Source organism: Triticum aestivum, chromosome 2B (genome assembly GCF_018294505.1).
Source record: "Triticum aestivum cultivar Chinese Spring chromosome 2B, IWGSC CS RefSeq v2.1, whole genome shotgun sequence".
In the NCBI taxonomy this organism is placed as follows: domain Eukaryota; kingdom Viridiplantae; phylum Streptophyta; class Magnoliopsida; order Poales; family Poaceae; genus Triticum; species Triticum aestivum.
This window is the reverse complement of record NC_057798.1, coordinates 761967644-762039732: the sequence shown is the minus strand read 5'-3', so window position 1 is coordinate 762039732 and position 72089 is coordinate 761967644. Positions and strand designations below refer to the sequence as shown.

Below are 72089 nucleotides of genomic sequence, written 5' to 3'. Positions count from 1 at the left end.
TCCTTCATAATTGCTAGCACTCACGCGATACTTGTGGTTACGGAGTTTCAATCGGACACAAAGAAAGATAGGGGCTTATAGTTTTGCCCCATAACCTTTTACCTCAAGGGTAATGTCAACAATAATAATTCATGCTCTCCCACATCCAATTAGATATGTATATCATACTCTTTCCAACATGCTGAGCTTGCCAAAGGATAAAAAGAAAAAGGAAAGGTGAGGATCACCGTGACTCTTGTAAGGTAGAGGATAATAATAAAAGATAGGCCCTTCGCTGAGGGAAGCAGAGGTTGTCATGCGCGTTTAGGGTTGACGCACAAAATCTTAATGCACAAGAACGTCACTTTATATTGCCCCTTGCATGTGAACCTTTATTATGCAGTCCGTCGCTTTTATTGCGTCCACAACAAGTTCATACAAAGCTTATTTCTCTACATTAATAAGTCATGCATATTTAGAGAGCAATTTTTATTGCTTGCACCAATGACAACTTACTTGAAGGATCTTACTCAATCCATAGGTAGATATGGTGGACTCTCATGGCAAAACTGGTTTAAGGGTGTTTGGAAGCACAAGTAGTATTTCTACTTGGTGCTAAGAATTTTGCTAGCATGAGGGGGAAAGGCAAGCTCAACACGGTGGAGGATCCATGACAACATACTTTATCTCGAATGTAAGAAAACATAACTCATTATTTTGTCTTCCTTGTCCAACCTCAACTCTTTAGCATGTCATATTTTAATGAGTGCTCCCAACCATAAAAGATGTCAATGATAATATATCTATATGTGAAACCTCTCTTTCCTTATTACTTCCTATTAATTGCAACGATGACCAAAGCTATATTTGCCAACTCCCAACAACTTTTAATCATCAAACTCTTTCTATGTGAAGTCATTACTTTCACTAAGATCAATATGAGCTCCTTGATTCTTTTTATTCTTTTCTTCTACTTACCCAAGATCATGGCAAAACAATCAAGCCCTTGACTCAAGCTCACGGACTAGATTACAAAGAAGGATCATAAAGCAAAACTCAAAACTAAATCATGCCACGACTTTATTCTACTAAATCAAGATACTACTAATAGGACCGAACTAAGAAAAACTATAAAGATAGGAGTTGTGATGGTGATACGATACCAGGGCACCTCCCCCAAGCTTGGTAGTTGCCAAGGGGAGTGCCCATACCCGTGTGATTATATCCTCGGAGGTGATGGAGGTGGTGATGATGACGGTGGATAATCACACATCGAGCGTAAAAGTTCCTCCAACTTGCGGATAATGCCCTTGAGCCCAGCAATATGATCCTTCAACAAAATATTCTCCTGTGTAAGATACTTGTTCTGTATGCGGGCTAACTCAATCATCTTGAAAGCTTTAATCTCTGTTGGAGTGAAAAGGTTAGGTAAGGGTCGAGGGATGTATTCTTCGTTCACCACCGGAGCTTGAACCTCCATGGCCTTCTTGATCCTTTCATCCTTGCTGATTTCTTCTGGTTCCTCTCTTTTCAACTCTATCTTCAATAGCCAAGCATCATTGCCTTTGTTGTTGGAAGAGGAAGAAGTCATGGTGCTCTAAATCTGCAACAGAAATAGCTCGAAACAAAAATAGAGGATATTTGCGTGATACGGTGGTCAAAACCTTCGGGAGTATATATAATGAATTTTTACCGACCAAAATACGTATCGTGCAAGGAAACGGAGTCCAGAGGGCACACGAGGTGCTCACGAGGTAGGGGGGCGCGCCCTCCAGCCTCGTGGAGGCCTCGTGTCCTCCCTGGACTGCTACTTATTTTTCTATTTTTCTAAATATTCCAAAACGGAGAAATATTGCCTTAAAAATTGTTTTGGAGTCGGTTTACTTACCGTATCACATACCTATTCCTTTTCGGAGTCTGGAACTTTCTGGAAAGTGTTCTTTATATACTCCTCCGGGGTCACAGTTTCAATAATATTAGTTTCAACATTTATAGGGTTACCTGAGATATAATGTTTGATCCTTTGACCGTTTACCACTTTCGGATTTGTGCCTGCGAAGTTGTTGATTTTTATGGCACCGGAACGATAGACCTCCTCAATAACGTAGGGACCTTCCCATTTAGAGAGAAGTTTTCCTGCAAAAAATCTTAAACAAGAGTTGTATAGCAATACATAATCACCTACATTAAACCCACACTTTTGTATCCTTTTGTCATGCCATCTTTTAACTTTTTCTTTAAACAACTTGGCATTTTCATAAGCTTGGTCTCTCCATTCATCAAGTGAGCTAATATCAAATAACCTCTTCTCACCGGCAAGTTTGAAATCATAGTTGAGCTCTTTAATAGCCCAATATGCCTTATGTTCTAGTTCGAGAGGTTAGTGACAAGCTTTTCCATAGACCATTTTGTACGGAAACATACCCATAGGATTTTTATAAGCAGTTCTATAGGCCCATAATGCATCATCAAGTTTCTTGGACGAATTCTTTCTAGACCTATTGACAGTCTTTTGCAAAATTAATTTGAGCTCTTTGTTGCTCAACTCTACTTGACCACTAGACTGCGGGTGATGTGGAGATGTAATCCTATGATTAACGTTGTATTTAGCAAGCATCTTACGGAAAGCACCATGAATAAAGTGTGAACCACCATCAGTCATTAAGTATCCAGGGACTCCAAACCTCGGAAAAATAACTTCCTTAAGCATTTTAATAGAAGTGTTATGATCAGCACTACTAGTTGGAATAGCTTCTACCCACTTAGTAACATAATCAACAACAACTAAAATATGAGTGTAACCATTAGAGGCAGGAAAAGGTCCCATATAATCAAAGCCCCAAACATCAAATGGCTCGATAACAAGTAAATAATTCATAGGCATTTCTTGACGTCTACTGATATTACCAATTCTTTGGCATTCATCGCAAGACAAAACAAACTTACGTGCATCTTTGAAGAGAGTAGGCCAATAAAAACCGGATTGCAATACCTTATGTGCAGTTCTATCTCCAGCATGGTGTCCTCCATAAGCTTCGGAGTGACACTTGCGTAGGATCTGTTCCTGTTCATGCTCAGGTACACAATGTCTAATAACACCATCTACTCCTTCTTTATAAAGATGTGGATCATCCCAAAAGTAATGTCGCAGGTCATAGAATTTTTTTCTTTTGCTGGTATGTGAAGCTAGGTGGTATAAATTTAGCCACAATATAATTAGCATAATCAGCGTACCAAGGAGTGCCACGAGAAGCGCTTATGACATTTAATTGTTCATCAGGAAAGCTATCATCAATAGGTAGTGGGTCGTCAAGAACATTCTCTAACCTAGACAAGTTGTCTGCAACAGGGTTCTCAGCTCCCTTTCTATCAACAATATGTAAATCAAATTTTTGAAGCAGGAGAACCCATCTAATAAGTCTAGGTTTTACATCCTTCTTTTCCATAAGATATTTAATAGCAACATGATCAGTGTGAATAGTTACTTTGGAATCAACAATATAAGGTCTAAACTTATCACAAGCAAATACAACTGCTAAAAGTTCCTTTTCGGTAGTAGCATAATTTCTTTGAGCATTGTCTAGAGTCTTACTAGCATAATGGATAACATTCAATTTCTTATCAACTCTTTGCCCTAGAACAGCACCTACAGCATAATCACTAGCATCACACATAATTTCAAAGGGTAAATTCCAATCAGGTGGCTGAACAACAGGTGCAGAGACTAATGCTTTCTTAAGTATTTCAAATGCTTCTACACAATCATCATCAAAGACTAATGGTACATCTTTTTGTAATAAATTAGTCAGAGGCCGAAAGATTTTTGAGAAGTCCTTGATGAACCTCCTATAAAATCCGGCGTGACCAAGGAAACTTCTTATACCTTTGATGTCCTTGGGACATGGCATCTTTTCAATAGCATCAACCTTGGCTTTATCAACTTCAATACCTCTTTCAGAAACTTTGTGCCCCAAGATAATACCTTCATTAACCATAAAGTGGCACTTTTCCCAATTCAAGACAAGATTAGTTTCTTCACATCTCTGCAAAACTCGATCAAGATTGCTTAAGCAATCATCAAAAGAGGAACCATAGACGGAAAAGTCATCCATGAAAACCTCACAAATTTTCTCACAAAAGTCAGAGAATATAGCCATCATGCATCTTTGAAAGGTAGCAGGTGCATTACATAAACCAAAAGGCATACGTCTATAAGCAAAAGTACCAAAAGGGAAAGTAAAAGTAGTCTTTGAATGATCTTTAGCCGACACAGGTATTTGAGAAAAACCAGAGTAACCATATAGAAAGCAATAATATGTATGTTTGCATAGTCTTTCTAGCATTTGATCAATAAAAGGTAAGGGGTAATGATCTTTCTTAGTAGCCTTATTTAATTTGCGGAAATCAATTACCATCCTATAACCTGTGATAATTCTTTGCGGAATCAATTCATCTTTATCATTAGGGACAACAGTAATACCTCCCTTCTTAGGGACACAATGGACAGGACTTACCCAGTGACTATTAGCAACGAGATAAATTATACCTGCCTCCAGAAGCTTGAGTATTTCTTTTCTTACCACTTCTTTCATTTTAGGATTCAAACATTGTTGGGGATCACAAACTGGTTTGGCATCAGCTTCCAAATTTATTTTATGTTGACATAGAGTGGGACTGATACCCTTAAGATCATCCGGAGTATATCCAATAGCGGCACGATGCTTCTTCAGAGTTTTCAATAATCTTTCTTCTTCATGCTCTGAAAGGTTAGCGCTAATAATAACAGGATATATTTTCTTTTCATCAAGATAAGCATATTTAAGATTATCAAGCAACGGTTTAAGCTCAAACACGGGATCACCCTTGGGTGGAGGGGGATCCCCTAGGATTTCAACAGGCAAATTGTGTTGCAGAATAGGTTCCTGTTTAAAGAATACTTCATCTATTTCCCTTCTTTCATTCATGAACATATCATTTTCATGGTCTAGCAAATAGTGTTCTAAAGGATCACTAGGAGGTACAGCAATAGAAGCAAGACCAGTAATTTCATCCTTACTAGGCAATTCTTCCTCACGATGTTGTTTACTAAATTTAGAGAAATTAAACTCATGAACCATATCATCCAAGCCAACAGTAACAACATTCTTTTTGCAATCTATCGTAGCATTAACAGTACGCAAGAAGGGTCTACCAAATATAATGGGACAAAAGCTATCTTGTGGAGAACCAAGAACAAGAAAATCAGCGGGATATTTGGTTTTCCCACACAAGACTTCAACATCTCTAACAATTCCCATTGGAGATATAGTATCCCTATTTGCGAGTTTAATTGTAACATCAATTTCTTCTAACTCAGCAGGTGCAATCTCATGCATAATTTCTTTGTATAAGTCAATGGGTATAACACTAGCACTAGCACCCATATCACATAAGCCATGATAACAATGATCTCCTATTTTAACAGAAATAACAGGGACGCCTACCACAGGTCTATGTTTATGTCTATCACAGGGTTTAGCAATTGTAGCAGTTTCACCAGTGAATTGAATAACATGCCCATCAATATTATCCGACAAGAGATCTTTAACAATAGCAATATTGGGTTCTACTTTGACTTGCTCAGGAGGTGTATAAGTCTTAGTATTGCTTTTATGAACAACAGTTGAAGCTTTAGCATGATCCTTCATTCTAACAGGGAAAGGGTGTTTCTCAACATAAGAAGTAAGAACAATAGGATCATTATACATGACAATCTTTTCTTAAACTTTAATAGTTCCAGCTACTTTTACTTCTATGGGAGGATGATATTTAAACCACTTCCCCTTGGGGAGGTCAACATAAGTAGCAAAAGATTCACAGAAAGAAGCTACTATCTCAGAGTCAAGTCCATATTTAGTGCTAAACATACGGAAAATATTGGTATCCATAAAAGATTTAACACAATCAAACTTAGGTGCCATACCTGACTCCTTACCTTCGTCGAGGTCCCAATCTTCATAGTTACGTTTAATTCTATCCAATAAATTCCATCCAAATTCAATAGGCTTCATCATAAAAGAGCCAACACAAGAAATATCGAGCATGGTGCGATTGTTATCAGAAAGCCGAGCATAAAAATTCTGGAGAATTGTTAATTTTGAGAGCTCATGATTGGGGCATGAATATAACATTGATTTAAGCCTCCCCCAAGCTTGAGCGATGCTTTCTCCTTCGCGAGGCCAAAAATTATATATATAATTGCAATCACGATGAACAAGATGCATAGGGTAATACTTTTGATGGAATTCCAATTTCAATCTTTTATAGTTCCATGATCTCGTATCATCACATAGCCTATACCATGTCAATGCGTCTCCCTCCAAAGATAAAGGGAAAGCCTTCCTCTTAACAACATCATCGGGTATACCTGCAAGCTTAAATAGTCCACAAATATCATCCACAAAGCATAGATGTTCGTTAGGATGCTTTGTTCCATCTCCTGCGAAAGTGTTAGCTAGCAGTTTTTCCATCATACCTGAAGGAATTCCAAAAGGAGTTTCATTTTCTATAGGTTCAGTAGGTTCAGTAGGTTGAGGAGCAACTCTTGGCTCAACCGGACGGGGAAGATACCCGAACAAGCCCCTCAAACAATTACTTTCCATAGTAACAAGTGACAGAAAATTTCAGCACACTAAATAAATTTTTCCTTACCAAATTCCACCTACCAAAGGCGCTTCACTCCCCGGCAACGGCACCAGAAAAGAGTCTTGATGACCCACAAGTATAGGGGATCTATCGTAGTCCTTTCGATAAGTAAGAGTGTCGAACCCAACGAGGAGCAGAAGGAAATGATAAGCGGTTTTCAGCAAGGTATTCTCTGCAAGTACTGAAATAAGTGGTAACAGATAGTTTTGTGATAGGATAAATTGTAACGAGCAACAAGTAACAAAAGTAAATGAAGTGCAGCAAGGTGGCCCAATCCTTTTTGTAGCAAAGGACAAGCCTGGACAAACTCTTATAATAGGAAAAGCGCTCCCGAGGACACATGGGAATATCGTCAAGCTAGTTTTCATCACGTTCATATGATTCATGTTCGGTACTTTGATAATTTGATATGTGGGTGGACCAGTGCTTGGGTACTGCCCTTACTTGGACAAGCATCCCACTTATGATTAACCTCTATTGCAAGCATCCGCAACTACAACAAAAGTATTAAGGTAAACCTAACCATAGCATGAAACATATGGATCCAAATCAGCCCCTTACGAAGCAACACATAAACTAGGGTTTAAGCTTCTGTCACTCTAGCAACCCATCATCTACTTATTACTTCCCAATGCCTTCCTCTAGGCCCAAATAATGGTGAAGTGTTATATAGTCGACGTTCACATAACACCACTAGAGGTTAGACAACATACATCTTATCAAAATATCGAACGAATACCAAATTCACATGACTACTAATAGCAAGACTTCTCCCTTGTCCTCAGGAACAAACGTAACTACTCACAAAGCATATTCATGTTCATAATCAGAGGGGTAATATTGTGCATAAAGGATCTGAACATATGATCTTCCACCAAATAAACCGCTGCCACCGTGGATGTGTTGCTTCGCTCAATGTGGCTCCAGTCTATTTCCATTTTTCGTAGGGTTTCCTCATAAATGAGGTTCAATCCGCTGCCACCGTCCATGAGTACCGTGGTAAGCCGAAAGTCGTCCACTATCGGACTGAGGACCAGTGCGACTGGTGCTCGGGCTGTCTAGAATTTAGGTTCGTCACTGGCATTAAAGGTAATAGCCGTGTCACTCCATGGGTTTATTGTCGCTACCTGGTGGACTTCGGTAAGGCTGCGAAGTGTTCGTTTCGGCACATTGTTTGATGCGAAAGTCTCAAAGACTGTTGATACCGTACTGGTATTCCTGGGGTGGTGCTCTGCGGATTCTGGAGTTAGAAGCTCCTCGCCACTTCTGGCCACCTGCCGGAGTATCCAACATGCTCTTAGGTTGTGAGTTGGTGTGACGCACTCTGAACTATGAATTTTACAAGGTCCATTGAGCCATCCCTCCAGTACGGTTCCATACCCTATAGAGGGTTTTTGTTTTTTGTTGTTTGGCCCAAGTGCCTGGCGATAATGCGCCCTTTTATTTCGGACTGGGATTGTATTCAGGGCCAGATTATCCCAGAATTTTGTTTCGGTTTTCCGAACGCTTTTTGTCGCATAGTATTTTCGTACTATGGATGCCAAGTCAGCGAAGCGCGTAATTTCACGACGACTTGTGGCGTTGAGGATCCCGATGTCCGTGCAACTGTTGAAGAAGAATGAAATTGCACCCTTCTCGCGACAGTCCTCTATCCTGTTCATAACCAGGAGGAATCTGGCCCAGTAATGGTGTACTGTTTCTGTGGGCTCTTGCCAAATTTGGGATAAATCCCGCATAGTTGGGTGGGCGGGTGGACTTAAATCCAGAACCTCGCCCAATCTGAGACTCAGCGGCCAAGAAAGTTCCGAACTTGGAAACTTGGGTTCTTGGATGCTGTCCAATGAATCAGGCCCGCTGCCTGACTTTAAGTTCAGGGCTTGAGTGACGTCCTCCCCTCCGCAGGTATCCGGCTTGGAAGGATCAGGAATCCAGACATATCTGGTCCTTAGGATGGGTGAAGATTCGCCGCATTGCTGCTCCACCACCTCGACGTGGTGGGTGACTTGGGGAGAGTCAATCTCTCTCGAATCAAGTTTAAGCCCAATCTGATCGTAATCTGTAGCGACTCCCAGGGCGGCGATGCGATCCAAGAGCTCGTTTAAGGAAGAGAGGTCCATCGGATCTAACTGCTCAGCGAGTTCCAAGTTGACGTGGAAATTGCTTTCGATGACCCAAGAAGTCATCGTCGGCGCGGTGGCCGAACAGGCGGTCATTAGAAAACCGCCTAGCCGGAGAGTTTGGCCGATAGCCAAAGCTCCTTTAGCAACAGCGCCGTCTTTAAAGAAGGGGTGCGGCATCCTTCCTGATGGCGACAACACAGAGGAACTCTCAATGAAAGCACCAATGTCGGTGTCAAAACCGGTGGATCTCGGGTAGGGGGTCCCGAACTGTGCGTCTAGGCGGATGGTAAGAGGAGACAAGGGACACGATGTTTTTACCCAGGTTCGGGCCCTCTTGATGGAGGTAAAACCCTAGTCCTGCTTGATTAATATTGATGATATGGGTAGTACAAGAGTTGATCTACCACGAGATCAGAGAGGCTAAACCCTAGAAGCTAGCCTATGGTATGATTGTTGTTCTTCCTACGGACTAAAACCCTCCGGTTTATATAGACACCGGAGAGGGCTAGGGTTACACAGAGTCGGTTACAATGGGATGAGATCTACATATCGTATCGCCAAGCTTGCCTTCCACGCCAAGGAAAGTCCTATCCGGCCACGGGACGAAGTCTTCAATCTTGTATCTTCATAGTCCGGGAGTCCGGCCAAAGGTCATAGTCTGGCCATCCGGACACCCCCTAATCCAGGACTCCCTCAGTTGTGTTCGATGACTATGAGGATGATGATCGTATGACTTGTTATTAATAACGAGTAGAAGTTGTATGATGATGCATGATTAGTAGGACTTGTTATTATATATGATGATGTATGATGCGAGCATGCATGAGTTATTATATATCAGCGGGTGAAATGAACATAGCAGTATAAGAGAGGACACTTCTCTCTATTAGCTAGCTAATAACAACCTAAAATTAACCCCCAAAACCCCTAAACCAACCACTTTTTTTAAGAAAAAATAAAAACCTTAGCTGCTGACACGTGGAAGCCTTTTGGTCCCGGTTCATGTCACCAACCAGGACCAAAGGCCCCCTTGGCTGGGCTGCTCGCAGTGGCCAATTGGAGGCCCATCTGTCCCGGTTCGTGTTAGAACCGGGACTAAAGGGTGGAGGCATTAGTAACGACCCTTTAGTCCCGGTTCAAGAACCGGGACTAAAGGCCCTTACGAACCGGGACAAATGCCCCCTTTTCTACTAGTGAGATTATACCAAGTAACACACTGAATCTTTGGGTCAACGGGTTTCTCATATTGCTTATGATATGTAACCCGTTATCCATGTTATTTCTAGGGCTTAAAAGATGGTTCCAATGCTTCATCAAAGAGCAAGAAATCTTATCAAGAATGACAAGTACAAGGAGCCACCAGATTGCTAATGGCTGATGTATGCTTCCTTGTTGTGATTGCTTTTGTCCTACTGTAAGAAGTATGTGCATCATTTAAATAACTATGTGCATCATTTAAATAACTACTAGCATATATTAATAAAAACAATGTGAGGTTTGTAAATGTCCCAAGAGCGGTTAGGTCTGGCAAATTCCCACACTGACAAAAATAATTGTTGAATAAGATTGATATTGATATCATTATCAGCAACTTTGCATCTAGTTAATCAAAAGAAAATTTGAAGGTAAAATATAAGGGCCCTAGGTTGTCATTTCGCCCAGGGCCCTCAAAATCTCAGGACCGGCCCTACAGGGCCGGCCCTAGTGGATGGCCAACGAGGCAACGGCCAAGGGCCCAGGCTTGGCAGGGGCCCATGATCTGGTATGCAAGTATATCATTAGTATAGCCCAGAAAAAAAATTTGGCAGAGAATTTTTTTAAGAAAGGAAGCGAATCTAGGGCCAATTCTTTTGTTGATCGCTAGCGCTAGTTAAAGCGTCGCCATGCACAGCCGCTTCATCTCTTGCTCATTAGATCACTGACCCCTAAATTCTCAATCAGATCTCTAATCGCTTCATCAATTTGTCTCTTTCTTTTCTTTGTCAAGATACCAATCGTCACTCTGGCTGCTCAGAATTCTTCTTCCCATCGCTGCTACGCGCGGCAGCCTGGTGCCGGCGACCCAGCAGCAGGGTCGAAGTCAAACTCCATTCCACAATCGCGGCGCCATCGCAGCTATTTTTTCCATCATCTAGGACATGTCAAACTATAGTCCCCAATCATAGCAAGGCCATCACTGTCGCTACCACAACAGCGGTGGCTGTGGAGGAGAAGCCAGTAGGATCGTCTTCAGGCTCTGGTAGTGACTGTTGGGGAACGTTGCAGAAAACAAAAATTTTCCTACTCGTTTCACCAAGATCATCTAGGAGTTCATCTAGCAACGAGTGATTAGATGCATCTACATACCTTTGTAGATCGCGAGCGGAAGCGTTCAAAAGAACGGTGATGATGTAGTCGTACTCGACGTGATCCAAATCACCGATGACCAGCGCCGAACGGACGGCACCTCCGCGTTCAACACACGTACGGAACAGCCACGTCTCCTCCTTCTTGATCCAGCAAGGGAGGGAGGAGAGGTTGAGGGATATGGCACCAGCAGCAGCACGACGGTGTGGTGTTGATGGAGCTGCAGTACTCCGGCAGAGCTTCGCTAAGCACTATGGAGGTGGAGGAGGTGTTGGGGAGGGAGAAGGAGGCAACCAAAGGCCAAGGCGTTCAGGTATGAAGTCCCTCCTCTCCCCCACTATATATAGGGGTGCCAAGGGGGGTGGCCGGCCCTAGGAGATCCAATCTCCTAGGGGGTGCGGCGGCCTAGGGGGGTTTCCCTCCCCCCCAAGGCACCTAGGAGGTGCCTTACCCTCCTAGGACTCTTGCCCCCTTAAACCCTAGGCGCATGGGCCTATGTGGGGCTGGTGCCCTTGGCCCATTAGGCCAAGGCGCACCCCCTTACAGCCCATGTGGCCCCCCGGGACAGGTGGACCCACCCGGTGGACCCCCGGGACCCTTCCGGTGGTCCCGGTACAATACCGATAACCCCGAAACTTGTCCCGATGCCCGAAACATGACTTCCCATATATAAATCTTTACCTCCGGACCATTTCGGAACTCCTCGTGACGTCCGGGATCTCATCCGGGACTCCGAACAACATTCGGGTTACTGCATATACATATCCCTACAACCCTAGCGTAACCGAACCTTAAGTGTGTAGACCCTACGGGTTCGGGAGACAAGCAGACATGACCGAGACGACTCTCCGGTCAATAACCAACAGCGGGATCTGGATACCCATGTTGGCTCCCACATGCTCCATGATGATCTCATCGGATGAACCACGATGTCGAGGATTCAATCAACCCCGTACGCTATTCCCTTTGTCTATCGATATGTTACTTGCCCGAGATTCGATCGTCGGTATCCCAATACCTCGTTCAATCTCGTTACCGGCAAGTCACTTTACTCGTACCGTAATGCATGATCCCGTGACCAGACACTTGGTCACTCTGAGCTCATTATGATGATGCATTACCGAGTGGGCCCAGTGATACCTCTGCATCATACGGAGTGACAAATCCCAGTCTTGATCCATGTCACCCAACAGACACTTTCGGAGATACCCGTAGTCTACCTTTATAGTCACCCAGTTACGTTGTGACGTTTGGCATACCCAAAGCACTCCTACGGTATCCGGGAGTTACACGATCTCATGGTCTAAGGAAAAGATACTTGACATTGGAAAACTCTAGCAAACGAACTATACGATCTTGTGCTATGTTTAAGATTGGGTCTTGTCCATCACATCATTCTCCCAATGATGTGTTCTCGTTATCAATGACATCCAGTGTCCATAGTCAGGAAACCATGACTATCTGTTGATCAACGAGCTAGTCAACTAGAGGCTCACTAGGGACATGTTGATGTCTGTTATTCACACATGTATTACAATTTCCGGATAACACAATTATAGCATGAATAAAGACAATTATCATGAACAAGGAAATATAATAATAATGCTTTTATTATTGCCTCTAGGACATATTTCCAACAGTCTCCCACTTGCACTAGAGTCAATAATCTAGTTACATTGTGATGAATCGAACACCCATGGAATTCTGGTGTTGATCATGTTTTGCTCTAGGGAGAGGTTTAGTCAACGGATCTGCTATATTCAGGTCCGTATGTACTTTACAAATCTCTATGTCTCCATCTTGAACATTTTCACGAATGGAGTTGAAGCGACGCTTGATGTGCCTTGTCTTCTTGTGAAACCTGGGCTCCTTGGCAAGTGCAATAGCTCCAGTGTTGTCACAGAAGAGCTTGATCGGCCCCGACGCATTGGGTATGACTCCTAGGTCGGTAATGAACTCCTTCACCCATATTGCTTCATGTGCTGCCTCCGAGGCTGCCATGTACTCCGCTTCACATGTAGATCCCGCCACGACGCTTTGCTTGCAACTGCACCAGCTTACTGCCCCACCATTCAAAATATACACGTATCCGGTTTGTGACTTAGAGTCATCCAGATCTGTGTCGAAGCTAGCGTCGACGTAACCCTTTACGACGAGCTCTTCGTCACCTCCATAAACGAGAAACATTTCCTTAGTCCTTTTCAGGTACTTCAGGATATTCTTGACCGCTGTCCAGTGTTCCTTGCCGGGATTACTTTGGTACCTTCCTACCAAACTGACGGCAAGGTTTACATCAGGTCTGGTACACAGCATGGCATACATAATAGAACCTATGGCTGAGGCATAGGGGATGACGCTCATCTCTTCTATATCTTCTGCCGTGGTCGGACATTGAGCTGAGCTCAATTTCACACCTTGTAACACAGGCAAGAACCCCTTCTTGGATTGATCCATATTGAACTTCTTCAATATCTTATCAAGGTATGTGCTTTGTGAAAGACCTATGAGGCGTCTCGATCTATCTCTATAGATTTTGATGCCTAATATATAAGCAGCTTCTCCAATGTCCTTCATTGAAAAACTTTTATTCAAGTAGGCCTTGATGCTGTCCAAGAGTTCTATATCATTTCCCATCAACAGTATGTCATCTACATACAATATGAGAAATGCTACAGAGCTCCCACTCACTTTCTTGTAAACGCAGGCTTCTCCATAAGTCTGTGTAAACCCAAACGCTTTGATCATCTCATCAAAGCGAATGTTCCAACTCCGAGATGCTTGCACCAGCCCATAAATCGAGCGTTGGAGCTTGCACACTTTGTCAGCATTCTTAGGATCGACAAAACCTTCCGGCTGCATCATATACAATTCTTCCTTAAGGAAACCATTAAGGAATGCCGTTTTGACGTCCATTTGCCATATTTCATAATCATAGAATGCGGCAATTGCTAACATGATTCGGACGGACTTCAGCTTCGCTACCGGTGAGAAAGTCTCATCGTAGTCAACCCCTTGAACTTGTCGATAACCCTTAGCGACAAGCCGAGCTTTATAGATGGTCACATTACCATCCGCGTCTGTCTTCTTCTTAAAGATCCATTTATTTTCTATGGCTTGCCGTTCAACGGGCAAGTCAGTCAAAGTCCATACTTCGTTTTCATACATGGATCCTATCTCGGATTTCATGGCTTCTAGCCATTTGTCGGAATCCAGTCCCGCCATCGCTTCTTCATAGTTCGAAGGTTCACCGTTGTCTAACAACATGATTTCCAAGACAGAGTTGCCGTACCACTCTGGTGCGGAACGTGTCCTTGTGGACCTTCGAATTTCAGTAGGAGTTTGATCAGAAGTATCTTGATCATTATCATTAACTTCCTCTCTAGTCGGTGCTGGCACCTCAGGAACATTTTCTTGAGTTGCGCCATTTTCCGGTTCAAGAGGTAATACTTCATCAAGCTCTACTTTCCTCCCACTTACTTCTTTCGAGAGAAACTCTTTCTCCAGAAAGGACCCATTCTTGGAAACAAAGATCTTGCCTTCGGATCTGAGGTAGAAGGTGTACCCAATAGTTTCTTTTGGGTATCCTATGAAGACGCATTTTTCCGATTTGGGTTCGAGCTTTTCAGGTTGAAGTTTCTTGACATAAGCATCGCATCCCCAAACTTTTAGAAACGACAGCTTAGGTTTCTTCCCAAACCATAATTCATACGGTGTCGTCTCAACGGATTTCGATGGAGCCCTATTTAAAGTGAATGCGGCAGTCTCTAAAGCATAGCCCCAAAAAGAAAGCGGTAAATCGGTAAGAGACATCATAGATCGCACCATATCTAACAGAGTGCGATTACGACGTTCGGACACACCATTACGCTGAGGTGTTCCAGGCGGCGTGAGTTGTGAAACTATTCCACATTTTCTTAAGTGTGCCCCAAACTCGTGACTCAAGTATTCTCCTCCACGATCTGATCGTAGAAACTTGATTTTCCTGTCACGTTGATTTTCAACCTCACTCTGAAATTCCTTGAACTTTTCAAAGGTTTCAGACTTGTGTTTCATTAAGTAGATATACCCATACCTACTTAAATCATCAGTGAGGGTGAGAACATAACGATAGCCACCGCGAGCCTCAACACTCATTGGACCGCACACATCAGTATGTATGATTTCCAATAAGTCGGTTGCTCGCTCCATTGTTCCTGAGAACGGAGTCTTGGTCATTTTACCCATAAGGCATGGTTCGCACGTGTCAAATGATTCATAATCAAGAGACTCTAAAAGTCCATCAGCATGGAGCTTCTTCATGCGTTTGGCACCTATGTGACCAAGGCGGCAGTGCCACAAGTATGTGGGACTATCATTATCAACTTTACTTCTTTTGGTACTCACATTATGAACATGTGTAGCATCACGTTCGAGATTCATAAAGAATAAACCATTCACCATAGGAGCATGACCATAAAACATATCTCTCATAAAAATGGAACAACCATTATTCTCAGATTTAAAAGAGTAGCCATCTCGAATTAAACGAGATCCCGATAAAATGTTCATGCTCAAAGTTGGCACTAAATAACAATTATTAAGGTTTAAAACTAATCCCGAAGGGAGATGCAGAGGTAGCGTGCCGACGGAGATCACATTGACCTTGGAACCATTCCCGACGCGCATCGTCACCTCGTCCTTTGCCAGTTTCCGCTTATTCTGCAGCCCCTGCTTTGAGTTACAAATGTGAGCAACTGCACCGGTATCAAATACCCAGGAGCCACTGCGGGCACTAGTAAGGTACACATCAATTACATGTATATCACATATACCTTTTGTTTTGCCGGCCTTCTTATCCGCTAAGTACTTAGGGCAGTTCCGCTTCCAGTGACCGCTTCCCTTGCAATAAAAGCACTCAGTCTCGGGCTTGGGTCCATTCTTTGGCTTCTTCCCGGCAGCTTGCTTGCCGGGTGCGGAAACCTCCTTGCCGTCCTTCTTGAAGCTCTTTTTACCCTTGCCTTTCTTGAACTTAGTGGTTTTATTGATCATCAACACTTGATGTTCCTTCCTGACTTCTACCTCCGCTGATTTCAGCATAGCAAATACTTCAGGAATGGTCTTTTCCATCCCCTGCATATTGAAGTTCATCACAAAGCTCTTGTAGCTTGGTGGAAGCGACTGGAGGATTCTTTCAATGACCGCATCATCTGGGAGATTAACTCCCAGCTGAGTCAAGCGGTTATGCAACCCAGACATAGTGAGTATGTGCTCACTGACAGAACTGTTTTCCTCCATCTTACAGCTGAAGAATTTGTCGGAGACTTCATATCTCTCGACCCGGGCATGAGCTTGGAAAACCATTTTCAGCTCTTCGAACATCTCATATGCTCCATGTCTCTCAAAACGCTTTTGGAGCCCCGGCTCTAGGCTATAAAGCATGCCGCACTGAACGAGGGAGTAGTCATCGAAACGTGCCTGCCAAGCGTTCATAACGTCTTGTTCCGCAGGGAGAACGGGTGCGTCACCAAGCGGTGCTTGTAGGACATAATCTTTCTTGGCAGCTATGAGGATGATCCTCAGGTTCCGGACCCAGTCCGTATAGTTGCTGCCATCGTCTTTCAGCTTAGTTTTCTCTAGGAACGCATTGAAGTTGAGGACTACGTTGGCCATTTGATCTACAAGACATATTGCAAAGATTTTAGACTAAGTTCATGATAATTAAGTTCAACTAATCAAATTATTAGTGAACTCCCACTTAGATTAGACATCCCTCTAGTCATCTAAGTATTACATGATCCGAGTTAAACTAGACCGTGTCCGATCATCACGTGAGACGGACTAGTCAACATCGGCGAACATCTTCATGTTGATCGTATCTTCTATACGACTCATGCTCGACCTTTCGGTCTTCTGTGTTCCGAGGCCATGTCTGTACATGCTAGGCTCGTCAAGTCAACCTAAGTGTTTGCATGTGTAAATCTGTCTTACACCCGTTGTATGTGAACGTCTGAATAAAACACCCGATCATCACGTGGTGTTTTGAAATAGCGAACTGTCGCAACTGTGCACAGTTAGGGGGAACACTTCTTGAATTTATTGTGAGGGATCATCTTATTTACTACCGTCGTTCTAAGTAAACAAGATGCAAAACATGATAAACATCACATGCAATCAAATAATAAACGTGACATGATATGGCCAATATCACACAGCTCCTTTGATCTCCATCTTGGGGCTCCATGATCATCTTGTCACCGGCTTGACACCATGATCTCCATCATCGTGTCTCCATGAAGTTGCTCGCCAATTATTACTTCTACTACTATGGCTAACGCGTTTAGCAATAAAGTAAAGTAATTACATGGCGTTTCTTGATGACACGCAGGTCATATAAAAGAATAAAGACAACTCCTATGGCTCCTGCCGGTTGTCATACTCATCGACATGCAAGTCGTGAATCCTATTACAATAGCATGAACATCTCATACATCACATATAGATCATTCATCATTCATCACAACTTTGGCCATATCATATCACAAACCACTTGCTGCAAAAACAAGTTAGACGTCCTCTAATTGTTGTTGCAAGTTTTACGTGGCTGAATTAGGGTTCTAGCAAGAACGTTTTCTTACCTACGTTAAAGCCACAACGTGATTTGTCAACTTCTATTTACCCTTCATAAGGACCCTGTTCATCGATTCCGCTCCAACTAAAGTAGGAGAGACAGACACCCGCCAGCCACCTTATGCAACTAGTGCATGTTAGTTGGTGGAACCGGTCTCACGTAAGCGTACGTGTAAGGTTGGTCCGGGCTGCTTCATCCCACAATACCTCTGAAGCAAGAAAGGACTAGTAACGGCAAGAAAGTTGACAAATCTACGCCCACAACAAATTGTGTTCTACTCGCGCAAGAAGAACTACGCATAGACCTAGCTCATGATGCCACTGTTGGGGAACGTTGCAGAAAACAAAAATTTTCCTACTCGTTTCACCAAGATCATCTAGGAGTTCATCTAGCAACGAGTGATTAGATGCATCTACATACCTTTGTAGATCGCGAGCGGAAGCGTTCAAAAGAACGGTGATGATGTAGTCGTACTCGACGTGATCCAAATCACCGATGACCAGCGCCGAACGGACGGCACCTCCGCGTTCAACACACGTACGGAACAGCCACGTCTCCTCCTTCTTGATCCAGCAAGGGAGGGAGGAGAGGTTGAGGGAGATGGCACCAGCAGCAGCACGACGGCGTGGTGTTGATGGAGCTGCAGTACTCCGGCAGAGCTTCGCTAAGCACTATGGAGGTGGAGGAGGTGTTGGGGAGGGAGAAGGAGGCAACCAAAGGCCAAGGCGTTCAGGTATGAAGTCCCTCCTCTCCCCCACTATATATAGGGGTGCCAAGGGGGTGGCCGGCCCTAGGAGATCCAATCTCCTAGGGGGTGCGGCGGCCTAGGGGGGTTTCCCTCCCCCCCCAAGGCACCTAGGAGGTGCCTTACCCTCCTAGGACTCTTGCCCCCTTAAACCCTAGGCGCATGGGCCTATGTGGGGCTGGTTCCCTTGGCCCATTAGGCCAAGGCGCACCCCCTTACAGCCCATGTGGCCCCCCGGGACAGGTGGACCCACCCGATGGACCCCCGGGACCCTTCCGGTGGTCCCGGTACAATACCGATAACCCCGAAACTTGTCCCGATGCCCGAAACAGGACTTCCCATATATAAATCTTTACCTCCGGACCATTCCGGAACTCCTCGTGACGTCCGGGATCTCATCCGGGACTCCGAACAACATTCGGGTTACTGCATATACATATCCCTACAACCCTAGCGTAACCGAACCTTAAGTGTGTAGACCCTACGGGTTCGGGAGACAAGCAGACATGACCGAGACGACTCTCCGGTCAATAACCAACAGCGGGATCTGGATACCCATGTTGGCTCCCACATGCTCCACGATGATCTCATCGGATGAACCACGATGTCGAGGATTCAATCAACCCCGTATGCTATTCCCTTTGTCTATCGATATGTTACTTGCCCGAGATTCGATCGTCGGTATCCCAATACCTCGTTCAATCTCGTTACCGGCAAGTCACTTTACTCGTACCGTAATGCATGATCCCGTGACCAGACACTTGGTCACTCTGAGCTCATTATGATGATGCATTACCGAGTGGGCCCAGTGATACCTCTCCGTCATACGGAGTGACAAATCCCAGTCTTGATCCATGTCACCCAACAGACACTTTCGGAGATACCCGTAGTCTACCTTTATAGTCACCCAGTTACGTTGTGACGTTTGGCATACCCAAAGCACTCCTACGGTATCCGGGAGTTACACGATCTCATGGTCTAAGGAAAAGATACTTGACATTGGAAAACTCTAGCAAACGAACTATACGATCTTGTGCTATGTTTAAGATTGGGTCTTGTCCATCACATCATTCTCCCAATGATGTGATCTCGTTATCAATGACATCCAGTGTCCATAGTCAGGAAACCATGACTATCTGTTGATCAACGAGCTAGTCAACTAGAGGCTCACTAGGGACATGTTGATGTCTGTTATTCACACATGTATTACAATTTCCGGATAACACAATTATAGCATGAATAAAGACAATTATCATGAACAAGGAAATATAATAATAATGCTTTTATTATTGCCTCTAGGGCATATTTCCAACAGTGACTGTGCCGGCTCCTTTCAATTGAATCATGTGGATTTGTATGGATTTTGAGATGTATTCCCTTCCTTGTTTCACATGAATAAAAATGTAGTATGTTCCTTGTACAAACTTCCAACTCAGATCAGGATCAAATTGGACAAAAAATGATGTTTTTGTATCTATAGATTATACCAAGTAACACACCGAATCTTTGGGTCAACGGGTTTCTCATATTGCTTATGATATTTAACCCGTTATCCATGTTATTTCTAGGGCTTAAAAGATGGTTGCAATGCTTCATCAAAGAGCAAGAAATCTTATCAAGAATGACAAGTACAAGGAGCCACCGGATTGCTAATGGTTGAGGTATGCTTCCTTGTTGTGATTGCTTTTGTCCTACTGTAAGAAGTATGTGCATCATTTAAATAACCACTAGCATATATTAATAAAAACAACGTGAGGTTTGTAAATGTCCCAAGAGCGGTTAGGTCTGGCAAATTCCCACACTAACAAAAATAATTGTTGAATAAGATTGATATTGATATCATTAACAGCGACTTTGCATCTAGTTAATAAAAAGAAAATTTGAAGGTAAAATATAAGGGCCCTAGGTTCTCATTTCGCCCAGGGCCCTCAAAATCTCAGGACCGGCCTTGCAGGGTCGGCCCTAGCGTATGGCCAACGAGGCAACGGCCAAGGGCCCAGGTTTGGCAGGGGCCCATGATCTGGTATGCAAGTATATCATTAGTATAGCCCATCAAAAATATTTGGCACAGAATTTTTTTAAGAAAGGAAGCGAACCTAGGGCCAATTATTTTGTTGATCGCTAGCGCTAGTTAAAGTGTCACCACACACATCCGCTTCGTCTCTTTCTCATCAATCAGATCACTGACCCCTAAAAACTCAATCAGATAGCTAATCGCTTCATCAATTGGTCTATTTTGTTTCTTTGTCAAGATATCAATCGTTGCTCTGGCTGCTCGGAATTCTTCTTCCCATCGCTGCTGCGCGCGGCAGCTTGGTGCCGGCGACTCAGCGGTTGGGGTCCAAGTCAAACTCCAGTCCACAATCGCGGCGCCATCGCAGCTATTTTTTCCATCATCTAGGACATGTCAAACTCCAGTCCCCAATCACAGCAAGGCCATCACTGTCGCTACCACAACAACGGTGGATGTGGAGGGGAAGCCAGTAGGATCGTCTTCAGGCTCTAGTAGTGACTGTGCCGGCTCCTTTCAATTGAACCATGTGGATTTGTATGGATTTTGAGATGTATTCGCTTCCTTGCTTCACATGAAGAAAAATGTAGTCTGTTCCTTGTAGAAACTACCAACTTAGACCAGGATCAAATTGGACAAAAAATGATGTTTTTGTATCTATAGATTATACCAAGTAACACACCGAATCTTTGGGTCAACGGGTTTCTCATATTGCTTATGATATTTAACCCGTTATCCATGTTATTTCTAGGGCTTAAAAGATGGTTGCAATGCTTCATCAAAGAGCAAGAAATCTTATCAAGAATGACAAGTACAAGGAGCCACCGGATTGCTAATGGTTGAGGTATGCTTCCTTGTTGTGATTGCTTTTGTCCTACTGTAAGAAGTATGTGCATCATTTAAATAACCACTAGCATATATTAATAAAAACAACGTGAGGTTTGTAAATGTCCCAAGAGCGGTTAGGTCTGGCAAATTCCCACACTAACAAAAATAATTGTTGAATAAGATTGATATTGATATCATTAACAACGACTTTGCATCTAGTTAATAAAAAGAAAATTTGAAGGTAAAATATAAGGGCCCTAGGTTCTCATTTCGCCCAGGGCCCTCAAAATCTCAGGACCGGCCTTGCAGGGCCGGCCCTAGCGTATGGCCAACGAGGCAACGGCCAAGGGCCCAGGCTTGGCAGGGGCCCATGATCTGGTATGCAAGTATATCATTAGTATAGCCCATCAAAAATATTTGGCACAAAATTTTTTTAAGAAAGGAAGCGAAGCTAGGGCCAATTCTTTTGTTGATCGCTAGCGCTAGTTAAAGTGTCACCACACACATCCGCTTCATCTCTTTCTCATCAATCAGATCACTGACCCCTAAAAACTCAATCAGATCGCTAATCGCTTCATCAATTGGTCTATTTTGTTTCTTTGTCAAGATATCAATCATCGCTCTGGCTGCTCGGAATTCTTCTTCCCATCGCTGCTGCGCGCGGCAGCTTGGTGCCGGTGACCCAACGGTAGGGGTCCAAGTCAAACTCCAGTCCACAATCGCGGCGCCATCGCAGCTATTTTTTTCCCATCATCTAGGACATGTCAAACTCCAGTCCTCAATCACAGCAAGGCCATCACTGTCGCTACCACAACAGCGGTGGATGTGGAGGAGAAGCCAGTAAGATCGTCTTCAGGCTCTTGTAGTGACTGTGCCGGCTCCTTTCAATTGAATCATGTGGATTTGTATGGATTTTGAGATGTATTCCCTTCCTTGCATCACATGAGGAAAAATGTAGTCTGTTCCTTGTAGAAACTACCAACTTAGACCAGGATCAAATTGGACAAAAAATGATGTTTTCGTATCTATAGATTATACCAAGTAACACACCGAATCTTTGGGTCAACGGGTTTCTCATATTGCTTATGATATATAACCCGTTATCCATGTTATTTCTAGGGCTTAAAAGATGGTTGCAATGCTTCATCAAAGAGCGAGAAATCTTATCAAGAATGACAAGTACAAGGAGGCACCGGATTGCTAATGGCTGAGGTATGCTTCCTTGTTGTGATTGCTTTTGTCCTACTGTAAGAAGTATGTGCATCATTTAAATAACTACTAGCATATATTAATAAAAACAATGTGAGGTTTGTAAATGTCCCAAGAGCGGTTAGGTCTGGCAAATTCCCACACTAACAAAAATAATTGTTGAATAAGATTGATATTGATATCATTATCAGCGACTTTGCATCCAGTTAATCAAAAGAAAATCTGAAGGTAAAATATAAGGGCCCTAGGTTGTCATTTCGCCCAGGGCCCTCAAAATCTCAGGACCGGCCCTAGTGTATGGCCAACGAGGCAACGGCCAAGGGCCCAGGCTTGGCAGGGGCCCATGATCTGGTATGCAAGTATATCATTAGTATAGCCTAGCAAAAATATTTTGGAGAGATTTTTTTAAGAAAGGAAGCGAAGCTAGGGCTAATTATTTTGTTGATCGCTAGCGCTAGTTAAAGCGTCGCCACGCACAGCCGCTTCGTCTCTTGCTCATCAGATCACAGACCCCTAAAAGCTCAATCAGATCGCTAATCGCTTCATCTATTTGTCTCTTTCGTTTCTTTGTCAAGATACCAATCGTCGCTCTGGCTGCTCGGAATTCTTCTTCCCATCGCTGCTGCGCGCGGCAGCCTGGTGTCGGCGACCCAGCGGTAGGGGTACAAGTCAAACTCCAGTCCACAATCGCGGTGCCATCGCAGTTATTTTTTCCATCATCTAGGACATGTCAAACTCCAGTCCCCAATCACAGCAAGGCCATCACTATCGCTATCACAACAACGGTGGCTGTGGAGGAGAAGCCAGTAGGATCGTATTCAGGCTCTGGTAGTGACTATGCCGGCTCCATTCAATTGGATCATGTGGATTTGTATGGATTTTGAGATGTATTCCTTTCCTTGCTTCACATGAATAAAAATGTAGTCCGTTCCTGGTAGAAACTTCCAACTTAGATCAGGATCAAATTGGACAGAAAATGATGTTTTTGTATATATATATTATACCAAGTAACACAACGAATCTTTGGGTCAACGACTTTCTCATATTGCTTACGATATTTAACCCGCTATCCATGTTATTTTTAGGGCTTAAAAGATGGTTCCAATGCTTCATCAAAGAGCAAGAAATCTTATCAAGAATGACATGTACAAGGAGCAACCGAATTGCTAATGGCTGAGGTATGCTTCCTTGTTGTGATTGCTTTTGTCCTACTGTAAGAAGTATGTGCATCATTTAAATAACTACTAGCATATATTAATAAAAACAATGTGAGGTTTGTAAATGTCCCACGAGTGGTTAGGTCTGGCAAATTCCCACACTGACAAAAATAATTGTTGAATAAGATTGATATTGATATCATTATCAGCGACTTTGCATCTAGTTAATCAAAAGAAAATTTGAAGGTAAAATATAAGGGCCCTAGGTTGTCATTTCGCCTAGGGCCATAAAAATCTCAGGACCGACCCTGATTTGAATTCACAGCAAATGATCCTAGGTGGGCACTATTTGAAGGAAATATTCCCTAGAGGCAATAATAAAGTTATTATTTATTTCCTCATATCATGATAAATGTTTATTATTCATGCTAGAATTGTATTAACCGGAAACATGATACATGTGTGAATACATAGACAAACATATAGTCACTAGTATGCCTCTACTTGACTAGCTCATTAATCAAAGATGGTTATGTTTCCTAACCATAGACATGTGTAGTCATTTGATTAATGGGATCACATCATTAGGAGAATGATGTGATTGACATGACCCATTCCGTTAGCCTAGCACTTGATCGTTTAGTATATTGCTATTGCTTGCTTCATGACTTATACATGTTCCTGTAACTATGAGATTATGCAACTCCCGTTTACCGGAGGAACACTTTGGGTACTACCAAACGTCACTACGTAACGAGTAAAGAGACTTGCCAGTAACAAGATTGAACTAAGTATTGGATTCCGACGATCAAATCTCGGGCAAGTAACATACCGATGACAAAGGGAACAACGTATGTTGTTATGCGGTTTGACCGATAAAGATCTTCGTAGAATATGTAGGAACCAATATGGGCATCCAGGTTCCGCTATTGGTTATTGACCGAGAATAGTTCTAGGTCATGTCTACATATTTCTCGAACCTGTAGGGTCCGCACGCTTAACGTTACAATGACAGTTTTATTATGAGTTTATAAGTTTTGATGTACCGAAGTTTGTTCGGAGTCCCAGATGTGATCACAGACATGACGAGGAGTCTCGAAATGGTCGAGACATAAAGATTTATATATTGAACGACTATATTCGGACACCGGATGTGTTCCGGACGTTGTCGGAGAAAATCGGAGTGCCGGAGGGTTACCGGAAAACCCCGGGGAGAGATAATGGGCCACATGGGCCTTGGTGGAAAGAGAGAGGGGCGGCCAGGGTGGGCCGCGCACCCCCTCTCCCTCTGGTCCGAATTGGACTAGGAGGGGGTGGGCGGTGCCCCCCTCTTTCCTTTCCCCCTCTCCCCCTTCCTTCCCGTCCTAGTAGGAGTAGGAAAGGGGGAGTCCTACTCCTACTAGGAGGAGGACTCCTCATCCTTGGCGCGCCCACAAGGTCCGGCCGGCCTCCCCCCTCCCTCCTTTATATACGGGGGCAGGGGGGCACCCCTTGACACACAAGTTGATCTACGGATCGTTCCTTAGCCGTGTGCGGTGCCCCCCTCCACCATATTCCACCTCGGTCATATCGTCGCGGAGTTTAGGCGAAGCCCTGCGCCGGTAGAACATCATCATCGTCACCACGCCGTCGTGCTGACGGAACTCATCCCCGAAGCTTTGCTGGATCGGAGCCCGGGGATCGTCATCGAGCTGAACGTGTGCTGAACTCGGAGGTGTCGTACGTTCGGTGCTTGGATCGGTCGGATCGTGAAGACGTACGACTACATCAACCGCGTTGTCATAACGCTTCCGCTTACGGTCTACGAGGGTACGTGGACAACACTCTCCCCTCTTGTTGCTATGTCATCACCATGATCTTGCGTGTACGTAGGAATTTTTTTAAAATTACTACGTTCCCCTACAGTGGTATCAGAGCCAGGTTTTATGCGTAGATGTCATATGCACGAGTAGAACACAAGTGAGTTGTGGGCGATACAAGTCATACTGCTTACCAGCATGTCATACTTTGGTTCGGCGGTATTGTGAGATGAAGCGGCCCGGACCGACATTACGCGTACGCTTACGCGAGACTGGTTTCACCGTTACGAGCACTCGTGCTTAAAGGTGGCTGGCGGGTGTCTGTCTCTCTCACTTTAGCTGAATCAAGTGTGGCTACGCCCGGTCCTTGCGAAGGTTAAAACAACACTAACTTGACGAACTATCGTTGTGGTTTTGATGCGTAGGTAAGAACGGTTCTTGCTAAGCCCGTAGCAGCCACGTAAAACTTGCAACAACAAAGTAGAGGACGTCTAACTTGTTTTTGCAGGGCATGTTGTGATGTGATATGGTCAAGACGTGATGCTATATTTTATTGTATGAGATGATCATGTTTTGTAACCAAAGTTATCGGCAACTGGCAGGAGCCATATGGTTGTCGCTTTATTGTATGAAATGCAAATGCCCTGTAATTGCTTTACTTTATCACTAAGCGGTAGCGATAGTCGTAGAAGCAATAGATGGCGTAAACGACAACGATGCTACGATGAAGATCAAGGTGTCGCGCCGGTGACGATGGTGATCACGATGGTGCTTCGGAGATGGAGATCACAAGCACAAGATGATGATGACCATATCATATCACTTATATTGATTGCATGTGATGTTAATCCTTTATGTATCTTATCTTGCTTTGATTGAAGGTAGCATTTTCAGATGATCTCTCACTAAAACTATCAAGAAGTGTTCTCCCTGAGTATGCACCATTGCCAAAGTTCATCGTGCCCAGACACCACGTGATGATCGGGTGTGATAAGCTCTACGTCCATCTACAACGGGTGCAAGCCAGTTTTGCACACGCAGAATACTCAGGTTAAACTTGACGAGCCTAGCATATGCAGATATGGCCTCCGAACACGGAGACCGAAAGGTCGAGCGTGAATCATGTAGTAGATATGATCAACATAGTGATGTTCACCATTGAAAACTACTCCATCTCACATGATGATCGGTTATGGTTTAGTTGATTTGGATCACGTGATCACTTAGATCACTAGAGAGACGTCTGTCTAAGTGGGAGTTCTTAAGTAATATGATTAATTGAACTTAAATTTATCATGAACTTAGTACCTGATAGTATTTTTGCTTATCTATGTTTGTTGTAGATAGATGGCTCGTGCTGTTGTTCCGTTGAATTTTAATGCGTTCCTTGAGAAAGCAAAGTTGAAAGATGATGGTAGCAATTACACGGACTGTGTCCATAACTTGAGGATTATCCTCATTGCTGCACAGAAGAATTACGTCCTGGAAGCACTGCTGGGTGCCAGGCCTGCTGCTGATGCAACTGACGACATTAAGAACGTCTGGCAGAGCAAAGCTGATGACTACTCGATAGTTCAGTGTGCCATGCTTTACGGCTTAGAACCGGGTCTTCAACGACGTTTTGAACGTCATGGAGCATATGAGATGTTCCAGGAGTTGAATTTAATATTTCAAGCAAATGCCCGGATTGAGAGATATGAAGTCTCCAATAAGTTCTATAGCTGCAAGATGGAGGAGAATAGTTCTGTCAGTGAACACATACTCAAAATGTCTGGGTATAATAATCACTTGATTCAACTGGGAGTTAATCTTCCTGATGATAGTGTCATTGACAGAATTCTCCAATCACTGCCACCAAGCTACAAGAGCTTCGTGATGAACTATAATATGCAAGGGATGAACAAGACAATTCCCGAGCTCTTCGCAATGCTAAAAGCTGCGGAAGTAGAAATCAAGAAGGAGCATCAAGTGTTGATGGTTAACAAGACCACTAGTTTCAAGAAAAAGGGCAAAGGGAAGAAGAAGGGGAACTTCAAGAAGAACAGCAAGCAAGTTGCTGCTCAAGAGAAGAAACCCAAGTCTGGACCTAAGCCTGAAGCTGAGTGCTTCTACTGCAAGCAGACTGGACACTGGAAGCAGAACTGCCCCAAGTATTTGGCGGATAAGAAGGATGGCAAGGTGAACAAAGGTATATGTGATATACATGTTATTGATGTGTACCTTACTAGAGCTCGCAGTAGCACCTGGGTATTTGATACTGGTTCTGTTGCTAACATTTGCAACTCGAAACAGGGACTACGGAATAAGCGAGCACTGGCCAAGGATGAGGTGACGATGCGCATGGGAAACGGTTCCAAAGTCGTTGTGATCGCGGTCGGCACGCTACCTCTACATCTACCTTCGGGATTAGTTTTAGACCTGAATAATTGTTATTTGGTGCCAGTGTTGAGCATGAACATTATATCTGGATCTTGTTTGATGCGAGACGGTTATTCATTTAAATCAGAGAATAATGGTTGTTCTATTTATATGAGTAATATCTTTTATGGTCATGCACCCTTGAAGAGTGGTCTATTTTTGTTGAATCTCGATAGTAGTGATACACATATTCATAATGTCGAAGCCAAAAGATGCAGAGTTAATAATTATAGTGCAACTTATTTGTGGCACTGCCGTTTAGGTCATATCGGTGTAAAGTGCATGAAGAAACTCCATACTGATGGAATTTTGGAATCACTTGATTATGAATCACTTGGTACTTGCGAACCATGCCTCATGGGCAAGATGACTAAAACACCGTTCTCCGGTACTATGGAGAGAGCAACAGATTTGTTGGAAATCATACATACAGATGTATGTGGTCCGATGAATGTTGAAGCTCGTGGCGGATATCGTTATTTTCTCACCTCCACAGATGATTTAAGCAGATATGGGTATATCTACTTAATGAAACACAAGTCTGAAACATTTGAAAAGTTCAAAGAATTTCAGAGTGAAGTGGAAAATCATCGTAACAAGAAAATAAAATTCCTACGATCTGATCGTGGAGGAGAATATTTGAGTTACGAGTTTGGTTTACATTTGAAACAATGCGGAATAGTTTCGCAGCTCACGCCACCTGGAACACCACAACGAACTGGTGTGTCCGAACGTTGTAATCGTACTTTACTAGATATGCTGCGATCTATGATGTCTCTTACTGATTTACCATTATCGTTCTGGGGTTATGCTTTAGAGTTGGCCGCATTCACGTTAAATAGGGCACCATCAAAATCCATTGAGACGACGCCTTATGAACTGTGGTTTGGCAAGAAACCAAAGTTGTCGTTTCTTAAAGTTTGGGGCTGCGATGCTTATGTGAAGAAACTTCAACCAGATAAGCTCGAACCTAAATCGGAGAAATGTGTCTTCATAGGATACCCAAAAGAAACAGTTGGGTATACCTTCTATCACAGATCCGAAGGCAAGACATTCGTTGCTAAGAATGGATCCTTTCTAGAGAAGGAGTTTCTCTCGAAAGAAGTGAGTGGGAGGAAAGTAGAACTTGATGAGGTAACTGTACCTGCTCCCTTATTGGAAAGTAGTTCATCACATGAACCGGTTCCTGTGACACCTACACCAATTAGTGAGGAAGCTAATGATATTGATCATAAAACTTCAGATCAAGTTTCTACTGAACTTCGAAGGTCTACCAGAGTAAGATCCGCACCAGAGTGGTACGGCACTAGAGTGGTACGGTAATCCTATTCTGGAAGTCATGTTACTTGACCATGACGAACCTACGAACTATGAGGAAGCGATGATGAGCCCAGATTCCGCAAAATGGCTAGAGGCCATGAAATCTGAGATGGGATCCATGTATGAGAACAAAGTATGGACTTTGGTTGACTTGCCCGATGATCGGCAGGCCATTGAGAACAAATGGATCTTTAAGAAGAAGACAGACGCTGATGGTAATGTAACTGTCTATAAAGCTCGACTTGTCGCAAAAGGTTTTCGACAAGTTCAAGGGGTTGACTACGATGAGACTTTCTCACCCGTAGCGATGCTTAAGTCTGTCCGAATCATGTTAGCCATTGCTGCATTTCATGATTATGAAATATGGCAAATGGATGTCAAAACTGCATTCTTGAATGGATTTCTGGAAGAAGAGTTGTATATGATGCAGCCAGAAGGTTTTGTTGATCCGAAAGGTGCTAACAAAGTATGCAAGCTCCAGCGATCCATTTATGGACTGGTGCAAGCATCTCGGAGTTGGAATAAATGCTTTGATAGTGTGATCAAAGCATATGGTTTTATACAGACTTTTGGAGAAGCCTGTATTTACAAGAAAGTGAGTTGGAGCTCTGTAGCATTTCCGATATTATATGTAGATGACATATTATTAATTGGAAATGATATAGAATTTCTGGATAGCATAAAGGGATACTTGAATAAAAGTTTTTCAATGAAAGATCTAGGTGAAGCTGCTTACATATTGGGCATCAAGATCTATAGAGATAGATCAAGACGCTTAATAGGACTTTCACAAAGCACATACCTTGATAATTTTTTAAAAGGTTCAAAATGGATCAGGCAAAGAAAGGGTTCTTGCCCGTGCTTCAAGGTGTGAAGTTGAGTCAAACTCAATGCCCGACCACAGCAGAAGATAGAGAGAAAATGAAAGATGTTCCCTATGCTTCAGCCATAGGCTCTATCATGTATGCAATGCTGTGTACCAGACCTGACGTATGCTTAGCAATAAGTTTGGCAGGGAGGTACGAAAGTAATCCAGGAGTGGATCACTGGACAGCGGTCAAGAACATCCTGAAATACCTGAAAAGGACTAAGGATATGTTTCTCGTATATGGAGGTGACAAAGAGCTAGTCGTAAATGGTTACGTCGATGCAAGCTTTGACACTGATCCGGACAATTCTAAATCGCAAACCGGATACGTGTTTTTATTAAACAGTGGAGCTGTAAGTTGGTGCAGTTCTAAACAAAGCGTCGTGGCGGGATCTACATGTGAAGCTGAGTACATAGCTGCTTCGGAAGCAGCAAATGAAGGAGTCTGGATGAAGGAGTTCATTACCGATCTAGGTGTCATACCTAGTGCATCGGGACCAATGAAGATATTCTATGACAATACTGGTGCAATTACTTTGGCAAAGGAATCCAGATTTCACAAGAGGACCAAGCACATCAAGAGACGCTTCAATTCCATCCGAGACCAAGTCCAAGTGGGAGACATAGAAATTTGCAAGATACATACGGATCTGAATGTTGCAGACCCATTGACTAAGCCTCTCTCACGAGCAAAACATGATCAGCACCAAGACTCCATGGGTGTTAGAATCATTACTATGTAATCTAGATTATTGACTCTAGTGCAAGTGGGAGACTGAAGGAAATATGCCCTAGAGGCAATAATAAAGTTATTATTTATTTCCTCATATCATGATAAATGTTTATTATTCATGCTAGAATTGTATTAACCGGAAACATGATACATGTGTGAATACATAGACAAACATATAGTCACTAGTATGCCTCTACTTGACTAGCTCATTAATCAAAGATGGTTATGTTTCCTAACCATAGACATGTGTTGTCATTTGATTAATGGGATCACATCATTAGGAGAATCATGTGATTGACATGACCCATTCCGTTAGCCTAGCACTTGATCGTTTAGTATATTGCTATTGCTTGCTTCATGACTTATACATGTTCCTGTAACTATGAGATTATGCAACTCCCGTTTATCGGAGGAACACTTTGGGTACTACCAAACGTCACTACATAACGAGTAAAGAGACTTGCCAGTAACAAGATTGAACTAGGTATTGGATTCCGACGATCAAATCTCGGGCAAGTAACATACCGATGACAAAGGGAACAACGTATGTTGTTATGCGGTTTGACCGATAAAGATCTTCGTAGAATATGTAGGAACCAATATGGGCATCCAGGTTCCGCTATTGGTTATTGACCGAGAATAGTTCTAGGTCATGTCTACATAGTTCTCGAACCCGTAGGGTCCGCACGCTTAATGTTACGATGACAGTTTTATTATGAGTTTATAAGTTTTGATGTACTGAAGTTTGTTCGGAGTCCCGGATATGATCACAGACATGACGAGGAGTCTCGAAATGGTCGAGACATAAAGATTGATATATTGGACGACTATATTCGGACACCGGAAGTGTTCCGGACGTTGTCGGAGAAAACCGGAGTGCCGGAGGGTTACCGGAAAACCCCGGGGAGAGATAATGGGCCACATGGGCCTTGGTGGAAAGAGAGAGGGGCGGCCAGGGTGGGCCGCGTGCCCCCTCTCCCTCTGGTCCGAATTGGACTAGGAGGGGGGGGCGGCGCCCCCCTCTTTCCTTCCCCCTCTCCCCCTTCCTTCCCCTCCTAGTAGGAGTAGGAAAGGGGGAGTCCTACTCCTACTAGGAGGAGGACTCCTCCTCCTTGGCGCGCCCACAAGGGCTGGCCGGCCTCCCCCCTCCCTCCTTTATATACGGGGGGCACGGGGCACCCCATGACACACAAGTTGATCTACGGATCGTTCCTTAGCCATGTGCGGTGCCTCCCTCCACCATATTCCACCTCGGTCATATCGTCGCGGAGTTTAGGCGAAGCCCTACGCCGGTAGAACATCATCATCGTCACCACGCCGTCGTGCTGACGGAACTCATCCCCGAAGCTTTGCTGGATCGGAGCCCGGGGATCGTCATCGAGCTGAACGTGTGCTGAACTCGGAGGTGCCGTACGTTCGGTGCTTGGATCGGTCGGATCGTGAAGACGTACGACTACATCAACCGCGTTGTCATAACGCTTCCGCTTAAGGTCTACGAGGGTACGTGGACAACACTCTCCCCTCTCGTTGCTATGTCATCACCATGATCTTGCGTGTACGTAGGATTTTTTTTGAAATTACTACGTTCCCCAACACTATTCTCATCCCGGCATACAGATGCAATAACACCCCTATTACCATTCCTAGCAACTGCCTTATCCACATTAAATTTATGTACTTTGGAATCTGTATAAGATTTTAATGTGAAATATTTTGGATGTAAGTATTATCGAACGTTGGAGAGGATACTTCTCATGGTGTCGAATTATGCACAATGAAATTTTAGAGTCTTTGAATGGTGTAGGTATTCCTATATGAAATATACATACCTTATTTCCTTTTTGTGAGAACAATCACTATTGTTCCAACATACTCCCTCCATTCCAAAATGTAGTGCTTCCTCTATTTCTGTGCTTCAACTTTGACCATCAATTTAATCAACGAGACCGAACTGCGGCGGGAGCAAAATTTATACCAGTGAATTTTCTTTCCCACCACATTCGGTCTCATTGGTTAAATTTATGGTCAAAATTAGACCTCGGTAAGCACGGGCGCACTATATTTTGGAATGGAGGGAGTGATACTTAAGGTGTAAAGGTGACACTGCCCTATTAATCTAATCATTTTTCTTCTCTTTAAGGCTCTGAATACTATCTCATGGGAATCCGATACTACTAGTATCGCATGTGAATGAAGTGTTGTATTTTTTCATTGACACATTGAACTTTTTGCAACATGGAGTTACACAAACCTCAAAAGTTAATTTGGATGTATAGGATGGCTTGTATGAATATCTTTGTATGATCAGCATCTTAGTAACACAACATATCTCCCCGCAAAAAGGAAAAAAGATATCATTCATCTTACGTAGTGCGAGAAAGTCAAGTTTTCTAGAATAATTATTTAATTATCACATAAATAATGGCAAAAATTCCATGGATGATACGTTGCAATTATTACATATTGAAAACATCTAAAGCAACCTTACTAGGGACACATCTTTTATGAATTCAAACCGGTGTTGGTACAATACAAAGAGGCACGACCTTCCACTAGTGCAGAACCGGGCTATAGCACCGGCTCATAAGGGCCATTAGTGCCGGTTCTATAACCGGTACTAAAGGGGGGACCTTTGGTCCCCCCCCTTTAGTACCGGTTCGGCACGAACCGCCACTGAAGTGCCACCACGTGGCACAAGCCAGGACCGGGTGCGGGGAGACCTATAGTACCGGTTGGTAACACCAACCGGTACTAAATGTTCGGGGGGTTTTGGTTTTATTTTTTATTTTCCTTTAGTTTTGTGTTTTCAATTTAATTTAGAGATTGTTTTTACATTACAATGAGTTGTTAAATCATTAGGTGAAAGTACCCGCAGATTAGTTTCAACTGGATGCATGCATGGATCCTAGCTAAGTGATCAAAGTATATATGCCATATCCATATATATTACTTGATCACTTATATTAGGTGAGCAAGTAATTAATATGGATATGGCATATATATACTTGATCACTTAGCTAGCTAGGATCCATCTAGTTGAAACTAATGTGTGGTTTCTTTCATAAATGATATAATAACTCATCATCATCATATTAATATAAAAACTATTGCATCATATATATCATCACCAACAAGTTAACAATATACAAGTAAACTAATGTACTAAGTTATTTAAATATTGGATAGCAGGTGTAATAGATGAGTTTTCGTCCGAAACCCTGATACTTCCTAAGAGATTGTCCAGTTTGTACACGAAGTGCATCCAGTTTTTGCCCTAACCCTCTCTACTTTTTTGCACATGCTATGCGGGTGAAATGATGATACCTTGCCAAGTTTCAACCTTTTCAGAGTTCATTTTGTAGTGCCTTTCAGTTTCATAGTGATTTAGCTCTGAAAACAAATCAGTAAATGCATCAAAAATAGCAAATTATGTTAGAAAGGTTTGAAAGTTGATGATGTGGATTTGAATTATTCATCCGAGCGCAAAAAAAGTCTGGAGTTGTACTAAGTTATTAAAATATTGAATAGCCGGTGTAACAGATGAGTTTTCGTCTGAAACCCTGATACTTCCTAAGAGATTGTCCAGTTTGTACACGAAGTGCATCCAGTTTTTGCCGCAACCCTCTCAACTTTTTTGCACATGCTATGCAGTGAAATGATGATACCTTGCCAAGTTTCAACCTTTTTAGAGTTCATTTTATAGTGTTTTTCACTTTCACAGTGATTTAGCTCTGAAAACAAATCAGTAAATGCATCGAAAATAGCAAATTATGTCAGAAAGGTTTGAAAGTTGATGACGTGGATTTGAATTGTTCATCTAAATGCAAAACAAGTCCGGAGTTGTACTAAGTTATTAAAATATTGAATAGCCGGTGTAACAGATGGGTTTTCATCCGAAACCCTGATACTTCCTAAGAGATTGTCCAGTTTGTACACGAAGTGCATCCAGTTTTTGCCCTACCCTCTCTACTTTTTTGCACATGCTATGCGGGTGAAATGATGATACCTTGCCAAGTTTCAACCTTTTCAGAGTTCATTTTGTAGTGCTTTTCACTTTCATGGTGATTTAGCTCTGAAAACAAATCAGTAAATGCATCAAAAATAGCAAATTATGTCAGAAAGGTTTGAAAGTTGATGATGTGGATTTGAATTGTTCATCTGAACGCAAAAAAAAAATCTGGAGTTGTACTAAGTTATTAAAATATTGAATAGGCAGTGTAACAGATGAGTTTTCGTCCGAAACCCTGATATTTCCTAAGAGATTGTCCAGTTTGTACATGAAGTACATCCAGTTTTTGCCGTAACCCTCTCTATTTTTTTGCACATGCTATGCGGGTGAAATGATGACACCTTTCCAAGTTTCAACCTTTTCAGAGTTCATTTTGTAGTGCTTTTTCACTTTCACGGTGATTTATCTCTGAAAATAAATCAGTAAATGCATCGAAAATAGCAAATTATGTCAGAAAGGTTTTAAAGTTGATGACGTGGATTTGAATTGTTCATCTGAATGCAAAAAAAGTCCGGAGTTGTACTAAGTTATTAAAATATTGAATAGCCGGTGTAACAAATGAGTTTTCGTCCGAAACCTTGATATTTCCTAAGAGATTGTCCAGTTCGAATCGGCTCTTGTGTAAACATGTAAAAATATACATAAAATATATTGTTCAGTACCGCCTTTCAGCCGAAACGCACTACTGCTACAGAGAAATACATCAAAAATACATTGATCATCAATGATCTTTTTGTGTACAATCTGAATTGTCAATATGAGTCCTCTCCGGTAGGAACCGGAGAAGACTCATATTGCAGCCACAAATTCTACACATAGAGTTCAATGAAGACCAAGTGGTTGTGATAGTTTGATAAGTAACATATTTAAGGTGGTAAAAACTCTGTTAGCGGAGCAAGGTGGGACTAAAAAACCGCTGTCAACTAGGAACCTCTAGTAACGGTTTGTGGCATGAACCGGTACTAAAGGTGCCGGTGGGCCCCCAGCCTGACCACAGACTGCAACAACCACTTAATACCGGTTCGTGGCTTGAACCAGTACTAAAGGGTCGCCATGAACCGGTACTAATGATCTCTGCCCCTAGCCGTTTGGACCGGCACTAATGATCACATTAGTGCCGGTTTTGTTACAAACCGGGACTAATGTGCTTCACATTAGGCCCTTTTTCTACTAGTGTTCGTTAGTGATAGGACAAACTTTTCTTCCATATTAATTCCATCCCTTTCAAACTCAATAGGGAAACTCCATTTAAACTGATTTAACAATGAAGCGAGGATCAAATGCACCGTTCTAATAGCCAATGGCATTCCAGGGCAGATCCGACGTCCAACACCAAATGGAAGGAGCTCAAAATCAGCACCCCTAAAGTCAATTGTTGAACCCAAGAACCTCTCTGGCATATGCTTCTTAGGCTCAGACCATACATCTTTATCTCAACCTATCGCCCATACGTTTATGAAAACACGTGAATCTTTAGGTATTGTGTAACCTTCTATTTCCACTGTCCTCTCAGGTTTGTGTGGCAACAAGAGTGGCCCGGGAGGATGAAGTCGAAAAGTCTCTTTTATGACAGCTTGGAGATAGGGCAACCGAACAATATCATCTTCTTCAATGTTTCTTTTGAAGCCAATAACTTCTGCAAGTTCGTTGCAAGCGCTGGACATTGATGATGGGTTTTGGAGAAGCTCTTGCATTGCCCATTCCACTATGCTAGAGCTTGTGTCACTACCAGCAGAGAACAAATCCTAACATGAAAAATATAATGTCATGTTTATAGTCTAGTAAAAATAGCTATTTAGATACACTAAACAAGCACCACATAGAGTATAATTGATTATTTGTTGTAGAAGAACTTAAATTTTCTTTGAACTACGCACAGCGGTACTATTTGAACTTCAATTTTATTTGCTATGTCGTGGAATTTTGAAGTACGTTAATATCTTTTATGTCCTTGCTAACTGGAAAATTATGGTTACTGGGAGGAGTGATCGTAGCATCTGTCAGTCCAGCAGGTCCTTGCTGTCCTCGCGCGCCACCACATCGAGGAGCACGTCAAGGAAGTCGTTCTTCCTGGGCTGGCTGGCGTCGTGGCTGCGCAGCCTCTGGTCCACCTCGGCGTCGAACACCACATGCAGCCGTGCGAGCAGCCGCGCCAGCCACCGGCGGGTGCCCTGCAGGTCGGTCGGCGAGCAGCGGGAAGAAGTCTCACATGTTGGGGCTCCCCACGGCCTGCATGATGGCCGTCACCACCTGTTGGAACTCGAGCGGCCGCGGCCGTTGAGGCTCGTCAGGTCGGTGGAGAAGATGGTGCGGGAGAGGACGTTCAAGCTCGTCATGAATGCCACGTGGATGATGTTCACCGGCGAGCCCTCGCGCGCCAGCCGCGCGACGTGGTCCACGAGCTCCCGTACCTTGTCGCTCCGGAGGTGGCGCAATGTGTCGAGCCGGTGTGGGGCGAAGAGCTCCGTGGCCATCATCTTGCGCAGTGCATGCCACCGCGGCGCAGGGGGCAGCCAGGCCACAGAGCCCGGCGCGTGCTCACCGGTGGCGTCAGGCATGGACCGGGCGGCGAACGCGGAGTCGTGGCGCTGTAGGAACTCCCGGGCCATGGCGGGGGAGGAGACAGATGTCTATTACACAACCTTCTTCTTGTAGACGTTGTTGGGCCTGCAAGTGCACAGGTTTGTAGGACAGTAGCAAATTTCCCTCCAGTGGATGACCTAAGGTTTATCAATCCGTAGGAGGCATAGGATGAAGATGGTCTCTCTCAAGAACCCTGCAACCAAATAACAAAGAGTCTCTTGTGTCCCCAACACACCCAATACAATGGTAAATTGTATAGGTGCACTAGTTCGGCGAAGAGATGGTGATACAAGTGCAAAATAGATAGTAGATAAAGGTTTTTGTATTCTGAAATAATAAAAACAGCAAGGCAACGAGCGATAAAAGTGAGCGTAAATGGTATTGCAATGGTAGGAAACAAGGCCTAGGGTTCATACTTTCACTAGTGCAAGTTCTCTCAACAATAATAACATAGATAGATCATATAACAAGCCCTGAACATGCAACAAAGATTCACTCCAAAGCCACTAATAGCGGAGAACAAACTTAGAGATTATGGTAGGGTACGAAACCACCTCAAAGTTATTCTTTCGGATCGATCTATAAAAGAGTTAGTACTAGAATAACACCTTAAGACACAAATCAACCAAAACCCTAATGTCACCAGGATACTCCATTGTCACCTCAAGTATCCGTGGGCATGATTATACGATATGCGTCACACAATCTCAGATTCATCCAACCGACATAAAAGTACTTCAAAGAGTGCCCCAAAGCTACTACTAGAGAGTCAAGAACGTGTGCCAACCCTATGCATAGGTTCCGAATGTCACGAAACCCGCAAGTTGATCACCAAAACATAAATCAAGAGGCACATGATATCCCATTGTCACCACAGATAAGCACGACAAGACATATATCAAGTGTTCTCATAAAATACTCAATCCGATAAGATAAGTTCAAAGGGGAAACTCAATTCATCACAAGAGAGTAGAGGGGGAGAAACATCATAAGATCCAACTACAATAGCAAAGCTCGGGATACATCAAGATCGTGCCATAGAGGGAACACGAGAGAGAACATGAGAGAGAGAGAGAGAGATCAAACACATAGCTACTGGTACATACCCTCAGCCCCGAGGGTGAACTACTCCCTCCTCGTCATGGAGAGCGTCGGGATGATGAATATGGCCACCTGTGAAGGATCCCCCCTCCGACAGGGTGCCGGGAAGGGCTCCCGAGAGGTTTTTGGTGGCTACAGAGGCTTGTAGCGGCGGAACTCCCGATCTATCTTGATTTCTGATGGTTTTAGGGTACGTAGGGTTATATAGGTGAAAGAAGTCGGTCGAGGGGTGCTCGAGGGGCCCACGAGATAGGGGGCCGCCACCATGTAAGGGGGGCAGGCCCTCCTATCTTGTGGCCTCCTCGAGGCTCTTCTGACATGAACTCCAAGTCTCCCGGATCATAATCTTCCAAAAAATCACGTTGCCGAAGGTTTCATTCCGTTTGATATTCCTTTTCTTCGAAATACTGAAACAGGCAATAAAACAGCAATATGGGCTGGGCCTCCGGTTAGTAGGTTAGTCCCAAAAATGATATAAAAGTGTATAATAAAGCCCATAATCATTCAAAACAGGTAATATAATAGCATGGAACAATCAAAAATTATAGATACGTTGGAGACGTATCAAGCATCCCCAAGCTTAATTCCTGCTCGTCCTCGAGTAGGTAAATGATAAAAACAGAATTTTTGATGTGGAATGCTACCTAGGATGCTTCTCAAACTAATTTCTCTTTATTGTGGCATGAATGTTCAGATCCAAATGAATACTAAATAAAAGTTCATATTGACATAAGAAATAGTAATACTTCAAGCATACTAATCAAAGTAATCATGTCTTCTCAAAATAACATGGTTAAAGAAAGTTATCCCTACAAAATCACATAGTCTGACTGTTGCTCTATCTTCATCACACAAAGTATTTAATCATGCACAACCCCGATGACAAGCCAAGCAATTGTTTCATACTTTAATAATCTCAAACCCTTTCAACTTTCACGCAATACATGAGCGTGAGCCATGGACATAGCACTATATGTGGAATAGAATGGTGGTTTTGGAGAAGACAAAAAGGAGAAGATAGTCTCACATCAACTAGGCGTACCAACGGGCTATGGAGATGCCCATTAATAGATATCAATGTGAGTGAGTAGGGATTTCCATGCAACGGATGCACTAGAGCTATAAATATATGAAAGCTCAACAAAAGAAACTAAGTGGGTGTGCATCCAACTCGCTTGCTCATGAAGACCTAGGGCACTTTTGAGGAAGCCCATCATTGGAATATACAAGCCAAGTTCTATAATGAAAAATTCCCACTAGTATATGAAAGTGACAACAAATGAGACTCTCTATCATGAAGATCATGGTGCTACCTTGAAGCACAAGTGTGGAAAAAGAGATAGTAGCATTGTCCCTTCTCTCTTTTTCTCTCATTTCTTTTCTTTTTCTTTTTCTCTTCTTTTCTTTCTTTCTTTGGCCTTTTTTTTCTTTTTGGCCTTTCTCCTTTTTTTTCTTCTTTTTCTTTTTTTTCTTTTTGTAAAGTCCGAAGTCTCATCCCGACTTCTGGGGGAATCATAGCCTTCATCATCCTTTCCTCACTAGGACAATGCTCTAATAATGAAGATCATCACACTTTTATGGATTTACAACTCAAAGCTAGAACAAGATATGACTCTATATGAATGCCTCTGGCGGTGTACCGGGATATGCAATGAATCAAGAGCGACATGTATGAAAATTATGAAGATGGCCTTGCCACAAATACAATGTCAACTACATGATCATGCAAAAAGCAATATGACAAAAGTAATGCGTGTCATATGAACGAAATGGTGGAAAGTTGCATGGAAATATATCTCGGAATGGCTATGGAAATGCCATAATAGGTAGGTATGGTGGTTGTTTTGAGGAAGATAAATGGTGGGTGTATGGTACCGGCAAAAGTTGCGCGGTACAAAAGAGGCTAGCAATGGTGGAAGGGTGAAAGGGTGCGTATAATCCATGGACTCAACATTAATCAAAAGAACTCATATACTTGTTGCAAAAATTTAGAAGTCACCAAAAACCAAAGTACTATGCTCATGCTCCTAGGGGGATAGATTGGTAGGAAAAGACCATCGCTCGTCCCCGACCGCTACTCATAAGGAAGACAATCAATAAATAAAATTATGATCCAACTTCATCACAAAAAGGTTCACCACACGTGCATGCTACAGGAATCACAAACTTCAACACAAGCATTCTTTAAATTCATAATCACCCAACTAGCATGACTTTAATATCACTACCTCCATATCTCAAAACAATTATTAAGCATCAAGTCGATCATAGCATCCAATTCACTTCCTATGATAGTTTTCATTCAAATTACCATGCTGTTTAAGACTCTCAAAATAATATAAGTGAAGCATGAGAGACTAGCAATTTCTACAAAATATAACCACCGTTGTGCTCTAAAAGATATAAGTGAAGCACTAGAGCAAATGACAAACTACTCCGAAAGATATAAGTGAAGATCAATGAGTAGCTAAATAATTATGCAACTATATGAAGACTCTCTCTCATTAAAGAATTTCAGATCTTGGTATCTTATTCAAACAGCAAGCAAAACAAAATAAATGACATTGCAAGGATAGCACAACTCATGTGAAGAAGCAAAAACTTAGGCTCAACCGATACTAACCTATAGTTGTTGAAGAAGAAAGGTGGGATGCCTACCGGGGCATCCCCAAGCTTAGATGCTTGAGACTTCTTGAAATTTTATCTTGGGGTGCCTTGGGCATCCCCAAGCTTGAGCTTTTGTGTCTCCTTAATTCCTCTCATATCATGGTTTCTTCTTTTTTATCAAAAAGCTTCATTGACAACAAACTCAACAAGAACTCGTGAGATCGGTTAGTATAAACCAATGCAAAACCTTATCATTTTCTACTATAACAAATCACTTAAATATTAAACATTGCATACTAAATGCCTCTGCATATTTAATACTCCTATCCTCAAATAGAATCATTAAACAAGCAAACATATGCAAACAATGCAACCATAACAGCAATCTGCCAAAACAGTACAGTCTGTAAAGAATGCAAGAGTATCAATACTTCCCTGACCCAAAAATTATGAACTAAAATTCCCACTGTAATAAAATTTTCAGATCTCAATATGCTAAAAGATTCAACGTTATACCATTCTCTGACTTTTCTAGGGAATTTTTGCAACAGCGGTAAACTTTCTGTTTTCAAACAGCAACATGTATACTAGCAAAACAAGCATGGCAAAGGCTATCCTTGACATTTTTTATTGAAATTAAAGGTGCAAAACATTATTCTAACTAAAAGCAAACAAAAACTAACAAAAGAAAATGACGCTCCAAGCAAAACACATATCATGTGCCGAATAAAAATATAGCTCCAAGTAAAGTTACCGATGAACGAAGACGAAAGAGGGGATGCCTTCCGGGGCATCCCCAAGCTTAGGCTCTTGGTTGTCCTTTAATATTACCTTGGGGTGCCTTGGTCATCCCCAATCTTAGGCTCTTTCCACTCCTTATTCCATAGTCCATCGAATCTTTACCCAAAACTTGAAAACTTCAACCACACAAAACTCAAAACAAAACTCGTAAGCTCCATTAGCATAAGAAAATAAAACCACCACTTAGGTACTGTAATGAACTCATTCTAAATTCATATTGGTGTAATATCTACTTTACTCTAACATCTCTATGGTTCATACCACTTAATACTACCCATAGATTCATCAAAATAAGCAAACAACACATAGAAAACAGAATCTGTCAAAAACAGAACAGTCTGTAGTAATATGTATAAACCATATACCTCTGGAACCCCAAAAATTATGAACTAAATTGCTGGACCTGAGTAATTTATCTATTAATCATCTGCAAAAAGAATCAACCTAAAAGCACTCTCCAGTAAACAATGGCAGCTAATCTCGTGAGCGCAAAAGTTTCTGTTTTTTACAGCAAGATCACATAAACTTCCCCCAAGTCTTCCCAAAGGTTCTACTTGGCACTTTATTGAAACAAAAGCTATAAAACATGATTACTACAGTAGCATAATCATGTTAACACACAAAAACAGTAAGGTTAAATATTGGGTTGTCTCCCAACAAGTGCTTTTCTTTAATGCCTTTCTAGCTAGGCATGATGATGGCAATGATGCTCACATAAAAGATAAGAATTGAAACATAACGGGAGCATCATGAAGCATATGACTAGCACATTTAAGCCTAACCCACTTCCTATGCATAGGGATTTTGTGAGCAAAAAACTTATGGGAACAATAATCAACTAGTGTAGGAAGGTAAAACAAGCATAGCTTCAGAATTTTCAACACATAGAGAGGAAACTTGATATTATTGCAATTCCTACAAGCATATATTCCTCCCTCATAATAATTTTCAGTAGCATCATGAATGAATTCAACAATATAACCAGCACCTAAAGCATTCTTTTCATGATCTACTAGCATAGAAAATTTACTATTCTCCACATAAGCAAAATTCTTCTCATGAATAGTGGGAACAAACTCAACAAAATGATTATCATGTGAGGCATAATCCAATTGAAAACTAAAATCATGATGACAAGTTTCATGGTTATCATTATTCCTAATAGCATACAAGTCATCACAATAATCATCATAGATATCAACTTTGTTCTCATAATCAATTGGAACCTCTTCCGAAATAGTGGAATCATCACTAAATAAAGTTGACACTCTTCAAAATCCACTTTCATCAATATAATCACCATAAATAGGAGGCATGCATTCATCATAATAAATTTTATCATCAAAACATGGGGGACAAAAAATATCATAATCATCAAACATAGCTTCCCCAAGCTTGTGACTTTGCATATCATTAGCATCATGGATATTCAAGGAATTCATACTAACAACATTGCAATCATGCTCATCACACAAAGATCTACTACCAAACATTCTATAGATTTCTTCTTCTAGCACTTGAGCAAAATTTTCCTTTTCATCAAACTCATGAAAGATATCAAAAAGACGAAGCGTATGAGACAAACTTAACTCCATTTTTTTGTAATTTTTCTTTTATAAACTAAACTAGTGATAAAACAAGAAACAAAAAGATTTGATTGTAAGATCTAAAGATATACCTTCAAGCGCTAACCTCCCCGGCAACGGCGCCAGAAAAGAGCTTGATGTCTACTACACAACCTTCTTCTTGTAGACGTTGTTGGGCCTGCAAGTGCACAGGTTTGTAGGACAGTAGCAAATTTCCCTCCAGTGGATGACCTAAGGTTTATCAATCCATAGGAGGCATAGGATGAAGATGGTCTCTCTCAAGCAACCCTGCAACCAAATAACAAAGAGTCTCTTGTGTCCCCAACACACCCAATACAATGGTAAATTGTATAGGTGCACTAATTCGGCGAAGAGATGGTGCTACAAGTGCAAAATAGATAGTAGATAAAGGTTTTTGTAATCTGAAATAATAAAAACAGCAAGGTAACGAGTGATAAAAGTGAGCGTAAACGGTATTGCAATGGTAGGAAACAAGGCCTAGGGTTCATACTTTCACTAGTGCAAGTTATCTCGACAATAATAACATAGATAGATCATATAACAAGCCCTGAACATGCAACAAAGAGTCACTCCAAAGCCACTAATAGCGGAGAACAAACGTAGAGATTATGGTAGGGTACGAAACCACCTCAAAGTTATTCTTTCGGATCGATCTATAAAAGAGTTCGTACTAGAATAACACCTTAAGACACAAATCAACCAAAACCCTAATGTCACCTAGATACTCCATTGTCACCTCAAGTATCCGTGGACATGATTATACGATATGCATCACACAATCTCAGATTCATCCAACCAACACAAAGTACTTCAAAGAGTGCCCCAAAGTTTCTACCGGAGAGTCAAGAACGTGTGCCAACCCCTATGCATAGGTTTATGGGCGGAACCCGCAAGTTGGTCACCAAAACATACATTAAGAGGCACATGATATCCCATTGTCACCACAGATAAGAATGGCAAGACATACATCAAGTGTTCTCATAAAAGACTCAATCCGATAAGATAACTTCAAAGGGGAAACTCAATTCATCACAAGAGAGTAGAGGGGGAGAAACATCATAAGATCCAACTACAATAGCAAAGCTCGAGATACATCAAGATCATTCCATATAGGGAACACGAGAGAGAACACGAGAGAGAGAGATCAAACACATAGCTACTGGTACATACCCTCAGCCCCGAGGGTGAACTACTCCCTCCTCGTCATGGAGAGCGCCGGGATGATGAAGATGGCCACCGGTGAAGGATCCCCCCTCCGGTAGGGTGCCGGGAAGGGCTCCCGAGAGGTTTTTGATGGCTACAGAGGCTTGCGGCAGCGTAACTCCCGATCTATCTTGATTTCTGATGGTTTTAGGGTACGTAGGGTTATATAGGCGAAAGAAGTCGGTCGGGGGGTGCTCGAGGGGCCCACGAGACAGGGGGCCGCCACCCTGTAAGGGGGGCGCGCCCTCCTATCCCGTGGCCTCCTCGAGGCTCTTCTGACGTGAACTCCAAGTTTCCTGGATCATAATCTTCCAAAAGATCACGTTGCCGAAGGTTTCATTCCGTTTGGACTCCGTTTGATATTCCTTTTCTCCGAAATACTGAAACAGGCAATAAAACAACAATATGGGCTGGGCCTCCGGTTAGTAGGTTAGTCCCAAAAATGATATAAAAGTGTATAATAAAGCCCATAATCATTCAATAACAGGTAATATAATAGCATGGAACAATCAAAAATTATAGATACGTTGGAGAGGTATCAGAGACCACCACCATGGTGACCGTGCCGAGGCGCAGGGACATGAGAGGGCCGTGGGTATTGGCCAGGCGGGCGAGGGAGCGGTGCGGCTTCTCGCCGAGGAGGTGGAGGCTGCCGATGAGCGACAGTGGGAGGGGGCCCGGCGGGAGGCCGGAGCGCGCGAGAGAGAAGAGGTTCAGAGCATCTCCAACAGCCACGCTTTGTGCCGCGTGCTAAAAGCTAGTTTGTCGTGCGCCGTTCGGCTGGTTTTGCGCGGCCGCCAGCGCTGGCTCCAACAGCCGCGTTAAAATGCAGCGCGCGTGCCACTCCAGTAGCGCACAAAAAATGCAGCGCGCGCGACTCGCTGGGGCATTGCATTTGAAACATTCAAAATGCAATGAACATGACATATAAAATTTCACACAAACAAGTTGATGAATAGAAGTTCATGCCCACAAGTTCATCCAACCAGGTTCAAAATGCAAACCAAGTTCAAGACACAAACGAAAGACACATCAATCCTCTTCCTCGTCTTCGTCCTCATCTTCGGAAGACGATTCTTCCGCCTCCGAAGATGAATCTTCCTCCCTCTCCTCATCGCGCACCGCATCACGTGAAGCTCTGACGGTGTTGGCAAGATCTTCAATGGCATCTTTATGGGCATGTGTGTGAGGAGGCACATCGAAAGACATTCCGCCCATGGCAGCTGGAGGTGCACCCATGTCTCCCATGAGAGAAGCAAAACTCATGCCTCCCATGGCGGCCATAGCGCCGGGGGTGCTCCAAAGCCACCCATGCCTCCCATGGCACCTATAACGCCCATGGTACCTCCGAAGCTACCCAATGCACCCATGGCGCCAAGGCCACCGCCATCCATGCCGCCAAGGCCACCACCACCTATTGTGCCAAGGCCACCGCCACCCATTGCGCCAATGCCACTGCCACCCATTGCGCCAATGCCACCGCCACCCATTGCGTGAATCATGGCTCATTTTTGGATCAACACTTCTTCACGGGAAAGATTGACAAACTCTTTTTGCGCTTCATTGAGGTTAGATGTGTCCTAGAAGAACAAGTGCTTCTCCCATTCCAATAACTTGGCTCGCTCCTCCCTGGCCAACTTCCTCTCATCCAATGCCACTTTCCTTTCCTCGGCGGCCACCCTCCTCTCCTCGGCCGCCAACCTCCTCTCCTCGACCACGGCATCTTGGTTCCTTGCCATTTTCCTCACCTCATTGGCTTCTTTTCTTGCCTTCACAATAGCTTCCATAGCATTTTTGAGCTCATCATCTCCTTTCCTCTTCTTCTTTTTGGTTTTGTCTTTCTTGCACCCATCCGGTCGTTTTGGCTTCGAGTATGAAATCGAGTTGGGTATGGGGCTTCTCCTGCCGTCATCACTTGATGCATCCTCCTCCTCCTCATCATCATCATTCAACTCAATTGTTTGCTTGCGTTTGTTGCTCAAATGCAAATCATCCAAATCTCCACGCTTCTTCCATTTCTCATCATCCTTCAACAATTTATAGCAATGAGGCAAGGTAAAGACCCTTCCTTTCTTGATCTTCCCCTTCTTGGTTTTCCTCTCCTCTTCTTTGAACAAGTTTTATGCAATGTTGTACTACATGAAAACAAAGCAAGTTAGCACTTCGAACACCAACAACAAGTATGATGAACATGTATGAAATGCCACTTACTCTATCATCCTCATTTGTGCCACTTGGGTTCAACTTGTCAACCGCCTTTTGTGCGGCCGCCCACTTTTGACAATCCGAGTTGATTGTCGACCATCGGGACCAAAATGATCTCTCGGAGCAATCAATTCCACTCATGTTGTGAACATCAAAGTGTTCTTTCATCCGCCCCAATAAGCATCTCTACTTTGATCACCTCCAACGGATGGATCCCTCGACACTTGCAACCAAGTATTGCATAGTAAGATGTCATCGGCGTTGGTGTAATTGCCCGCTCTTCCTTTCGGCGCGTCGACAATGCCCTCACCCTCCTCGTCCACCTCGAACTCATGGTCTCCGAAATGCATGTCATTGGTTTGAGACCAATGAGAATTGTTGGAGCCAACACCCATAGTTGACATGTATGCATCATCGTTGAGACTACAAATTTTTTTGAACAATGCAAATAAGCTATCTATATGAATGCATTGAAAAAATAACAAGAAAAGAAAAGTTGGAAATAATTTCTACCTTGGGGGCATTTCATCGAACATGTTGTGCGCGTCGGCCGCCGGCTCAATGAGTGAGCTCGCTGGCGCTTCGGTAGCCGCCGCGCCCATCGCACGCCCTGCAAGCTTCTTCCTCATCGCCTTCGAGGTGCCGGAGCTGTCCGCCGCCTTGTTCTTCTTCGCCGATGTGTTGCCCTTCTTTGGCCGCGCCGCATTGGAGTGCTTCGAGGAGGGGGCGGCGTCTCGGGCCGGCGCCGGCGCGACGCCACCCACTGCCGAGGTCATCCGCGGCGGCATGAAGAGGCCACGCGCGAGGCCGATGGTCGGAGGAGCTCCGGCGGAGGCGAGGCCAACTCCCCCCGCGCTAGGGTTTGCGGCGGCGACAGCGGTGGAGGGGTCGCGGCTATATGATGTGGTGAGCGGGGTGCCGGCGCGTGGATCCATGGGTGCAGTTCGCCGGGGCCGGCGCGCGCGGGGCGTAGGAGGCGGAGAGGAGAGAGTGCGGCGCGAGCGCTCGAGTGTGCCGCGCGTGAAAGCGGGCGCCCTAAATACACCGCGCGAGATAGTGAATCCGACCGCGCGCCCAACTCCTTATACGACGCGCGCGGTTATTGCGCGCCCGCTGGAGCCACCCACAGGGTTGCACGTGCTAAAATGATCAAATTTGCGGCGCGGTGTTTGTTTAGCGCGGCTGTAGGAGATGCTCTGAGGAGGTAAACGGAGAGGAAAGAGACGACGAGCCATGCTAGCCACGGCACAAGCACGGCCACGGGCGCCATTGCTTGCTTCCTTTAATTTGCGCAGTTCAGCACACGACAGGAGCCTGGAATGAAACAACTGATCACTCGAGAGCGGCGATGGCGTGGACGAGCACACCTGCTCCCGGTACTTGTACCAATCGGACAGCGACGCGTTTCAGGCTGTATTGAATGCGGTCGTATAAACACACAACATCCGCATGCAACAGTGGAATATGAAGACGGTTCCGTGTAAACAAACGGTGGTCCCAATGTTTAGGCTACGAGCGACCGATTCAAAATTTAGAATCGTCCACTTTAAAAAAAATTCAAGTTTCATTGTTAAAAACTTAGTACGAGGCTACGAGCGACCGATTAAAATCAAATTTTGTGTCTAGGACTGACATAAAAAATTGCTTAAAATTAGCCCCCTCCGTTTCAAGATATTGTGTGCCCTCGGTTTCCGCGCTTCAACTTTGACCATAAATTTAATCAACGAGTCCGACTGCGGCGGGAGAAAAGTTATATAATTGAAAACTTCTTTAGAATACGAATTCACTGGTATAATTTTGGTCCCGCCGCTATCGGTCTCGGTGGTTAGATTCACTGTCAAAGTTGAATCTCGGAAAACGTGGGCGCGCTATATTTTGGAACGGAGGGAGTATCTCTAAAACTTGTTAACATTTGACAATTTTACATGCAAAAACCATAAGTTTCATAGTTGAAACTTAAAACTTTTTTACTTTTTTTTCTAGAACAGAGGGATTTTTTTACCGTGCATTCGTGCGGGATTCAACAACTTTATGAATCACGAGACAAATCGAACGGTCGGCACAGCTTGGCAGCTGAGTGCATCGCCGTGCTTGCGAATTTCTAAATCTAAGGAGGCCGGCTACATATTGCATTTGTGCGTACAAACTAGTATGTTTATACTCCCTCCGTCCAAAAATACTTGTCACTAAAATGGATGTATCTAGATGTATTTTAGTTGTAGATACATCTATTTTGATGACAAGTATTTTCGGACGAGGGAGTATAAAATAGGTTCAAGTTTATCGGAATGCATGTATGTTGATAATATTATATCTTTGCCGAGTAAAAAAAAAGTACGTCGCGTGTGACACGCCGGGTGTTGTGGGGACACTTTTTGCTCTTCAATCAACAAAGCAAACCCTCCACCGCGCCCTCTGGTACGACTGATAAGAAAAAAACGCGTCAAAGAAAAAGAACAATAAGAAAAAAAGAATTTTGTCAAACAGGAGCACGATATGCACATCGCTAAGCATAAAAAAAAGTAGCATGGACGAGGTCGCCCTCTCGTACGTTCATGTTCGAACCAGAAAACGCCGTCACTTCGCTTGGACGTCGGTCACATAACAGCGTGTGTAGCTGTCATAACTCATATGTATACGCATTAAATATGCTCACGTCCACCTCCGCTAATACCGCCTACCCCGTGTATCCCAAAGCCAACGGACGCATCACGATTCAGTGAGCAGGCGAGCTCGTCCGCGCCATCGAATTTCCGCTGATCACTCACCCAACGCTATTTATAATGCAAGTAGAGATCTTTGGACATCACGCATGATGAAATATTGCACCTGCACACGATATTACGGAGGGTTTCGTCGAATTGTGCTGAAAGACGCCGCCGGCATAAAGTTGGCAGTTGGGGGCTGTTTGGTTTACTACCAACACTTGCCCAGCCAAAAAATTGGCACACCGACGGGATTTGGCTGTAGTTTGGATCGAGGCCAAAATTTTGGCTCGCCCGGCTCGCCCTGAACGCCCCCGTTCTATATTCGCCAATTTATTGGCGTGGCAAGGGCGCAGAAAACGAGCGCCAAAATTTTGGCAACGGGGCTCTTTCTGTGCGTGTGCATTGTTTCCTGTTTAAGCGCAGAAGATAAGTGGCACTGTGGCGGATTAATCGGCTAATTAAGCGTTAGCCAAATTTTCTGTGGCTGGCTTCTTTACGTACGTGGTATCGTTTCTTTTTCCTTTTTATTTCCTGTATTATGAGATCAATGCGGCAGATTAAAACATGGCAATAAAACGTTGATAGAAGCCAAACAGTCACGCACTGACGCGCGTCTGTTACGTGGTTTTTGGTTGGATCAATTAATCATGTGTGACTGGCCGTGTAAATCATGATTAGTACAGCCCAACAACAGCCATGCAGTACTACGGAGATCAAATTTGCATGGTGACATATGTGAGTACACGTATTAAAACAAGATTTTTCTTTTGACATATTGGAACTAGTAGGTTTTCTATGTTTCTTGTTTTTTGTTAGTTTGTATTAAACCGTATCATAATTAATCAAAGTTGACAAACATTTTACCAACTCAGTTGGCTACAAACCAAATGGGCCTAGCAGTTTTGCCCAAATTTTGGTTGGTACAATGGCTATGATCCAAACAACAATAACTTACCAAATTTTTGGTCATGCCCTTGCTTTGGTCATGCCAAAAAATTGGTTGGGCAAGTTGGGGCTCAAACCAAACACACCCTTGGTGCATTCGACGCCGTGCTGAGTACAAGTGCAACTGCATGCATGCATGCCGCCGCTTAATTAGTTTGACCATTCGGGCGTCCACACGTACTCCTACGTACCTAAAGCCTGCTCAGGTGCAAGCCGCCGCTCCTACGCCTGAATATGTGACGCTTGTCAGCTCCTCCTTGGAGGCCATGGTGGGCAGGTGATGCGGCCATGGCGACTTCGACGCCCCAAGAGGTTCGTCCCCTGCGGCGGCGACGTTGGATCCGAGCAGAAGCTGGAGAAAGACCCGATCGCGTTTTTATTTTCAATCTGGGGTCCTCTTTGTAAAAGTCAGGGGCTTAGTTGTCTTTGCTATGTTTCTTATGGGTCCCTAGGTAAAATGTACTACCGCACCGCTATAGTAATGCACTACTAGGCCTTTCTAGGCCTTTCCAGTTCAAAAAAAAAAGTCACGCAAAGTCTTTTCAGCCTTTTTCCTCGGTCTCTTTTCTGTTTGTATACACGTGAAAATTACACCAACCTCTTCCGTTCCTGGATTAGAGGCTTAGAGCCGATTGGAATGCTTCAGAATTTCAACCGGATTCTGCTTTTTTAAGGGAAACATCACTGCTTTATTACCCAACGATATTCAAAGGGATCACTTTTGTGTTTTGCGGGTTATTCAAGGCGGTCGTGAGGCCAACTCCACCGCGCGACCCCAAATTGTCCGGTTTCATCCGTTTGAGATAAAATACAACCCAGCAGATGTATCCAAACGGACAAAGTTGTCCGCTGGTGTCCGTTTTTTATTCTCTCGACCCCAAACCCTGACCAAACTTGCGCTACAAATGGGGTTGGACGAACACAAAACAGACGCTGTAGTTGGTTGCTCTCGACCGCTCTTGTCCGCTCTATGGCCCACAAATCAGTGACTGCACATCCCGCTCGCTCCACTGGCCGCTGCCGCACGCCGCAGTCCCTCCGCCTCCCCGCTCGCTCCACTGGCCGCTGCCGCACGCCGCAGTCTCACCGGTCGACTCGCTCGCCGGTCACCGCGCGCCCACGCCAGCCGTCGTGTCCGCCGTCACTCGACTCGCGCCAGCCGCCGCGCCCGTCGCCGCGCGAGCCGTGCCAGCCCCGCGCCCGTCGCCGCGTCCGTGGCCGCGCGACCCGCGCCAGCCCCGCGTACGTTCCATCCCTGCCGCATTCATCTCCTTTGAGTAGCAGCTCTTCTCCTCTCCATTGTTTCTCTGCTCGAAGAAAGATGAAGCTCTCCATGCAGTCGCTGGCCCGGAAGCTCTCCATCCCATCGCCCAAGCGGGGCAAGAAGCAGCACCAGGACGGCGGCGGCAGCGGCAAGCGGGGCATCTCCCTGAGCGAGGCGCCGTCGTTCGTGTCCGCGTCGTCCTCCTACACCTCGTCGTCCACCGAGGACGCGCTGCCGAGGGCGTCGAAGCCGCGGTCGGTGCTGCCCGCGGAGATCTTGCGGCGGGAGCTGGAGGCTGTGCTCCGGCGGCTGGGCCATGACGAGCCGTCGGACGACGAGCTCGACGCCGTGGCGGCCTTCGCGGCCGCCGGGGAGGCCGGCCCCGAGGACGAGCTGATGGAGGCGTTCAATGTGTTCGACGCCGACGGCGACGATTTCATCGGCTTCTAGGACTTCGCGCGCATGATGATGGTGTCCACCACGGTGGCGGCCACCACATCGGCCGGCGGGGCGGCACGGCGAGGCGGCATGGCGAGCTCGGGGCGAGGCGGCGGCGCGCTGCGACGAGCCGGGGCGGACCGTTTGGGTCCCAGAGGCTTGTGTGCGCTGGGCGCAGCTGCCCCATCCGTCTGTCCGCCCCCCAGACGTCCGCCCAATCGCTCACCAAACGGACACACGCGGACGTCCGGATGGGGTAGCGCGGTGGAGTTGGCCTCACATCATCATGAGGCTCCAGGAGCCAAACATGCCTGCCTAATAAGTCAAAGACAGAGAAAATCACAACCTTCAAAATCTATAGCTCGAGCATTCCTTTAGAGCATCCACAAATGCACTTGCAAATCCAGTTCCTTAAATGTCCGTGGACGGGTCCGGACGGCCCTTTGTATTTGCCACCGGGCAGCCACACATCAAACGCAAACCCACAAATCCATGCATGTGGATCATATAGCACAAATTTATCACGATTCTACAGTTCAATAAAGCAACAAAAAAAATCATAATTCAACAGTTCGGACAAGGCAAAATGAAATTGAAGCTTGTGGATTACACCCAAGAAGTCGTTGGAGACCTCAATTAATCACCACAAGAAATTGTCATGGTGAAATCACGGCAGATGCCATGGGATGGGTAAAAGTGGAGGGCTGCAAGTGGACGCTGGAGGCGAGGTTGGCGCGCGATAGTGTGAGACACAAGACGTACCCAGGTTCGGGGCCCTCCAGGGAGGTAACACCCCTAGTCATGCCGAAATGGGATGATATGCACAAGGGCTACAATGGTGCTCCTGGAGCTGTTTGGCGGAGGAGGAAGAAGGAGCTAGCTCTCCATTCTTGCCTCGCCGACGCCCTGCATGGAGTGCTCCTGGGGTCGTATAGGCCGGCCCCCATCGCTTGAAAGGTAAAGTTACATGGGCGCGGGGCCCTGGTGTTATCGTCTGAAGCCGACAGTGAGGCCCGTCGGGTGCAGGTCCTGCCGGCCGCGTGTTACTATTGCACGTCTAGCCCCGCGTCACGGAGTGGTTGATGTCGTGGGTGTTGGGGAACGTAGTAATTTCAAAATTTTCCTACGCACACACAAGATCATGGTGATGCATAGAAATGAGAGGAGGAGTGTATCTTCATACCCTTGAAGATCGCCAAGCGGAAGCGTTTATCAACGCGGTTGATGTAGTCGTACGTCTTCACGATCCGACCGATCCAAGTACCGAACGCACGGCACCTCCGAGTTCTGCACACGATCAGCTCGATGACGTCCTTGCCTTCTCGATCCAGGAAGACGGGCGAAGTAGTAGATGAGTTCCGGCAGCACGACGGCGTGGTGACGGTGTTGGTGAAGAACAATCTCCGCAGGGCTTCGCCTAAGCACTACGGAAACTATGACGGAGGATAAACTAGAGGGGACGGGGTTGCCGGCACACGGCTTGGTGTTTCTTGATCTGTCTTTGGTGCTAGCCCTGCCCCTCTATTTATATGTTGAGCCTTGGGGTCGAAACTTGGAGTAAAAGCCTCCACAATGTCGGTTTCACCCGAAAGGCAAGAGTCCTTCTCGGACTCCAGGGCCAGACGCCAGGGTTCCCGGCGTCTGGACCCAGACGCCAGGGACCCTGGCGTCTGGCCCCTGGACTCCGCAAAACTTCCTTTTGCGCTTTCCAAAAACCTTGTGGGCTTTCCCCTTTGGCCCAAATAACGTGTTCTCGTTCCCAAACATTTCAGGAAACATCCGGAACCCCTTCCGGTGAATTTCGGAACTCTTCCAGAGATCAAACACTATTATCCCATATATCAAACTTTATCTCCGGACCATTCCGGAGTTCCTCGTCATGTCCATGATCTTATCCGTGACTCCGAACAACATTCGGTTACCAACATACATAACTCATATAATACTATATCGTCAACGAAACGTTAAGCGTGCGGACCCTACAGGTTCGAGAACTATGTAGACATGACCTAGAACTTGTTTCCGGTCAATAACCAATAGCGGGACCTGGATGCCCATATTGGCTCCCACATATTCTACGAAGATCTTTATCGGTCAAACCGCATAACAACATACGTTGTTCCCTTTGTCATCGGTATGTTACTTGCCCGAGATTTGATCGTCGGTATCCAATACCTAGTTCAATCTCGTTACCGGCAAGTCTCTTTACTCGTTACGTAATACATCATTCCGTAACTAACTCATTAGCTACATTGCTTGCAAGGCTTATAGTGATGTGCATTACCGAGAGGGCCCAGAGATACCTCTCCGACAATCGGAGTGACAAAACCTAATCTCGAAATACGCCAACTCAACATGTACCTTCGGAGACACCTGTAGTACTCCTTTATAATCACCCAGTTACGTTGTTACGTTTGATAGTACCCAAAGTGTTCCTCCGGTAAACGGGAGTTGCATAATTCTCATAGTTACAGGAACATGTATAAGTCATGAAGAAAGCAATAGCAACATACTAAACGATCAAGTGCTAGGCTAACGGAATGGGTCATGTCAATCACATCATTCTCCTAATGATGTGATCCCATTAATCAAATGACAACACATGTCTATGGTTAGGAAACATAACCATCTTTGATTAATGAGCTAGTCAAGTAGAGGCATACTAGTGACTATATGTTTGTCTATGTATTCACACATGTATCATGTTTCCGGTTAATACAATTCTAGCATGAATAATAAACATTTATCATGAATTAAGGAAACAAATAATAACTTTATTATTGCCTCTAGGGCATATTTCCTTCAGTCTCCCACTTGCATTAGAGTCAATAATCTAGTTCACATCGCCATGTGATTTAACACCAATATTCACATCTGCATGTGATTAATACCCATAGTTCACGTCATCATGTGATCAACACCCAAAGGGTTTACTAGAGTCAATAATCTAGTTCACATCGCTATGTGATTAACACCCAAAGAGTACTAAGGTATGATCATGTTTTGCTTGTGAGAGAAGTTTAGTCAACGGGTCTGTCACATTCAGAGCCGTATGTATTTTGCAAACATTTTATGTCTTCAATGCTCTGCATGGAGCTACTCTAGCTTAATTGCTCCCACTTTCGATATGTATCCAGTTTGAGACTTAGAGTCATCTGGATTAGTGTAAAAGTTTGCACCGATGTAACTTTTACAACGAACTCTTTTATCACCTCCATAATCAAGAAACATCTCCTTAGTCCTTCCTAATGATATTCTTGACCGCTGTCCAGTGATCTACTATTAGATCAAAATTGTATTCGTTTGCCAAACTCAGAGCAAGGTATACAATATGTCTGGTTCACAGCATAGCATACTTTATAGAACCTATGACTGAGGCATAGGGAATGACTTTTCATTCTCTTTCTATTTTCTGCCATGGTCGGGTCTTGAGTCTTACTCAACTTCACACCTTGCAATACATGCAAGAACTACTTCTTTGACTGTTCCATTTTGAACCTTTTCAAAAATTTATCAAGGTATGTATTCATTGAAAAATCTTATCAAGCGTCTTGATCTATCTATATAGATCTTGATGCTCAATGTGTAAGCAGCTTTACCGAGGTCTTTCTTTTAAAGAACTCCTTTCAAACACTCCTTTATGCTTTGCAGAATAATTCTACACTATTTCCGATCAAACATATGTCATTCACATATACTTATCAGAAATGCTGTAGTGCTCCCACTCACTTTCTTGTAAATACAGGCTTCACCGTAAGTCTGTATAAAACTATATCCTTTGATCAATTTATCAAAGTATATATTCCAACTCCGAGATGCTTGCATCAGTCCATAGATGGATCGCTGGAGCTTGCATATTTTGTTAACACTTTTTAGGATCGATAAAACCTTCTAGTTGCATCATATACAACTCTTATTTAATAAATCCATTAAGGAATGCAGTTTTGTTTATCCATTTGCCAGATTTCATAAAATGCGGCAATTGCTAACATGATTCAGACAGACTTAAGCATAGATACGAGTGAAAAACTCTCATCGTAGTCAACACCTTGAATTTGTCGAAAACCTTTTGCGACAATTCTAGCTTTGTAGATAGTAACACTATCAGCGTCCGTCTTCCTCTTGAAGATCCATTTAGTCTCGCCGATCATTGGGCAAGTCAATCAAAGTTCATACTTTGTTTTTCATACATCGATCTCATCTCAGATCTCATGGCCTCAAGCCATTTTGCGGAATCTGGGCTCACCATCGCTTCTTCATAGTTCGTAGGTTCGTCATGGTCTAGTAACATAACTTCCAGAACAGGATTACCGTACCACTCTGGTGCGGATCTTACTCTGGAAGACCTACGAGGTTCTGTAGTAACTTAATCTGAAGTTTCATGATCATCATCATTAACTTCCTCACTAATTGGTGTAGTCGTCACAGGAACAGATTTCTGTGATGAACTAATTTCCAATAAGGGAGCAGGTACAGTTACCTCATCAAGTTCTACTTTCCTCCCACTCACTTATTTCGAGAGAAACTCCTTCTCTAGAAAGGATCCATTCTTAGCAACGAATGTTTTACCTTTGGATTTGTGATAGAAGGAGTACCCAACAGTTTCCTTTGGGTATTCTATGAAGACGCACTTCTCCGATTTGAGTTCGAGCTTTATCAAGTTGAAAACCTTTTTCATATAAGCATCGCAACTCCAAACTTTAAGAAACGACAGCTTAGGTTTACTGCTAAACCATAGTTCATACGGTGTCGTCTCAACGGATTTAGATGGTGCCCTATTAAACGTGAATGCAGCTGTCTCTAATACATAACCCCAAAATGATAGTGGTAAACTGATAAGAGATATCATAGATCGCACCATATCTAGTAAAGTACGATTACGACTTTTCGGACACACCATTACATTGTGGTGTTCCAGGTGGCGTGAGTTTGTGAAACTATTCCACATTGTTTTAATTGAAGACCAAACTCGTAACTCAAATATTCGTCTCCGCGATCAGATCGCAGAAACTTTATTTTCTTGTTACGATGATTTTTCCACTTCACTCTGAAATTCTTTGAACCTTTCAACTATTTCAGACTTATATTTCATCAAGTAGATATACCCATATCTGCTCAACTCATCTTGTGAAGGTCAGAAAATAACGATACTTGCCACGAGCATCAACACTCATTGGACCGCATACATCGGTATGTATTGTTTCTAATAAGTCAGTAGCTCGTTCCATTGTTCCGGAGAACGGAGTTTTAGTCATCTTGCCCAAAAGGCACGGTTCGCAAGCATCAAATGATTCATAACCAAGTGATTCCGAAAGTCCATCTTTATGGAGTTTCTTCATGCGCTTTACACCGATATGACCCAAACGGCAGTGCCACAAATAAGTTGCACTATCATTATCAACTTTTCATCTTTTGGCATCAATATTATGAATATATGTATCACTACGATCGAGATCCAACAAACTATTTTTATTGGGTGTATGACCATCAAAGGTTTTATTCATTTAAACAGAACAACAATTATTCTCTGATTTTAAGTGAATAACCGTATTGCAATAAACATGATCAAATCATATTCATGCTCAACGCAAACACCAAATAACATTTATTTAGGTTCAACACTAATCCCGAAAGTATAGGGAGTGTGCGATGATGATCATATCAATCTTGGAACCACTTCCAACACACATCGTCACTTCACCCTCAACTAGTTTCTGTTTATTCTGTAACTCCTGTTTCGAGTTACTAATCTTAGCAACCGAACAAGTATCAAAATACTCAGGGGCTACTATAAACACTAGTAAGCCACACATCAAACACTTGTATATCAAATATATCTTTGTTCACTTTGCCATCCTTCTTATCCACCAAATATTTAGGGTATTTCCGCTTCCAGTGACCATTTCCTTTGCAGTGTAAGCACTCAGTTTCAGGCTTTGGTCCAGCTTTGGTCTTCTTCACGGGAGTGACAACTTGCTTGCCATTCTGCTTGAAGTTCCCTTTCTTTCCCTTTGCCCTTTTCTTAAAACTAGTGGTCTTGTCAATCATCAACACTTGATGCTCTTTCTTGATTTCTACCTTCGTCGATTTCAACATCACAAAGAGCTCGGGAATCGTTTTCGTCATCCCTTGCATACTATAGTTCATCACAAAGTTCTACTAACTTGGTGATGGTGACTAGAGAATTCTGTCAATCACTATCTTATCTGGAAGATTAACACCCACTTGATTCAAGCGATTGTAGTACCCAGACAATCTGAGCACATGCTCACTAGTTGAGCGATTCTCCTCCATCTTTTAGCTATAGAACTTGTTGGAGACTTCATATCTCTCAACTCGGGTATTTGCTTGAAATATTAACTTCAACTCCTGGAACATCTCATATGATCCATGACGTTCAAAACGTGTTTGAAGTCCCGATTCTAAGCCGTTAAGCATGGTGCACTAAACTATCAAGTAGTCATCATACTGAGCTAGCCAAATGTTCATAACGTCTGCATCTGCTCCTGCAATAGGTCTGTCACCTAGCGGTGCATTAAGGACATAATTCTTCTGTGCAGCAATGAGGATAAACCTCAGATCACGGATCCAATCCGCATCATTGCTACTAACATCTTTCAACACAATTTTCTCTAGGAACATATCAAAATAAAATATGAAAGCAACAACACGAGCTATTGATCTACAACATAATTTGCAAAATACTACCAGGACTAAGTTCATGATAAATTTAAGTTCAATTAATCATATTACTTAAGAACTCCCACTTAGACAGACATCTCTCTAGTCATCTAAGTGATCACGTGATCCAAATCAACTAAACCATGTCCGATCATCACGTGAGATGGAGTAGTTTTCAATGATGAACATCACTATGTTGATCATATCTACTATATGATTCACGCTCGACCTTTCGGTCTCCGTGTTCCGAGGCCATATCTGTATATGCTAGGCTCGTCAAGTTTAACCTGAGTATTCCACGTGTGCAACTGTTTTGCACCCGTTGTATTTGAATGTAGAGCCTATCACACCCGATCATCACGTGGTGTCTCAGCACGAAGAACTTTCGCAACGGTGCATACTTAGGGAGAACACTTCTTGATAATTAGTGAGAGGTCATCTTAAAATGCTACCGTCAATCAAAGCAAGATAAGATGCATAAAGAATAAACATCACATGCAATCGATATAAGTGATATGATATGGCCATCATCATCTTATGCTTGTGATCTCCATCTTCCAAGCACCGTCGTGATCACCATCGTCACCGGCGCGACACCTTGATCTCCATCGTAGCATCGTTGTCGTTACGCCATCTATTGCTTCTACGACTATCGCTACCGCTTAGAGATAAAGTAAAGCAATTACAGGGCGTTTGCATTTCATACAATAAAGCGACAGCCATATGGCTCCAGCCAGTTGCCGATAACTTCGGTTACAAAACATGATCATCTCATACAATAAAATATAGCATCACGTCTTGACCATATCACATCACAACATGCCCTGCAAAAACAAGTTAGACGTCCTCTACTTTGTTGTTGCAAATTTTACGTGGCTGCTACGGGCTTAGCAAGAACCGTTCTTACCTACGCATCAAAACCACAACGATAGTTCGTCAAATTAATGCTGTTCTAACCTTCGCAAGGACCGGGCGTAGCCACACTCGATTCAGCTAAAGTGAGAGAGACAGACACCCGCCAGTCACCTTTAAGCACGAGTGCACGTAACGGTGAAACCAGTCTCGCGTAAGCGTACGCGTAATGTCGGTCCGGGCCGCTTCATCTCACAAAACCGCTGAGCCAAAGTATGACATGCTGGTAAGCAGTATGACTTGTATCGCCCACAACTCACTTGTGTTCTACTCGTGCATATGACATCTACGCATAAAACCTGGCTCTGATACCACTGTTGGGGAACGTAGTAATTTCAAAATTTTCCTACGCACACACAAGATCATGGTGATGCATAGCAATGAGAGGAGGAGTGCATCTTCATACCCTTGAAGATCGCCAAGCAGAAGCGTATATCAACGTGGTTGATGTAGTCGTACGTCTTCACGATCTGACCGATCCAAGTACCGAACGCACGGCACCTCCGAGTTCTGCACACGATCAGCTCGATGACGTCCTCGCCTTCTCGATCCAGCAAGATGGGCGAAGTAGTAGATGAGTTCCGGCAGCACGACGGCGTGGTGACGGTGTTGGTGAAGAACAATCTCCGCAGGGCTTCGCCTAAGCACTACGGAAACTATGACGGAGGATAAACTAGAGGGGACGGGGTTGCCGGCACACAGCTTGGTGTTTCTTGATCTGTCTTTGGTGCTAGCCCTGCCCCTCTATTTATATGTTGAGCCTTGGGGTCGGAACTTGGAGTAAAAGCCTCCACAAAGTTGGTTTCACTCGAAAGGCAAGAGTCCTTCTCGGACTCCAGTGCCAGACGCCAGGGTTCCCGGCGTCTGGACCCAGACGCCAGGGACCCTGGCGTCTGGCCCCTGGACTCCGCAAAACTTCCTTTTGCGCTTTCCAAAAACCTTGTGGGCTTTTCCCTTTGGCCCAAATAACGTGTTCTCGTTCCCAAACATTTCGGGAAACATCCGGAACCCCTTCCGGTGAATTCCGGAACTCTTTTGGAGATCAAACACTATTATCCCATGTATCAAACTTTATCTCCGGACCATTCCGGAGTTCCTCGTCATGTCCATGATCTTGTCCGTGACTCCGAACAACATTCGGTTACCAACATACATAACTCATATAATACTATATCGTCAACGAAACATTAAGCGTGCGGACCCTACGGGTTCGAGAACTATGTAGACATGACCTAGAACTTGTTTCCGGTCAATAACCAATAGCGGGACCTGGATGCCCATATTGGCTCCCACATATTCTACGAAGATCTTTATCGGTCAAACCGCATAACAACATACGTTGTTCCCTTTGTCATCGGTATGTTACTTGCCCGAGATTTGATCGTCGGTATCCAATACCTAGTTCAATCTCGTTACCGGCAAGTCTCTTTACTCATTACGTAATACATCATTCCGTAACTAACTCATTAGCTACATTGCTTGCAAGGCTTATAGTGATGTGCATTACCGAGAGGGCCCAGAGATACCTCTCCGACAATCGGAGTGACAAAACCTAATCTCGAAATACGCCAACTCAACATGTACCTTCGGAGACACCTGTAGTACTCCTTTATAATCATCCAGTTACGTTGTGACGTTTGGTAGTACCCAAAGTGTTCCTCCGGTAAACGGGAGTTGCATAATTCTCATAGTTACAGGAACATGTATAAGTCATGAAGAAAGCAATAGCAACATACTAAACGATCAAGTGCTAGGCTAACGGAATGGGTCATGTCAATCACATCATTCTCCTAATGATGTGATCCCATTAATCAAATGACAACACATGTCTATGGTTAGGAAACATAACCATCTTTGATTAATGAGCTAGTCAAGTAGAGGCATACTAGTGACTATATGTTTGTCTATGTATTCACACATGTATCATGTTTTCGGTTAATACAATTCTAGCATGAATAATAAACATTTATCATGAATTAAGGAAATAAATAATAACTTTATTATTGCCTCTAGGGCATATTTCCTTCAGTGGGGCTACAGTGGTGAGCCGCGCTGACGTTGGTCGCCCCGGCCGGCTGACACGGCCGCAGTACTGTAGCCACGCTCTCCCGTCATGGGGGGAAGGGGGGGTTGTCTTATCGTACGGGTGGATGGGACGACCGCTGACCCGCTGCCTGCCGGTAAGCGGCCAGCCGGCAGGCCAGTTTGCCGCGTCCACCCGGCCCGCGTCGGGGAGCCGGATGGAGAGCCAGCCGGACTGAGGGGCACCAGCCAGGCCGATGTTTTGAAAAAAGGTGCTTTGGCCTGATCCGGGTTCTGGTGCCTACCCGAGGGGTCATCCCCCCGACAGAATTTGATGTCATTTAGCTATTTAAATACTACAAGATGTTATATATATTATGTAACAATAAGTAGAATAAAGTCTTCAGACTATGTATATTACATTGTGTGAATAAGACATATATTGTAATGTATTTATATTTGAGATTTCTAATATAAATACTATGTATGTTATTTGATGAATATACGAATACAAATAATTTATTCTAAAATATTCTCTCTCTATTTATAGAAAATTTACGGGGAACAATCCGATGGAGGAAGAATTATGTTTAGTGGATAGTGCTACCTCTAATACAATTTTAAGGGAAACAAAAAAAATCACTCTTGCTAAGAGAAAGAAAGATGTTATGACCATAACTAGAAGTAGCAAAGCAATTATTGCCTCAGGAAGAGCCACATTCACACTCTCCATATGGGTAATACTATTGTAATTCAGAATGCACTCTTGTGTCCTGAATCTACACGTGCCCTTATAAGTTTCAAAGATGTCTGATCTAATGATTTCCATCTAAAAACAATAGTAAGAAAGAACATTTGCTTTTAACAAAAAGCAACAGATATGGGGAACAAACTCTTCAAAAATTATCCGCATTTTCATCCTGATTATACTTTACATACATCAAAGCCGTACCTTGTGTTGCGTACAAAATAATTTTTCAGAATCTTGATAAATTCAAGACTTAGCATGATCACCTCGCATGCATGCTCCTTAGCATTCGGGTTTATCGTAGCCGTGCTTAAATGCTTCCATCACAAAAGTATATGTATTTCACGACTTCTAAAGCGAGATGTTTTATTGGATGTGTTTTATGGGAGCAGCTAGTAGCAAACAAAACTTTCCTCGTCCAACGGCAAAGAGAGGGTCCTCACCCCGAAGATCCTAGTCCTGCCCAATGTTTATACTTGTAACATTATAATGCAGAGAAGGTGCAATTGGAGCTTGACTATCAAGGAGTGGTGCACAAGTTGAATCACGCACCAAGAGATCTGTCAGCAGCTGGACCATGGGTGCAAGACATAAAGTCCTTGATGCCATCTTTTTCAGAGGTTAAGGTGTCGTGGGTTAAGCGTTCTGCGAATGTTGCCGCACATAAGTTTGTCAAAGTAGGTGTAGGTGATGAACTTTGTAAGGTTTGGATGGGGGCTCCCACTGACTTTGTTGGATGTAATTTCGGATGAGATTCCGAACTTTGAACTTTAAATAAAGCGGCAATGTTAACCTAAAAAAAACATTACAAATCACACACGAGAACTTAGATACTGCCCTTTATTTTAAAACATGTCCTCTCCACATAGCACATTTTTAATTGTAACAAAAGTTCAATCTGATGGGAGTGGAGGGAGGGTAGCTAGCTAAAGGAGAGGCTGTCATGCATTGCCACTAGTCTGCAGAACCTTCACAATATTTCTTGCATAAATCGGCTGTGAGATAACACAAATTCGTCACGTCGCAACAGTAGCACTTTCGATCTAAATGGCAGGCGTCAGACGCTTTTTTAAGGACGCGCAACCCGTTTGATAAACTGATCTTAGAATTCTCGTCCACACCGTCCATGATTTGACCTAGGTAAACGTTTCTATCCGGTGCGCCGGCCGAAACATCACGCTGGACGCACGCGGGCCTTGCGATCGCTCACGATCGTGATGACGGGAGCGCTCCTTTCAAACCATTTTTTCTCCGCACTGATTCGTTCCCTTCTTTCGTCTCCTTCCTTCATCCAAACACAGAAGAAGCACGTGAGGACCTTGACCCGCCAACTACTGTTCCCGTTCGGTTGTGCCCGTTAGTGGCTCGTGCACGTATCCCCGCGCGCACAACGCCACGTCGCGCCGCCGCCGTTCCAATACCACAACATGGCCACGCCTCGCCGTGCAATATCCCGCCCCCTCCCCGAGGTTGTAGCTCGCCACAGCCGCCATTGTAGCCCTGACCTATCTGGCCACAACTCTCCCTCTGTCCCGATTGCAACACGGTGCCGCTTGTCGCCTACAAACAAAACTTGCCGACCGTGATTCACAACATCCCACCCCCATCAACCTCGCCGGGCTCGTCGGTGCACTTGTAGCACCATGGCAGCCATGAAAATGGTTTGTAGCAAATTCCATCGCCTATTGTAACTAAAATCGACTATGGTTGCAGCAAAATATCATCGTCCTCGTCGTAGGTCGCAGCTAAGACAAGAAGTTTGAAGCTTTTTGCAATGCCAGTTGTAGCTTTTGTAACCGCTGGTTGCAACTTTTCATTGTCGCCCATGGCTTTTCGTCTCTACGGTTGAAACTTTTTTCATCTACGTATGAAGCTTTTCTCGTTGCCAGATGAAGCTTTTTTTATCACCGGCTGCAACTTTTGGTGGTCGTCCATACCTTTCGTCGTATATGGGCTGAAACTTTTTCCATCTCCTATTAAAGCATTTTCCGTTACCAGTTGTGGATTTATTGGTGGTTGGTTGTAGCACTGGGCATCTCTCAACGGCGGGCAAGTGAGATGTTGCAAGCGTCAGGGATGAGCGGCGGCGAGCATGCCGGCGAGCTGCGGTCGTCACCACCAGAGCTACAACGGTTGCCATAGGAGCTGCAACCGCATGGAGCGGCCGTTGCATGCATGAAGCCGGTGACGAGGTCGGCTGGCGAGGGGCTAGGATCGGCGACTAGGATGGCCTGTGAGGACGTCCGGCGAGGGTAGTGACAAGAGATGAGGACGGCCGGCGAAGGGCGGCGACTGGAGAACGCGTGCAGCCACCGAGAATGAAAGGGACGATGAGATCGATGCAGATGGATTTCCTCGTATGGGTGCTACTTTGATGCAGACGAGAGTAATCAGACGATTCGCAACAACCAAATCAGACAGCTGCGGGCTGACCGGCCCAAATTTGGGCCGGCGCGCCGGTGCCTAGCACCCGCCTTGGACCTACGGGTAAAGAGACTGTTAGAATAAATCCGAGGCATTCCGTCGATCATCCGAGGACCAAGCAATCACACAAGCACAACACCGAGATTTGTTAACGAGGTTCACCGATATGGCTACATCCCCGGGGCCTGACTATGGGCGCTCCTCCCCATGACACCGCTACAATACCGCACCCGGTCACCCTGGACACCGGCACATGCCGCCGGCTTCCCCTGTGTTCCGATGCTATTATGTTGGCATAGGTTACATCGTGTGTCTACCCCCGCTATATAAGAGAGGTCTAGGATACAAGTGCCCTACTTGGACACGTCTCCATATCCTATCTAAACACAATACAACTACAAGTCCAACTGTAACCTACCTCGTGCACTATATTTGACACAACTCCAACAAACTCCACCTTGGCGAATATTCTCCACCATCCTGGATTTGTCCATGCATCAAACTTCCATGTATATTGGACTTGAGCTTATTCCATGAGTACCACTGCTACTCCAAAGACTCCATGTGACTCCACCTGCAACTTGTAGTCCCTTCTTTTCTTGACCACGGTCAACACTCGAGAAAAATTAAGTTCCTTGTTACTCTAGTTTGTCCTCCCAACTTCCAGAGTACCCGTCCAACGCCATCACACACTGATCACTGAGCTGCGTAAAAGTGAACAACTCACATATTGGGTGTCATACATAAGAGTTACCTGAACTCAACATCACCGCTCCTTTCTTGACCGCCTGTCTGAAACATGAAGAAATTTCACCGTTGCTTATAGTCATCCCGAGTCAAATTCGCAGTTGTCTCACCACATGTATGACCACCAGAGCCCTGGCCTGTCTCCATGCCCCGTGCGCACCGCACGCCTCGCCGCTATTACTGCGTCGAGCCTTCGCTGTCCCGGTCGAGTCTCAAGGGTCGCGAGACCACACCACTCAACCCCCACTGCAGAGTACCACCGGTCATCACCGACCGATGACGAGTTTCACGCTTCCATCAGACCACTGGGCTCCAGTCCGAACTACGTGCCACTCGCTTTTCCCATCCGCTTAATAGGCTTCGATTCTCTAGATCCTTACACCGTAGCCCCTAAATCCAGCTCCACCTTCAACATGACTCCACGGTAGATGATCAGTCCACCCTCGTGCCCCGTCGACTTCAAGCTCTCAGGTGCACCGTCTTGAATCAACCCCGCGCCATAGTCTTGTCGAAGTCACACAAGCCCTCAGGCCTGTGCCACGTGTTTCCACGTCCCAGAAGTCGGTCACCATCAGCATCACGCTCCTACATCGTCGTCGCCGATCCCACCACCGTCTTCTGTATCAACCGACTTGCGTCGATCCGTCAGACTGCCTAGTCCGATCCAGCCGAACTTATCCGACTGCAGACACATTCCAGACTTCTCAAGTCGTCACCATGACCACTGTCATCCATACACATATGTGTACCGACAAAGAAAACCAAAGAAAAAATTCCCTCATAGCTTTCCCGTGTGAACCACACGTACGTAGCTTCTGGATCCTTCTTTTATTTCTTTATTCCATGATAGCTTCACGATCTGACTAAGCCCTGTGCCGTATTTTTTTCGTCAAACAAATCTCTGACAATGTCTACAACAGCCCAAATACTAGCATGATGATTCCACTTGCCTGCCTCTTGGCTTCTACTCTGGGCAGCAGCAACGCACAATGGCACACGTCATGGACGGAGCTCCCCACATGAACTTGTTGTCTTAGTGCTACCCGATGTCCAAAACTGCCTGGGGACGTAGCCCACCTGGCCGAGCTCCCGCTAGGACATCCTAGGTCGCGCCAAGTATGGGTCGCTACCTTGCGCTGCTCCTTGCTGCCGCAGACGCTACACGCTATCGATCAATCGAGATCGATCCGATCTGCTTCCAAGCACCTGGCTGATTCCGATTGCCTACACGAACAGAACATCTCGCCGCCCCATCAGTTTTCTCTTCGGTCGCCGCCCGCGACCAAGTTTGACCGATTCGACGAATCCATCTGTTCCTTCCTCTAGATTAATACAATCCGTAGCCTCCGAACGACCTAGCTCTGATACCACTTGTTAGAATAAATCCGAGGCATTCCGTCGATCATCCGAGGACCAAGCAATCAGACAAGCACAACACCGAGATTTTTTAACGAGGTTCACCGATATGGCCACATCCCCGGGGTCTGACTATGGGCGCTCCTCCCCATGACACCGCTACAATACCGCGCCCGGTCGCCCTGGACACCGGCACATGCCGCCGGCTTCCCCTGCGTTTCGGTGCTATTATGTTGGCATAGGTTACATCGTGTGTCTACCCCCGCTATATAAGAGAGGTCTAGGATACAAGTGTCCTACTTGGACACGTCTCCATATCCTATCTAAACACAATACAACTACAAGTCCAACTGTAACCTACCTTGTACACTATATTTAACACAACTCCAACAGAGACAAACAATTGACATGAGTATGATTTCGGATTGATTAACAAAGAAGCACCAGATGCATGGTACAAGACTGACAAATAAGAAAATGGTAAGTTAGGAAATTTATCCTTTGTATTACATGACATGTCAAAAAGTCCCGAGAGCATTTGCTCCCACATGAACCGTACTCAAAAAATAGTAAAATATTTTTAAAAATTCTGAATTCTTTTTATGTTCGTGTTAGTGTCGCAAGCAATGTTGACAATTTTCATGCAAAACGGAGCAATAGTGTTTTGTCAATGAAAAAAGACAAATTTGGGGTAACATTTAGTGTTCATTTTTTTCACAGTCCAAATCTTTAAGTTTTTGCCTAAAAATTTGCAGGTAGCATTTGAATGTGACCATGAATACATAAAAAAATTGTTTAGATTTTTTGACATTTTAAAAATCATTTTCGCGCGCAAGAGCACGTGCTCCCAGGAGCCAAATTGGATTTCTGTCTATGTGGTCCCTTCTCACCTGCAGAGACTCTTCAAACAGTCAACACAACCACCCGTGAGCAATACATGTGTACCACCAAAAAGATGATGATGTGAGCACCATGCAAAAGTTATCATGGAAATTAAAAATCACATTAGTTATAAACGGTACATTTGAATTATAATCTGGTTTCACCATTGTGTGCCTCGTCACGAGTCCTTCAAAATTAGACCCCACATGGTCATTGTTTCGAAGAACGTTTTTGAAAACAACTTACTATGACAAAAGGGCAGTTCATAGTATAGGCATGCTTTTCTATCGCAAGTCAATATCTTGACCACCCTTTTATGAAAGTAATGCGCAAAGCAAGCTTTTTTCATGTATATAATCACTTACCCATTGTTAAAGGAATTTTTGGACGAAAGATATTAGCTTGTATAGATAATTTTAAAAAGAATAGTACCATGATAAAAAGCAAAGTTTGTAACACAAACCTCCATTTCGTCGTACTAATTGCTTTTCGCAAACTAGTACATGGGCAAAAACTGTACGGAGGCGATTTTTTTAAGGAGGATAGACCCTCGACCTCTGCATCTGGACGATGCATGCGACCATTTTATTAATTATTTACAGAGGCCATACAAAGTAATACATCAGTCAGTCTGAAGCCACCATCTAGGCAGCACCTGTTGCTACTCCTATCCCATTGATGAAGGTGTGCCGAATATCCGGGCCTAATACCAAACGCACATCGCACTGAACCCTAACATCTAAAGCCGAATGCCCTAGCCTAGCCACAGACCGGGACTAGGTCCCATACTGGACCGACGCACTCTCAAAGGCTGCTGCCGCCATCTTCCACCGATCCATCTCCAGAGCAGAAGCTGACCCATCGACCTTGCCTGGCCTGCCATCGATGCCACCACGACGCCAGGCAACTCCACCATCCTGCACGTATCTGTCGACACACGCCGTCGCTGAACCTTCGCAGCACCATGCCATCGGGATTCGCCATCGGCCTTGCGGTGGATGAGACACCGCTCTTCCACTTGTCATGTCCAACCAGCACTTGCTCCAAAACGATGCCCTCGGGAGGGACAACGGCAACAAAGGTACCATCATGGTCCGATCCTGTAGATCCAGTTCTAGGGTTTCCCTCGGAGCATCACGAGTGGGGGTGCCACGACCTGCAACAATGATGCCTTGAGAAGGGAACGACGTCATAGACGCCGCCATCGTCTGCCATGACCAAAGTCGGCGCGATTTTCACCGGAAGGCGCGTCCCCCCAACCTCGCAGCTGACTGAAACCGAACGGAGCCTCGTTGTGGAGACGAGGGCCGCCGGCGGCACGCCGGCAGGAAGCCTCCAGCCGCCCCTCACCGATCCTTCTCGCGCCACGGAGGCGATTTAATGGTATACAAACATCTATATACTACAAGAAACTTGCTTTTGTGAGATAAAATTCTTTTTCGAAAAAAATGTGTCGGAATATGTCCATTTGAATGTAGTGTATTTTTGAAGTTCCGCAATACATATGCATTTCGCTCGCATCATCTATTTTGTCTATACTTGTTGATTTTGCTACTGTCCATGTGTAGTTCGTTTGCGCACCTCGGAAAGTGAAAATGCATGCATGCTCTTTAGCATTCGGGTTTATCGTAACCATGCTTAAATGCTAATTCCATCACAAAAGTATATGTATTTCACAACTTCTAAAGCGAGATGTTTTATTGGACTAGTAAGATGCCCGTGCTATGCATAGCACGGGATCACACAAAATTAGTTGAATTTAAGTTATAGTCAGGAACCATACGTTGCTATGGACAATAAAAAAAGTACCGGGACATATTCAGGAACCGGATATTGCTACAAACAATAAAAAAGGTACCGAGACATAGTTAGGAACCAGAAGTTTGCTATGGACAATAGAAAATATACTGAGACATTGATCGAAATGATGCTATATTGTTGATAGGTACACATCAAGCACAATCAAACATATGGTATATTTGAACAAAGCAAGAAAATGAACAGCACTTGCAATACATTTTTACTGAGCAAATAAACAAAATGTACATTAAAACATGCTTTGAAATCATGTGAATATAGAAGGGGAGAGTGCACATGTACACACACACACACACACACACACACACAAAGTCATACTGGACCTCTTGTAACTTGCTTACATCAACCATGTTTCGGCAACAAAAAAATATACCAATAACACACAGTAAGGAAACAAATATTTGTGGTGTCACCGGAAAAATGGATGTGGAGCTACCTAGCAAAGGAAGGGCGTCGATGACCAAGAGACTTGCTGTAGGCTTCATCCAAAAAATTTGAACAGACGGAGTAACAAAGAGAACTACCAAAAAGATAATTCAAACACAGGTATGATTTGTTTTTTTACAAAATATCAGGAACACTAAAGCAAGTACTCCCTTTGGCCGGAAATACTTGTCGCAGAAATGCATAAAGATAGATGTATCTAGAACTAAAATATATCTAGATACATCCATTCCTCCGACAAGTATTTCCAGACGGAGGGAGTATCTAAGTTATTTTTCTGAAACTTCTCTGCAAAAACTACATAACCATACATAGGGAAGAAATTTTAGATGACTGACCCTAGTTAAAAAGACTGAATTTTTACAGCCACGAAATTGCACTTTATTCATACCTTGTACTACATGCCGAGAACTTCTTTGTAGACCATTTCTTTGTAAAAGTTGCAATGAAGTTGGGCTGGCCTTCCTTTTGCTTATTCAGGAGAGTAAGGTGCCCGTGCGTCAGTATGGAACAATAACATACAAATGCCGATTAACTGTATTGTGATATTTCCTACATGTCTTAGTCTTCTTACCTATATCATCTCCACCCATCACTCAACTCACGGCTCCCAACTCACAGATCTCCACTGTAGAACATATTTTCTCATCACATCCAAAACATCCCTAGCCCATTTCTACCAAATACAACTACCAAATACAATAACCATTGATAGGCCAACAACCATGAACAGCAATAGAGCTGCAGTACTTGGGTAACCAAATCAGTACTTGGGTGCTCACGATGAAACCAAATCAGCTATTGGCAGCAAGGACACGAGATAAATAGAACTTCTTGAAGTGCATTACTTGTATTAGGAATTTAAAACAGAGACCATCCACATAAATATTGACAGTAAGGTCGCAGCTTTGTACTATTAGAAATGCTAGTTCCACAAAATTTTGGAGTTCATCCCGCAGATAATACGAAGAGGAAATTCCTCATCCATGAGCTTTCATATGGCAAGCATGTCGAGATACAAGCTTCCTCTAAAGGTATATTGTCCAAAATTGCAGTTCTATTATCCAGAACTTCATCTACACGCAACTTACTAAGTATGTATTGGATCACAGAACAATAGTAACCAACAATTGCAGAAAAGAACTTGATCATAGGCAGGGCAAATTATATGAGTACATCTGTATATGTACCAAATATGTTGATATTCATGCTATTGTTCTGACATGTAGCAGTACATCAGTATCTGCCCGTCGCCTTCATTGCAGTAAGCATGGAGGCGAAGAAGGTTGACATGGCAGAACCTGGCCATCACCTCCAATTCTCTTGCGAAATCACTTTTGCATTTCATTGTGACAGCACTGCCGAAGCCTCTTCAAACAACTGTTTTCCCATCAGATAATGGCCCTAGTGACTGATTACAATTTTTTTAATCTATTTGATTAGCCTATATCTCTTAAAAGAGATTATTAAACTACAGGAGAACCGAAGTTGATCAATAAACATATCACACACGCAATATTGGGGATGAAATATAGGTGTGCGCACCTCCTGGCAAACGAAATTGCGGCGCAAAGCGTGCAGGCAGAGCATGGCAACAGCCGCGGAATCGTCGCCAAGGAAGACTCTCGGCGACACACACCAACGCTCCGCTGCACCGGATGATGCTCTGTCAGCGTGATTGTGCTGCTAACAAAGCATATTCCTGGAAGTCAACAATTGAAGCGGGGTGGCCTCGGCACAATAACACTTACAGTTCAGAG

General features: G+C 44.0%; 1 protein-coding gene and 1 pseudogene across 1 annotated transcript; one reads left to right on the top strand and one right to left on the bottom strand.

Annotated features, from left to right (window-relative positions):
- Positions 1-33334: 33334 nt before the first annotated feature.
- Positions 33335-48210, bottom strand: LOC123042535 (geraniol 8-hydroxylase-like; annotated as a pseudogene).
- A 3704-nt stretch (positions 48211-51914) lies between these two features.
- Positions 51915-52456, top strand: LOC123042534 (uncharacterized). The gene has a single exon (XM_044464967.1). The coding sequence runs from the start codon at positions 51915-51917 to the stop codon at positions 52305-52307; it is 393 nt and encodes a 130-aa protein (XP_044320902.1). The 3' UTR covers positions 52308-52456.
- Positions 52457-72089: the final 19633 nt, after the last annotated feature.

What these genes read in the sequence shown, in the direction of transcription:
- LOC123042534 (XM_044464967.1), top strand. Translation starts at nt 51,915, where the DNA reads ATGAAGCTCTCCATGCAGTCGCTGGCCCGGAAGCTCTCCATCCCATCG.